The following is a 72,089-nucleotide window of genomic DNA, read 5'->3' as shown; positions in this document are numbered from 1 at the left end:
TATATACTTAAAAAGGCTTAACTTCGTATATCCAAGCTTAAGAACACGAAAAAAATCATCATTTTTTAAATGAAAATACATACTCATACATAAAAACTAGCTGATTCAGTTATAATTTGATTATGATTACACTACAAGGTATTATAATAATAATAATAATAATAATTTATTTCAGACGTATGTCCATATTTTTGTTAGTTACATTTTTTTTTCCTTAACTATGTTAGTTTCAATAATTTTGACAAAACAAATTATACTAAATCAAAAATCCAATCAAACAACACTAAAATTAGAATCATCATCCATTAACTAAAATTCAATAATTACCGAAATTTAAATCATCACCGAATTCAATACTAAAATTCAATCAATATTATACAATATTTAAAATTAAAAACTAAAACAAATGCTAAAATTCAACCAAAATTACAATATTTAACATTAAAAACAGAATCAATACTAAAATTATATCTAAAATGCAATTAAAATCAAAAACAAAAATTAATATTAAAATTCAATGAAAATTAAAACTAAAATCGAAATTCAATCAATACTAAATTTAAATAACAATTTCAACTAAATTAAAAAGTAAAATTCAATCGATTAAAAGCTTAAAATAATGACTTACTCAAATTAATTCAAATAAAAATAAAAATATGTCAATAATAAATGGTCTCAAATTATCACCGTATTCAATATAAATTCAAAATTAAAATCATAATCAAATATCAAAACTAAAATCACGACTACAATCAAAACTTAAATCAAAATTAAAATTAAATAATAATAATAATAACAATTATAATTTATTTAAAATTTTCATGCATAAAAATTGTTAGTAACATTCTAAAACCTAAAAAACTAATGTTAGTACGACACAGTCACACAATTCGGTCTTTTGTGCAGCTGCACCCACCGATACATCAGTGGCGAGTCCCAGCGGTCAACAAACACATTCAGCATTCCGCTGGAGGAGCCACGGAGGCGGGCTAACATGGAGGCGCACCGTTTTCTCATAATGGCGTAAAAGTCATCTGTATGCGCCTCCGCAAACATGCCTGAGGCACTGCACTGCCGCGGCAGCCCCATCAGAATCCTGAATGTGTTATTATACTGGACCCGTAAATCGCTGTATGCCCGCTGTGTGTAGTCTGCCCAAAGACTGCAGGTGTAAAATGACTGGCAGTATGCTTTAAAAAGCATACTGCCAGTCATTTTACACCTGCTGTTGTTATTATTATTAATTACAAATTAATATAAATAACAACTAGCTGACCTGGCGAACTTCGTATCACCTTATTTTTTTCTGAAATATAATAATAACATAATATATCAAAATAAAATATAGCCTATCTTTTAAGTTGGATCAAACTGCACACGGTGTGCAAATTTGACTAAAATCGGTTAAGTGGTTTAGGAGTCCATTGAGGACAAACATTGTGACACGAGATTTATATATATTAAGATATAATCCTAGCTACCATGTCTTTGTTAGATTTTACCCCATAGATAAATTTTACGGGCGTTTTACGATAGTTCCTAAGTCAGTATAGCCTGTAAGCCTTGAGCCACTTTATCTATCTTATATCTTGCCATATATATCAATTGGTGTGATTAGAATGATAAGTATAAACATCAGCCTTCAATCAAATCCACTTTTCGAGTTTCTAAACGTATGTAACTGATAACTGATAATGTTTCAAAGAATCGTCAATTTTTTATCACAATATGTAAATACAGAACGATAATATTTTTTTTTTATGTATCTTAAAGAATTGTCTCTCGATATTATTAATATAAAATCAATTTAAATAAATTAGTATTTTGGCCAGGGTTAATGACACCGTAAATCGACGGCTGGTTCTTCTGGTATATCAACATTTGACGTCATTTTACAGCTCGAGGCATGACACCATAATGACACTTTGTATCTGTTTAAAATGTACAAAACTGTTAATACCATTGTATCACCTATGATTGACCATTTCGACACGATTTTGACAGACAGATATTAAAGCATATTGTCGTCTACATAATTATAATCATGACTCGATCGAAATTATAATAATTTGATACGAATTCTTATTATTATTTCATGTTAATCATTTTCTTGAGAAGTTAATAGACATCTATATAACTATTATTATCTGCAACAGGCTAAACTGACTGACTAACTGATATAATGATATAATAATATCAGTCATTCAGGCAAAAGTCAGGTTATCTTTGTTATATGTTTCGATTTAATTCTATAAAAATTTTGTCGAAAAAAATTAACATGCAGATACCAAACTTTGATTGCATATTAAAAAATGTAACGGTTAACGTTAGAATTTGCTTTCAAATGCAGAAGAAGATTTCTCTTAATAAATTATATTATAAAAATTTATCCCTAGAGGAGATATATTATGTCATCCATACTAGCCATCGAAATTTCAAAACGGTTTGATGGATTTTAACTGAAGTAGGGCACAGCAGGAATTTCCTGCTCAAAATCTGGAGCGGTCCGACTGGGGTAGTACCTCGACCTTACAGAAAATCACAGCAAAATAATACTGTTTTCATGCAGTATTGTGTTTTAGTTGGTGAGTAAGGTGACCAGAGCTCCTGGGGGGGATTGGGGATTGGGTCGGCAACGCGCTTGCGATGCTTCTGGTGTTGCAGGCGTCTATAAGCTACGGTAATCTCTTACCATCAGGTGAGCCGTACGCTTGTTTGCCGACCTAGTGATATAAAAAAATATATATATTACCACAGAGATGCCATTACATTAGTCACAATCGTGCGCACATTTGAGGTACAGGCAGTTGGGTTTTGTTATTTATCACATACATTGAGATGTAATTTAATTATATTAAACAATAATTGTGTTTGCTCGCAAACGAAAAAAAAAACCGACTTCAATTACATCGACAAGTAATACAACGTAAGTAGACGAAAAAAAATAACAAACACACTAGTCATCACTACGATTTTCGAGGGTTTCCCTCGATTTCTCTGAGATTCCATCATCAGATCCTGTTTTCCTTATCATGGTACCACACCTGGGATATCTCCTTTCCAACAAATTTTTTTTATCAAAATCGGTTCATAAGCGACGAAGTTATCCCCGAACATACATAAATATATATATACGGTCGAATTGAGTAACCTCCTCCTTTTTTGAGGTCGGTTAAAAATAAATTAAGTAATCATAACACTATGTACAGTAAACAAGATTACTCATTAAATGGATGTAACCGTTCTCTGTCCAGCAGTAGGTCCGAGTCGGTTAATAATATTTAATGAAATAAACTTAAATAATAACTCCTTACAGGTCGAAACGTTTTTAGTTAGATGAACAGAACTGATCTGAACTAAATCAGCTTGGAAACTTCCCACTGCTGAGCACAGGTCTCTTTTTCATGTGGGATAAGACTTAAAGCTTAATCCATTTCGTTTTGGGCTTGCTGATACTTCCCTTAAAAAGAGTAATGTTGTAGTCGAGTGCTATCAAGTATCTATAACAACAACTAGGACACGGTAGAACACACCGATAGATACAACTGAGAAGCATGGTGAGAAGACCCACAAGGACATACCCATACAAATCAGAAACTAATATTTATACTTAATACAGAATATCATCGAGTTAAATATTGAGGTAATAATGTGTAATTCGCCATTCCTTCCTTGAAGGTTACAACAATTATTTTTTATCAAATAGATCAAGAGGGCGCAGCAATGTTATCTGGACACAGATAAACGTCGTAATTGACTTATTTGATTCCCAACTGTACCTAAATATGCAACAACAAAGTACGAAGAATTGATAAGCAAGTTGCATCAATTTCTAGCAATTAGCAGCGACAATTTTAATTTTTATGATTATTATAATAAAACATGACCACTTTATAGCGATAAAACGCTTCTTGCATATTATCTCTTTTTATTTCATTAAATTCTCTTTTGTTTTATTTATATAACATTTACGTCGCTGTAGGCTAATATTATTTGCAGTATATTGTAAAAATTTAAAACCCATTATACCAGCCCAAAACCATAAAATTATATAGATTTTTACATCTACCCTCATCATCGACGTCAAAATCATTACTAATTTAATGCTCTTTAATTCAAAAACTAATTTCTTAATCGGAATAGTACTCTCAAGCATAATGATTTATAATTATTATTTTTCTTAGATATATATCTTATAATTATTATATAACTAAATTAGCAAGGACGATTTGAAATTTTTTGTATGGTGGAAAAAACATGACGATAGGATCGGCGCAGTAGAGATTAGAACATTAATATTGTTTCCAAGACCGTAGAGACAATAATTATTTTGTGGTTACCTATTTGCCTTTTAAGTATTTCAAACTACCGTTGCTGTGAACCCGCGGTTAAACCTAACTAGTAAACAAAGTATATGTATTATGATGTAAATATAACTTATCTATACTAATATTATAAAGCTGAAGATTTGGTTTGTTTGTTTAAACTCGCTAATCTCAGGAACAACTGATGGTTCGAATTGAAAACTATCTTACAGAGGAAGGTATATAACATCACGCTACGACCAGTACGAGCATTAAATAAGAAATTTTACGAAATTGGGATAATATATACTTCTTTTGCTTCCGTTGCGTACGCTGCTTAAACGGTTAAAGCTAGCCAAAAATTATGTAAGTATGAATATGAAAAATGTGGATGTGGAATTGATCGCCATTAAAAGTTTAAAAAAATCCGCGACAGCATTTGTCTATTTTTTAAGATTAACTCATTAGAACGTTTTTATGGTCATCAAGTTTGTTCTAAAACAATACATTATTTGTGAATGTGGTTGTTATAAATACTTATATCCAAATAAATAAACATATATCCTATTTAAACAAGATTTTCCTTGATATCAATCGAATATCTTAGAAGATATCATGCTTTTAACATAACTTTACAACGAAATAATTGTCACAAAAAATAAAAAGGTGATTTTATTGCATTTTTTAGAAAGGCATATGAATCCTCAAGAATGAAAAATACTTCATCAAAAAGGCAATTTTATTTGCCTCTTATAGTATTTAATTTGGTGCCTCAGATATACAAATAAACAAAAGGTTTATTTACTAATATAATATAACTTATTAATAATTATATAATGTAACTTATCTATAATAATATTATAAAGCTGATGAGTTTGTTTGTTTGTTTGTTTATTTGTTTGTTTGTTTGAACGCGTTAATCTCAGGAACTACTGGTCCGATTTGAAAAATTATTTCAGTTTTAGAAAGCCCATTTATCGAGGACGGCTATAGGCTATATATCATCATGCTAAGACCAATAGAAGTGGATCACCAATAAAGAATGTTTCAAAATTAGGGTTTTTTTCCTTTTGAGAGCTTCCCCAGTTAGCAAAAATTAACTGTTCCACGTGGACGAAGGCACGGACGGATTCACTGTAATGTTAGTTTAAGTTTTTGTGCATAAATAAATAAATAATTAAAAGAACATTGACATCCTATTGTAAGCTCATGAGTAAGAAACTATTATTAATATATATGTTGTTGGTTATCCTTTACTAAATAAATAAAATAAATAAGTAAATAAACTAACGCTCCTTACACTCCACTTTGATTGATCTTTGGCGTTATTCTGGGTTGAAAAAGTTTGAGAATATATGAAATCTTTATATATATATATATATATATATATATATATATATATATATATATATATATATATATTTCTTGTGTGCGTGTGTATGTCACTTAACTCCTCCTAGACGGCTGGACCGATTTTGTTGAAATTTTTTGTGTGAGTTCAAGGGGATTCGAGGACGGTTTAGATTCACAATTTGGTCCACTGGAAAATGTTTATTTAACTAATTTTTCATTTATAAGTAGCTGTTAATTTTGGAATATTTTACATTGGATCCGGTAGACTGCGCTACCATCGCAGCATCAAATAGTAAATATTATTCTATTTTAATTTCCGTTTGTCCCGACAGTTGGTGCTGCGATCGAATTGAGAAAAATATTTGAAATTTTGTGTTATGGCAAAACAACGTTTGCGGGGTCAGCTAGTGTACCTATAATATATTGTAGTATAGTTAAAGTTAGCTTTTTAATAAGGGATCAAAAGGCAGACCATACCGTAGTGTTTTTTTTTTTGCTGTATTAGACCTGTAAAAGTTCAAGCTACCTTCACTCTATCAAAGTTTCATCACAATCTTATCAATAGTTTCGACACATAGAGGACAAACATACAAACATTGATTTTGTTTTTATAAATTTTACGACAATAATAAAGGATAAAATATACAGAAGAAATGTTTAAGCATATCTTTTCCCTGTCGTGTGTTGCTCGATACGCCGACTTTCGAAATTCAGTCATAAAACGGTATTAACTTGTCACACACGAGTTATCTCTAAAACTCTGACCATTTTATTTCACTCATAAAAAACTTCGGCGGCTACTTTGATACGAACAGTATCTTTATACTAACATTTGATCGATCCGTGAATTGATATCTCTTGAGATATTGAAAAAAATTCTCTTATTTTTTAACAATTTTAAATTTAGTCTAAATAATTATAGGGAAGTGAGAAACTTATTACAAATATAAAATATAGGTTTTTAAATATTTATGGTCTCTATGTAAAAGAGGTTATGCACCATGCTTGTCGCTTGACATTTTGAGTTCAGCCTACAGCCTACTTACTGCAGTCCACTGCTGGACATAGGCCTCCCCAAGTTCGCGCCAGACATCCCGGTTTTCCGTAATCCTCATCACGCCTACACCAGCAATCTTACCTAGATCGTCGGTCCGACGGGCCGGAGGACGTCCCACACTGCGTTTGCCAAGACGCGGTCTCCACTCCAGGACCCGTCTACTTCAACAGCCATCGGTCCTACGACACAGATGACCAGCCCACTGCAGCTTCGACTTGCTAATTCTGTGGGCTATGTCGGTTACTTTCGTTCTCTCGCGGATAGTCTCATTTCTAATCCTATCTTGTAACCAAGGCGCTTGCATATAGCAAAAATGATGACCTCCAAATGACCACGAACATGATAAATATCCACTTAAATATCGAATACTAAGATTCTAAGCTTTACCTTGTTCCGTTTACCTGGATATGTTATGTTATGAATATCTTCTCTATTGATAGGTATTGTGTGTAATTGATCACTACTTATTAGTGATAAATAAATAAATACCTCTATAAATCGCTGTGTGGTTACGCCATTAAGAATACAGCGACCCCTTCTCTTCCTGTGGGTGTCGTAAGAAGCGACTAAGGGATAACACAGTTCCACTACCACCTTGGAACTTAAAAAGCCGGCCGATGGCGGGATAAACATCCAACTGCTGGCTTTGAAATACACAAGCCGAAGACGGGCAGCAGCGTCTTCAGTGCGACAAAGCCAGCCCTGCGGTCCCCAACCTACCTGCCCAGTGTGGTGACTATGGGCAAAACATATGAGTTCGTGCCATTTTTTGCACGAATTTATGGAGGCCTATGTCTAGCAGTGGACTGCGATAGGCTGAAATTATGATGATAAATGAAAGTTCATAAAATGTTACTCCTATGAGGCTTCAACTCGCGATAGTTGTTATAGTTTTTTATTTATAACATATTCTTAATTATGAGATATATTTAATTTACTTATTAAACCATCTGGTAGGTATCTAGTAACAATCTTTACGTTTAACATTATAGGTTTTATCTACAATTACGATTCATTTCTATTTATATAGATATATAAAAATTAATCGTCGATTCGACTTCTAGAAAGTTCTTACGGAACAAAAAAATTGCACCGATGTATGGAAATTTTAGAAAATATATATATATTTACTATTTCGTAAGACAGGAAAATATCTGTCGCGTCAGCTTGTTTTATATAAACAGTAATAAGCAGTGACAAAAACAAATTCAATTGAAGCATGTTCTCTATATTTTGTGTTCACATTCATTGCTTGTCTTTATAAGCCTTATTAAAATAAACCTTTTTTTATGAATTAATAACACCTCTTGTAACATGGAAATGTATTTACCTACAACGTGTAACCGCAAAATCGAGGACTAAGATGACGTCAATAAATAAATAATGTATATTATTACAAAACCACAAGTCTTGAACTCCATATCTTATTAAAGAAAATTTAACGATATGTAATAATTTATAATGCTACTATGGGCAAAACACATGAGTTCACGTTATTTTTGGCGTAAACTTGTGGAGGCCTATGTCCAGCAGTGGACTGTATAGGCTGTAATGATGATGATGATGAATAATTTATAATGTATAAATAATAGTCGTATACATTATCTTTACATACTTACTAAGTAAGCACTTATTTATTTTCGAAACCCAGTTAATCTTTGCAATATTTATTTATATTTTAATTCTTAATTCTTTAAAACTTTATTGCAAACTGGAATAACATTAAAGCAAATTATATTCATCTGACTTAAATCAGTGCAAAGGCAGTCTAGTCGCTAATAGTAATGTCTTACAGACAGAGAAAATATTGACAACTAGCTGACCCGGCGAACTTCGTATCGCCTAACACAAACTTTATCGTATGGTATTAAAGTTCAAATTGACTTTTAAGTATTATCACAAATCTTTTGTATGGGGGTATAGAAACGTGTTGTTTTTAGACTTTTTCAGGAAATTTAATTTTTTTTTTTTAATTTTTCTCTCCGTAAGAACCATCCTCGTACTTCAAGGAATATTTAAAAAAAAGAATTAGCGAAATCGGTCCAACCGTTCTCGAGTTTTGCGCTTAGCAACACATTTAGCGACTCATTTTTATATTATAGAAGATGTAATAATTAAGTATTAAAATTAATTATTTAAACTATTTCGTTTGTAAGCTATATATACTTACGTATAACAAATATATAGCTACATACATATTACATACACATTATTATTATTTATTTTTTTTATTAACGTTTCAACTAAAATCTTTATAATAATAAACTGGGTTTCTAGATGCAAAAAATATTTATTAATTAAGTAAATCTAACAGTTAACGTAAATCAACCTCCAAATTGTTTTTGTGTTGAAGTTACAAAAAATAATTAGTTTATTATGCACTTTTTAATGGGTCTAACTACACACGCATTAACACACACACACTTATAATTAATTATTTGTTATTATATCAAATTATGAGTCACAGTTATTATTATTAGTATTATTTATGGAAATTTTAATATGATCTTAGTTTATTTAAGTTTTTGTGCAATAAATCTTACTATATTTCTGTTTATGCCTTAAAAACCTACTTATGTATGAATGATCATATATTATGACGACGCGTTGGCGCAACGGTTAAAGTCCTGGTGTGTAGCTGTTGCGCTGGCGGTTGCGGTTTCAATCCCCGCACATGACGAACATTTGTATTGGTCATACAGATGTTTGTCGTGGTTGAGTATTTATGCTGTCCTTGTCGTTCTTCAATGTAGCCATCGTTACTCATATCCGCCAACCCGCATTGGAGCAGCGTGGTGGATTAAGCACTGATCCTTTTCCAATATGAGAAAAGAAGCCTATGCTTAGCAGTGGGACTGTGGCAGTGGGATATTACAGGCTGAAGCGATCATATATTTATTTTATATAAATTACAAACTAACATAACCCAGTACATTAAGAAAAGAATTAGACGTAAAACATACAATTTTATATATTAAAAAATGTATTTTATAAAACTGACTTTACTGGCCCACAACTAATACATAACGAACGCTTACATAAATTATTTTTAAGGAATGAATCATTGCATGCATGAATCATTAAATACGCAACAAAAATAAAAAGAAAAAGATTAAAAGAAGTATTTGATTGAGGGTCACCCATTTGCATTCAGTTCAATTTCTTTAAAGAATCAAATAAAGTGGCTAAAGAATTTCAATGGTTTCTTGGAAATTGGAAAACTGCTTAAAATTCATAGAGCATGATAAAGTACATATGGCTCGGGTCTAACGGTGCTTATGGTAACGGCTGACCAGTATTTTTTAAGTTTTTAATGTTGTGAATTTTTATGCCAGTATTTTAAATATTTTTAAACGCATTTGTATTGGAAACTATTTGAGTTACCGTTTTCGCAAATATTAATTTCTTTGAGTCCACGTGAACCACGAACTCCTTCAACTATTAAGTAAAATATTTTGCTCATAAAACAGCTCGTTCCTGACGACCGAATCTGAATACCTTAACTTATATAACAATACTAGAAACAGTATTATTTGGCTGTGATCTTCTGCTAAGTTGAGTTACTACCCCAGGTAGGAACCTATTCAAATTTTGAGTAAAATATTTTCTGTTTTACCCTTCTTATAATTATCAGAAGGTAATACCTTGCTGTAATTAAATAATTATGAGTATATTGCTGCTGCTTGCTGCTGCTATATACTTGCTGACCCTGTCCCTATTCTGCCCCTGTCTGTGTTCCTCTGTGTGTAAAATTAGATTGTAATAGGACAGGGGCAGCAAGACTTATTACCGTCTCCTCCTAATTTCGCATTTGTGAAGAAAGGATAGTATAAAAGTCAAAATTAAAATATTTAATAATAGAAGTTAATATTAAAATTATATATTATTTTATTTTTAAGTCCGTCTACCGTCTAATTGTATTACAATTTTTTTTTGTTTCATTAATTCATCGTTACCTAAAGGTCATAACACAAGTTTTGCATTGTAATTATTTATTATTTTCCTTTTTTTCTTTGGGAATAAATGTTATTGTTTTTCCTGCTACCGTTTAATGAATTACGTACTTTATCTTGGGTGTTTTGAATTGTGGTCAAAATTTACAAACTCAAATCATTTATGAATTAACATTTAATGCATGTAATGTACCTATTAATAATAAAATTATATACATTAAAACAATTTACTGACGTAACAAACATTTAAATTGTGCAATACTGGTAATTAAGTTGAATATTATTGGGTTAGTTAAAAAAAAGTATGTACCGACATTTTCATAGTGGTACCTTCAAACGCGTTGAAATCTATATAGGAACTAGAAAGAGAAAAGATATTTTGATGAATAAAATACAACCAGAAAAAGTATGTATAATATTTAATTTTGAATTTTTTATTTTTGGTTTGCACTTATGCCAACCAATTATGTGATTCTCCTATCTGAGTATTCGATAAATATTCCCTATTATACGTTTTTTTTTTTTTTTTGTAATCTAATAGTTTTCAAAAATACTGAATATTATATAACTTTGCACAATTTACTGATGTTCCTACAAGATGTGACATTAATGAAGAATTAGTAAACGACATTAAGAAGCCAATCATTTAGTCACATTTTTCTACAAATATTAAATGGAACATATTACGCACAAAAGATGAATCTATTGGATTAGTTACAATAAGTTGATTCTAGGTTGATTTGTTCTAGGCTTTGCTTACAAAAATTAATATATTGATTTAAATAGGAGTTGAGAATTTAGACTTCATTTAAGTCCCTATCCCTAAAGATAAAGCTTCAACTACAAAGACATAGACGGTGTAACAATTATGGAAATTTAAACACATATAGGTATATAACAAAAAAATATATATTTTATTATGTAGGCACATAACTACAAATAAATTTCTGTCTCTATTCATATGATAACCTCCTCAATAAAATTTTGGTTACGCCCACATAGACGAAACATAAATAACACGGGGAAAAGTTACTAGCTAGTAAATGATGGTTCTGAAATTGATGTTTCTCTTATTACGAATATCTTTTTAATACACAATAGAACATGTAATCGGTATAGAATGATATGCAAAAAGAACAAAAATAAGGACAAAAGGGGATTTCATCGCAAAAAGAATAATTTTTCTAACAAAATTTAGAAAATGACATAGAAAAGAATAAGCGAGAGGTTTACATTTCCAAATACATATTATACATATATACACATACAGACAGACGTATATATACAGACACGTACACTTACATATACATAGTATATACAATAGCCTATACTACCATAGGGTATTTAGAAAGAGGCTCCTGACAGCTTCTCGTTTAGAGTGTCTAATTCTTGTTTTGATGATTTAACATATCTAAATCTAAATAAGATATTATTTTTTTATTTCATTTTAGCAACATCCAATATGAATTGCATTTGAAAACGACAAAGAAGTCACGTAGGTAACATAACGCCAGTCACTTTGTGCGGGCTTTCTGAGAAACGTGACTAAACCATTTTACGAATCAAGGAGTCCCTGTGAATTACCTTACATAAAAGGATAATTCGTTATTTAGTTAATGCTTACAAAAACCTGTCGTTGAAAATTTTTATAATATTGGCTAAATACAAAGTTTGACCTTTTTTTAAAAACCTGTGCTATATCTTCTCTATATTTTTTTTTAAGTACATTTTATTACAAGAAAAAGTTTTAAAGATTTTTCATATTTAAAACAATATTTGAAATATGCCTAATGTGTGAGAAATGTAGGCGCATTCAATCAGACCTTGAGCTATAAATGCTTCTCGATTGGAAATTACACGTATCCACTTGATTGTTATCATCGCGACGATAAGATTGCCGTTTCTCCAAAATTGTTTTGCAATTCTATAAACGAAATATTTAAATAGCAAAATAAATTAAGATAAATAACCGACGTGTATGCAATAGTATCGAATATGCTTGAAACTAACGGATTATATTGCTATTCGCGGATATTTGAGTTAATTCGTCAACTTTTTGTCGTATATCGGATACAAATATTTGTAATAAAATTATCTTTACCTTTTAATTTATAAAAATTCTTATCATAATCACTACCAAATCACTTCACGGCTTAGTGATTTCGACAAGTGATAAATATTTTAGCGACAGAATATTCAACATGAGCCAACTTGAATCGCTGTTTAAAAAACAAAAAAGAACAATTCCTCTAAAAAATTTATATAACATGATACAAAACCCACAGATAAAAAACTATGAAAGTTGATAGTGATGAATCACTTCAAGTATAACTATAATTTATAGGCATTCAAAATTTTACCGGCCAACTAACTGTTTCTATATATGGTCTAGAAAATATTTAGGTTCTTTTAAACATTTAGGACTCATTTACTTGTTAGGATTCAATGCTAGCAAGTTTTTAGAAACAGAAATATTTATTCAGTGTTTATTTGAATAAGTGATGATAAAAAAGCATGAATTGTATTTGAACTCATTTTAAATACATTAATTATTATGAAAAAGTTATTTGAAATAAGGATCTAAAAGTTGTACGGATCGAAATGAATTTACTAAGCAAACTAAATCAGATAAATATAATAAAGATAAAAAATAAAGATATATATTTAAGAAAAATAATAAAGATATATATTTATACATGGATTTCGTCTTAGGCAGTGTTTCCCAAAGTGGGCGATGACGCCCCCTTGTGGGCGCTGCAGTACTAAAGGGACGTAAGAGAACAAAAAAAATGGTTGCGTTGTGTAGAGGCTTGGGCGGCGATTTGACATTTAGTCTATAGGGACTCTCGACTACAACTTGTGAACATCAACTAATATTCATTAAAAGACTGTTCAAAGGGGGCACTATAAAATAATTTATTCTCTTAGTGGGCAGTAGACAAAATAGGTTTGGGGACCCCCGGTCTAAGGGTTGATCTTGATACACAGCTGCTTTAAATCGACAGCTGTGATTTGGTTCAGGTAAGCAAGACAGACAGATATGAAACTAAATTTTTCGCTATTTACATAAGCTACATTCGTTAAAAATTATGCTAATATTTAAGTATTTTTTCTGTATAAAATGTTCAATACATTGAAACATTTACGACCGATTTAAATAATTTTTGTGTCAAGTTGACAGTGTATCTACCCTTTTTATCCGAAATTTGGCACGGAATTAATATCAAATGTGAGATAGATGTTTTATAGAAACAATCGAAACAAAGGTTACTAAACCAAGAGTGAAACAAAAAATTAATTTTATAGTCACAAAATAAATAAAAATCATAATTTTAATACCTAGGAAGTACCGATAAACATTTTTATTAAGTTCTCATTCATTAGGTTAGTGTCTTGAATAGTCATTTTGTAATTAACAGCTTTGTAGTGGTTACTTTATGAACGGTTCTACGTAGGGTCATTGCGCCTGTTCGCGTCCACCGCCCAATTCGCGTCCATTTTACGGATCTCAGTTTCAAAAGTCTCGAAATTAAGTATACTAAGACACCAATAAGTCGAAAAGTAATTACCGGCAATACCTCAATGTATAAGAGGCACGCACGCATAGACAAAAGTTCTGTGCGACCAAGCAATCCCGGGTAAAAAAAATAGTTGTTCAACAAGAGAGCGCGAAGGCACGGAATAATGAGAAGAAAATAGTGGGCAGCGGTTCGTTTGAAGGTAAGTCTTTTATTATTTTATGTCTATTTTGAATACATAGCTGTTTCTAGGCGTTGGTTATGATAAAAGGAATTATAATAATTATGAATTTGCTTATTTTTTTTATAGTTAACAGTTAAAATAAGGTGGACGCGAACTACTACACCGAATTTATAAAACTTCCACTTTGCGTCCGCAATGGACGCAAACTATACCTAAAGGGATTAATAATAAAACTAAATCGCGTCCATTTCTTAAATTAATTCTATAAGTTTAATACATAAAACTAATAACTACAAGTTAATACCTATTCTACTTTGAATGAAATATGTAATTTCTTTCTTATTTTTTTCTGTTTAAGATGAGTTCTTTGCAGATAAGAAGAAGAAAAAAGAACATACACAGAGGAAGATTTAAGGGAAGTTTTGCATGACATTCAAGAGAAGAGGAAATCGGTAAGACAAGCACCTATGCAAAAAATATGCTATTCCGATATTGGACAAAATCAGTGGGTGCAGACCAAGAGGGTACAAAACTTATCTACACAAATAAATAAAATTGGAGTGTCTGTTTGTAATATTAAAGTAACAGCTTTTTACTAAATGCATATTGATTTATACATGGTACATATACCAAAATAAGCAATCTCTTTACTGTATGATGCCCTAATAAGAAGTCAGCTTGAGTATAATGCGGTAGTATGGTCTCCACATGAAGTCAAATACAGTCTCATGCTGGAACATATTCAAAATAAATTCACCAGGTTTCTTTACCTTAGGCTTAATGGCGTGTATCCCTTGTATCCCTTGATGTATTCAACATTGTTTGTATTGGGCATGGTTCGATACAACAAGTTGGAGACTAGGAGAGAGCTGGCTCTGGCAACTTATATTTTAAAATTATTCCGCGGTGTTGTCAATAATCCAGGGTTACTGCAGTGGATAGATTTGAGCGTACCCGATAGGTATCTACAACGAAAGCGGCGTCCGAGCTTATTTGCAGTACCCCACGGCAGAACCGAGCTAGTGCGCAACGGACCCCTTGCTCGTTCAGTCAGAACGCTGAACTTGGTGGCTGACACACTAGACCTTTTTTCTTGTTCGTGGAGTGAATTCGCAAAAGTTACTTTGTATATAATATGTTATGAGAATTGAATTTAATGTTTTTATATTTATTAATGTTACATTGTTTTGTTTTTAGTATTATGCTTAAGTCAGCTAATTCTTTTTTAATTATAGTTTAACTTTTTTTTTCCTTTTGCTTTTTGTCTCCTTTACTATGTCTAATGAATTGAGTTATGCCTGTAATATTAGATGTGAGAAAATAAAATAAATAAATAAATAAAAACATTTTAAGAATTTTTGTCTGTCTGTCTGTTTGCTCCGGCTAATCACTGAAACCATTGGACTGATTTTGAAGGGACTTTCACTGGCAGATAGCTAATGTAATAAGGAGTAACTTAGGCTACTTTTATTTTAGAAATTTATTTATTTTTTAATTTTACGAACAGAACAATATTTTTTTTTAATTCCACGCGGATGAAGTCGCGAGCACAGCTAGTATCAAATAAAACCAAGTAACGAAGAAGAAAACATAACGGTATTATTAATATTTAATGCGAATGGAGATATGTGTCCACCTCGTATTTTGTTTCCATAATTATTAATCAAGGCTGATCTTTGTGGTGCTGTGTGCTTACGGCATCAAAGAATATAGCCACCCCCTCTCTTCCCGTGGGTGTCGTAAGAGGCGACTAAGGGATAACATAGTTCCACTACCACCTTGGAACTCATAAAGCCGACCGATGGCGGGATAACCATCCAACTGCTGGCTTTGAAATACACAGGCTGAAGACGGGCAGCAGCATCTTCAGTACGACAATGCCAGCCCTGCGGTCACCAACCTGTCTGCCCAGCGTTGTGACTATGGGCAAAACACAGGAGTGAACTTGTCGAGGCCTATGTCCAGTAGTCGACTGCGAAAGGCTGCTGTGATTGTAATTGCAGGCTGATCCTTTAGATTGCTTACATTCCTTTAAAATTCACAGAACAGATAATTGTTGAATTTTATAGGTGGAATTACTATTTACTTACTAAATACATGGGTACCTAATTTGTTTTTTAATTTTAAGTTTTATCAATGTTTAGAAGAATAAATAGGTGTTTTATTTTCTTTATAGTGATTTATTAATGTTAATATGTTGATTTTTAAATAACTATAATTCTTCAATAAATAAATTATTAAAATCCAACCTCTCTTTACATTATCATAAAAATATCACCTCTTTATTCCTTTTCTAAGCTGGTGGACGCGAAGTGGTCCAGCGGGTGGACGCAAATTGGATTTAATGGACGCAAACTGGGTAAATCGCCTAATTCTGAAGTTTGTATTTAAATAAAATAATAACAAGACGTTTCGAACAAAACTAAAAATTAATCTTTAAATAGACTATATAACGAACACAGTAAATAAATTTTTCATAGAAATTAGTGCGGGGACATTTTTATTTTCTTCTTCAAACTTGCCAACTGCACTAAGTGGACGCGAACAGGCGCAATGACCCTATACGTTTGTGAAGTAATCGTTACCTAACTTAAATCATAGTAATTAAACAAGTGGGTAAGTAAAACGTAGCATTTTGTATCTCTGTTTATGATTTTATGGTATTCAATGAATTTAATTAAATAATGACATTTTGTGTAAAAGTAATGTCTGCTTGATATTAACAATAATTTTATTGTAATATTTTAAATCCACAAGTAAAAGAAGTTTCATTATTAATAAAAATTGATAGTCGTAACATTGACACAAAATAAGATGACTTTGAACTTTGTTCATTTATATCCATCACTTTCGTCCATTACCCAAGTAGGTACTGATTTTATTGTATTTCCGATAACAAAATGCGTGAATTACAATAACTCGGACTTACCCAGAAACCAAAACTGAATTCTATAGAGAAATTCCTTGCCTAATGAAGCATAAAAGGGTGTCAAGTACAATAGCTTACTTATCGCTCTCTCGCTCGGGTGTATTCTGGACCCTATGCATACAAACACGAAGTAAATTTTTTTTGTCGCTAGGACAACAAAAATCAAGTTAAACTTGTAACCTGCAGTGTAAATGGTATGTATGGCATAAATGTATATGTTAGTAAGGATTTTTTTATATTGCTATGCTAAATAGTAAAAGAAACCGAAAAGCGCGTCAATCTTTTCACGAACCTATCAGGAAATCAGCGCGAGCCGCATGTGCTTCTCATCAACAACTCGTTAAATGATGCAATCAATAGATAAGTGCGTATTTAATTGTGCTCGTCGGCCGTAATGCCGCGAGTAATTTTAATGCTTGTTTTGAGATGCGTAGCTAGCGGCGACGGCTACCAGATGACGCCACGAATATAGGTGGAAATAGGGTCAGTGCTGTGTCGTTGATCCGAGCGGAGGGAGACTGTGACTGCGTGCGCGGGGAGCCCCCCGACCCCGCGCCGGTCCCCCGTTCTCTGCCCCCTTGGCAAGTCGTGCCCCGCATGCCGCCAGCATTCCGCACTCGATACGAGGGCGAAGCGCACGCCCGATCTTTCGATAATCGCGACCGACGCGCCGCGCGCCCGCGGCAAACTCAACCGCCATGTTTGACGTTTTTGGCTCTGTGAAGGGCCTACTCAAGCTCGACACTGTTTGCATCGACAACAATGTATTCCGCTTGCACTATAAGGCCACCGTGATCATCTTGATTGCCTTCTCCCTGCTCGTCACCTCGAGGCAATACATCGGAGACCCAATCGACTGCATCGTAGATGAAATCCCGCTCAACGTTATGGATACCTACTGCTGGATCTACTCCACGTTCACCATTCCGAACCGGCTCGTAGGGCGCGTAGGCAAAGATGTGGCTCAGCCCGGCGTCGCCTCTCATGTAGATGGAGAGGATGAGGTGAAATATCATAAATACTATCAGTGGGTGTGCTTTGTGCTGTTTTTCCAAGCTATTCTCTTCTATGTGCCTCGTTATCTGTGGAAAACATGGGAAGGTGGACGCGTAAAGATGCTCGTACTGGATTTAAACTGTCCCGTAATTGGCGAAGACAGTAAATTGGATAGAAAGAAGCTACTCGTCGACTACTTTCACACTAACCTCCACACTCAAAACTTTTATGCTTTTCGATTTTTCATCTGTGAAGTACTAAACTTTATAAACGTCGTGGGACAAATATACTTTATGGACTTCTTCCTCGATGGGGAATTTTCAACGTATGGCCGGGATGTTGTACGTTTCACTGAAATGGAACCTGAAGAAAGAGAAGATCCAATGGCTCGAGTGTTTCCTAAAGTTACTAAATGTACCTTCCACAAATACGGTCCTTCGGGAACAGTGCAGAAGTTCGATGGTTTGTGTGTATTGCCGTTAAATATCGTAAATGAGAAGATCTACGTGTTCTTATGGTTCTGGTTCGTAATCCTGTCAATCTTAAGTGGCATTTCTTTGATTTATCGCGCGGCCGTCGTCGCCGGACCGCGTGTGCGCCTCTACCTGTTGCGCGCGCGCAGCCGCCTCGCTCCACAAGAACAAGTAGAAGCTGTGGCCCGCAAGCTACAGATTGGAGACTGGTTCGTACTGTACCAGCTCGGAAAGAACATCGACCCACTAATCTATAAGGAACTAATGAGCGATTTAGCGAAGAAGTTTGAAGGAAAGGACACTGTGTAGTGGGAGTGGACAGTGGGTAGCAGTGACGTGTGAGTGCCAGGGCGGACCGCACGGGCGCAGTGCGGCAACGTCGTGCGCCCGCCACGGCGCCGCTACCTGCCGCGCCGCGCCTGAGCACAAAGAGTGCCGGGAGCGGCCGTGCACCGACATTCCATTACCTACACCCGACGCGGGGAACGACCTCCGCCGGGCCAGTCATTGTATTCCAGGACCGCTTTAAAACTATTTATACTGCTGATATGAAATTATGTTAGTTGGTATCTTCCCCCGGATAATTTCGACTGATGCGTGACACTGCGCGCGTGAATTTAGGGTAACGTTTTAGGGCATGTTTACAATAGTCGTAGGTAATAGACAGATCTCGTGCCTTCGTTTTGTATTTTGTATTGTTCGTGTGCGAGTAACTAGCGTTGAAGGGACGTCTCATTGTGATATGAATTATTATTATATCTAAATTAAGTGTTTATCGTGTACTATGGAATGAGTGTACAACTGCTGGCTTATTCCTAGGTTCTAGTTAGTTATCTAATGTAATTTCTTTGTTATCGAATGTTATACTCGATACGATATTGTATAAAGCAATAATAAACTATTAGCGTTAAGAGATCAATTATTAGAATTGGTTATTGACAAAACCATAATTTTTACTAATAAAATACATGTGTATAAGATACTTTTTATACTGACAAAATCGAGACGATTATGGTTGATATTTTCTAAATATATTTACTGCCACATTATTGTGTTGTTTCATTGCGGAATTACTTACATCAGGTGCTGCATAATGAAATTGATAATATGTAAAGATGTACATGACTGAAACGTACACAAAGCAACAAAGCGTGGAATTTGAAACCAGATTTATATTCTGTCGCTGAAACAAGTCTTTGTTCGTGAGGCTGGTAGCGCCATCTACGGAGCACGTGGTTAACATAAAGTTTGGCATGTGCGTGATAGAGGGCGTAGATTGGTAGACTTGTAAAGACAATAATCTTGTCTGACTGTAAATTCATTCATTGTTTAGTTGTTATATTCTTTAATATGTATATTAGTGTTGAAAGTATTTCTAATAGTAAATTTTACATCACCTAATTACTTATTTCTTCATGAAAAAAAGTTTATGAGGCTTTTTTTCACGTTTACCACTATTGTAATGAGATAAAATGCAGCTCACAAATTATGTTTGTCGAAGTTCTAACGTTAAAGATTCTCCGAATGGGCGACAGGCACCTGACTGGTTTTTAAAAATGCTTTCACACGATTTTTAAATAGGTTTCTTTTGTTTGAGGGTTCGAAGAGCAAACAATGGCGTTCCGAGAAGCGCCGTTTCGTCTACTTTATTATTTGAAATAACTATTTTACGATTTTTTAATACATATTTAATGTTTGTTATGTCGCTAAAGTAAAGAAGTCTTTGTTTTAATTTTTTTTTTAGATTAATAGTTGTCCATACGCTATTTTGAAATAAAAATAATACTGTGAGAGTATTATTTACTTTACCTAATGGTTTTGCAATGCCATGAATTTTAACTATCATTTGTATACAGCGGACTGATCAAAATGTGACACAAGTAGGTATTAATAAAATAACGGAAATAGCAATTAGTAAATGACCTCGTTTATGACTAATTAACTAATTTCCTTACAAGATTTGGAGAGTGATTAACGAATAATAATGCCGTGATATTTGCACAATTCTACATATGCGTTTAAAGTTCAACATGTGATATTTGTTTTAACGCACAAACCTTAGAATCTATATCCCATTGGAAAAACTTTTTTCATTAGATTAGGTACTGTTTATGAAAAAACAGCCGCTCTGGTGTAGTGGTACGAGTAGTCGCATAAAAACATCGACGGTTTGCGGGTACGATTCCCACACGGGATTGATATATTTATTTGTACAAATATTTCTTTCCGGTTTGGAGAGTCTTTGTGAGTCTCCCCACCGTGCCTCGGAGAGCACGTTAAGCCGTCACGTCGGTCCCAGTTGTTACCACAAATAACTGATAGCGATCGTTACTCATAGTAGGGAACACATCCGCCCACCCGCAGTGGAGTAGCGTGGTGGATTAAACTCAATTTTTCTCTTACGTGGAGAAAGAGGCCTAAACCCAACAATGAGATGTTACAGGCTGAATGCGTATGCGCGAAAAAAAGGTTGCAATACACATAAAAACAATTCGCTACAAATCTACATACATAAAAATTTCTCGTCACGATGTATGTTAGCGATAAACTTCGAAAATACTGAACCAATTTTTATCAAATTTTGATTTGGTCCAACTTGGGAGATAGGGTAGTTTTATCTAAATTATTGATCTCAATTTTTGTTATTGAAAATTAAATGTTTATTATACGACTTTAGTGTGTATTTATTGGTTAGTTTTATAAAATCCTAATAGATGGCGGTTTGGCATCTAAGATAGCGCTGTCTATCAAAAGAATTAGTAAAAAATTTATTCAATCTATTATAATTATTGAACCACATCAACGTGTGGCTCAGTAATAGTAGCAGCAGTAGTAGTCAGCTAGTATTTTATGAAAAAAAAAATATTTTTGCCAGTTGGATTCGAACCAGCTAACTACGGTCGTGGCCATTACGGTTCGAAAAATGTATCCTAGTGTCAGATAGCAGACCAGATAGCGGAGTCACTGCTGCAGTGGTGTGCCTATGGCACTGTTTGGTATCGCTTCAGCCTGTAATATCCCACTGCTAGGCATAGGCATTCTTCTCCATGTAGGAGAAACATCAGAGCTTAATCCACTACGCTACTCGAATGCGGATTGGCGAATATATTCCCTACTATGAGTAACGATCGCTTTCAGGTGTACATCATAACAACCGAGACTAACGACTTAACGTGCTCTCCTAGTTCCGATTAAACTATTTAGAACTCATCCCAAAATATTCGCTACAGCTAAATTCTTCACATACCTACTTTATCACGTAATATTAAATTACGGTTGGTTTCCAACAACTGCAATATACATACTATCAATAAGATTACGATTTTATTAATTGGTAAGTTTCTGCTATAAAGATTCAACGTTCTACAAAGATATTTATTGTTATTATTATGAATATAATTGATAACATAGCATTGAACGTAAGGCGTCATACTTCGCAGGTGTCCGACATTTAATACCATGTTTTTAACAAGATTGCAAGTAGAACTAGTTACTGGAAACAAAGCAGACTAGTGTACAGGACTAGGACAATCAGAACATCATTTATCTACTATTATTATAACACTGGCTGTATTCATAACATCTTAAAATGAAAAACCAAAATCCCTTTAACTAATTTTTATCCCCCTTACTTATATAAGCTTAAAAACCAGACTTTGAAATGAGGAGAAGCACAGCAGGAAACATCGTGCTCATAATTTTGAGCTGCCAAACCGGCAAAGTAGGTACTTCAACCTTGCAGAAAATCATTTGTAAATAATACTTTCACAAATAGTGTTGCGTTCCTGTGAGTGTTATGAGGCTTGGAAGTTGGAATACGCTTGTAATGCATCTGGTATTATTCACGTCTGTAGGCTGTGGCATCCGCAAACGCTTTACGAGTCCGCGTGACTTAAATCCAAGTACAGCCTTATTTCAAGAGTAAAAATTAGTCTCTTATTGTCGGCAACCAAAAATGTCGAAAGAAATTTTGTATGAATCGAATACTGAACAATGTAGGAAGGTACAAGAAATTCAACGAATTAAAATTATTAATTTTTGTGAATAGGAGAAAAGACTTCTGTAAAATATATATTTTTATGGTTCCTGGGAAGTCTGACTGTATAATGGAAATATTCTAAAAAGAACTTCTCTACATGGGGCTATCGCACCCTTCGCTGCAAGTCTCATTGTCATTAATACCACTTGTTTCACGATTATTTTTTCCAAGTGCAATATCCTTCCTCCTTAGGTACCTATACTTTGGAGACGGTAACAGTTCAGTGTATAAACACAACTTCCCTGAAGGCCGTTATTGCAGATATCCGTGAGCGGCAGTAGTACCATCTATCGTCAGGCGACACTGTATGCTGTACCGGTGTGTATAGTGGGTAAACCCTGGGGTAAAAATAAAATTTGAGCTGAAAATTTTGATGATAAAAGAAATAGTACCAGAAAGAGTGTAATGTCTTAAAGTACTTTTAATAGGTAAATAAAATGCAATAAAACCATTGTAATCACAACAACATTTCGTAATTTATTTCTAAAAAAATTATTGCTCATCGGAGAACCGTACGTACCATATTAATACAATTAAACAATACAATTTGACCTTCGTTTCCTTTTACGGATAAAATAGAAACAAAGAAAAATAAAATAATTCTCCTTAATAATTCATATCAAAGTCATCAAGTACCTTTAAGATCAACAGAGGTTAAATGCGTAATGTAACTCATGCGATCAAATACTTGACCCTTTATACAGAGCTATCCGATACGTACGACTTAGTTTGCGTTGCTTATTATAATTAAATGTATTGACAAAGATTTATTTACGATATACCATTCTACATAGAGTTAGAACTCTACTTGTAGACCGTAGACTGTATATCAAGATGAAATATACACCAGATTTAAAACTAGACCTCCAAGATCACAACTAAGAACTCTCAGCTGATGGAAAAATATACAGACAGTCAAAAATAATAATTATAATGAATCGGCGTCTATTACAGTACCTAGGTAAAGACCACTATAATCCGTTTTTTTATCAAAATCTTTCATGTACAGACATCAGCTGGTGACAATTTTATGACATTTATAGATTACAGACTGCATGTTATACACACGTTAAATGATTAATTAAAAGTGTTTTTATTACAAACAAATGTGTGCCTTATGTGTCTCTGTCGTCATCACAAACATGTGATTGTGAACATAATTACTAACTCGATTGCTTGACGACTATCGAATGTTGAATGTAAACAAAACTTTAATAGCTTCAACAGGGACGTAGCTACCGGCGTATCAACTGTATTTTTAACATGGAACCACAGAGTACATTGAATATACGGGTACATGGAACTCCCGACTTTAATAGAACCCTGGAAATACTTTTTAGTGCCCTGTGTGACATTTTTTAAGTTTTCGATTATCACTTTTCATATAGCTATATTTTTTTTTTTTGCAAAATTGTCATGACATTAATTCGAATCAATTTATATTGAGACGAATAATAGTAAAATATATAATATATAATAATAGTATAGTAGTTGTTTTGTATTATATTATAATTCAAAACTTTTTTGTAGTGTATTTAGTAGTTTAATTAAAATTAAGTTTATTATACCTTTATTTATATATTTTAGGCTGATTTATTTGTGTTTATTTTATTATGAACAGTAGTTTATTTAATTTAAGTTTAAATTCTGGCTCTTCCTCTGACGACTATTTTAGTGCAGAAAGCGATGATGCACAAGTCTCGCCAATGAATGATCAACTGCGTTCTATCTTTGCACCTTTTTCTCGTAATTTAAACATTGTCCATATAAATGCTCAGAGTGTACCCGCACATTTCTCTGATCTCTCTGCGACCTTCAGTAACAGTCTTGTCGATGCCATCTTAATTTCTGAAACTTTTCTAAAACCTTCCTTGCCATCTATTCAGTTTACCCTACCTGGTTTTATTTTAATAAGAAATGACAGAGTCGGTAAGGGTGATGGTGGGGTTTGCATTTATTTGCGAGCTGATATTCCGTACAAAATTGTTTATTCCTCCGCAAGCCAATATTCGAAATCAGCAGAATTCCTTTTTCTTGAAATCAACTTTGGGTTTTCCAAAACACTTTTAGGCGTCCTTTACAGTCCTTCTATCCATATTGATTATTTCTCCACTTTAGAAAACATCCTTTTTAATTTTGTTCCTATCTATCAAAATTTTTTACTTTTAGGTGATTTTAATACGTGTTTAATTAAAAACGATGCTCGTTCGTGTAAACTTCTTTCTATTCTCTCTTCAATAAACTTACATTGCCTTCCACTGTCTGCTACACATCACTTTCCAAATACCACTCCTTCTCTTCTTGATCTTATTATCGTCTCTTCTCCTGAACTTGTTTCCGCCCATGGCCAATTAACCTCTTGTTTTTCCTACCATGATCTTATTTTTCTATCATTTAAAATCCGCCGCTCTAATCGTAAAATCTTGTATTCATATCGTCGAGGCTTCAGTCATATCGATGTTGAAAAACTGAAATTAGACATTTCCAAAATTGATTGTGCACCATTTTATAATGAGGTAAGTATTGACGCTAAGGTTGCTTGGTTGAACTCTACAATAACTGATTTATTTAATCAACATGCTCCTTTAAAAAGAGTAAAACTGAAACATAACCCAGCTCCATGGATTACCCTGGCAATAAGGCAATGTATGACCAAGCGTGATAAATCAAAGTCACGCTTAAGAAAAAATGCATCTGATTTCAACGTGGATCGGTACAGGTCCCTACGTAACTTAACTTAACTAACTAACAATAACTATGCAATAAAATGTGTCGCGAGGCGAAGCGTCGTTATATTCACAGCACTATTGAAAGTTCTGACGGTAAACATGTCTGGAAATTCCTTAAATCTTTTGGTATTGGAAAATCTCCATCTTCTTGTGACAATTCTGTAGATATCAACGCTTTAAACTCTTACTTTTCAACTTCACCTATTTCTCTAGACGACCACAAAAAATCAAAAACTATATCGGACTTATCCAAATCTTTATTACCAAATTGTTCTTCTTTTGCTTTGCAACCGATTAGCGAACACGAAGTTAAAAAACATCTTTTATCTATAAATTCTACTGCTGCTGGTCAAGATGGAATATGTTCCAGAATGATAAGTATCATTCTTCCAGAATTTCTTCCCATACTAACTCATTTATTTAATTACTCTATCTCTAGTTGTGTTTATCCGTCAGCGTGGAAAAAAGCCCACGTTGTCCCTTTACCAAAAATTAACAAACCTACTTCACTAACTCATTTTCGTCCTATCTCCATACTTCCTTTTATTTTTATTTATTTATTTATTCTTAATGTACACCAAAATACAGACACATATAAAGAAAGATACAATACAAGATGTACAAAGGCGATCTTATCGCTAAATAGCGATTTCTTCCAGATAACCTTTGGGAACTGGACACGATACAGTAGCAGCGGTTAGAAGTGTGCACAAATTAAGGAGGAAAAATCAATAATAAATAGATAAAAACTACGATATGATAGACTTACATAATTATTAAAGAAAAAAAAAAAACATATAAATAAGTAAATATTTTAGTGTATACTATATAAAATACATATACACACACATAAACATACATACACACATACATACATACACATATAAAAATATATACATATATACACACACACACATAAATATATACATATATGTACACTTAAAGTAAACTACAAATCGCGACAGTTATGACTTAATGAGCGACATATAATGCTTTTTAAGGCGTTGCTTGAAGCAAGCTTGTGTTGGAGCTTGTTTTATTGAAAGCGGAAGAGAGTTCCACAGACGGGCAGCATTAACAGTAAATGAATTGGAGTAGAAGGAGGTAGAATGGGGAGGAATTTTCAGAAGCAAATTGGATTCAGATCTAAGGGACCGCTCATGGGAATCGCAAAGAAACGTAAACCGTTCTTTAAGGTAATGAGGGGCATTAGGATTAAAAAGAACACAGTAGAGTAGAGTAAGTACATGGGTATTCCTGCGAAGGCGAATTGGGAGCCACTTGAGTTTACTGCAAAAATCGGAGACGTGGTCATATTTCCTTTCCTCTCTAAAGTGCTGGAGCATATTGTGCATGAGCAGTTGTCTCGATACTTGCTAACTAACTGTCTTCTGAACCCTTGGCAGTCTGGATTCCGATCGGGACATAGCACTGTTACTGCGCTTGTGAAAGTTTCGGAGGATATCAGATTTGCTATGGAGAATCAGAATCTTACGGTTGTTGTTTTGCTGGATTTCAGCAATGCATTCAATTCTGTGGATTTTGACATTTTATTAAGTATCTTAAGATCTTTAAATGTTTCTTCCTCTGCGTGTAGCTGGTTCGATTCTTATCTCCGGGATCGTTCACAATGTGTTTGCTTGAGTGAATGTTATTCAAATTGGTGCACTCTTAGGACGGGTGTTCCTCAAGGTGGAGTTTTGTCTCCCTTACTATTCTCTATTTTCATAAATACAATCACAACGGTAATCTCTTCCAATTTTCACCTTTATGCTGATGATCTACAACTGTATCGACAATTTAGTGTTGCGGATGTAACGACTGCTATTGCTCATATTAATGAAGACCTTAATCGTATTAGCTACTGGGCTGAGTGTTTTGGTCTTGTCGTCAACCCCGAAAAATCACAGGCACTGATTGTTGGTAGCCGTTATATGCACTCTTGCCTATCCACTTATAATGTTCCTACTGTGACGTATAATGGCGTACCTATTAATTATGTCGACACGGCAAAAAATCTAGGTCTTCATTTTAGTCGCGACTTGTCTTGGTCCAAACATATCAGTGAAATCTCTAAAAAAGTACATTATTCATTTCATTCACTAAAAAATCTCCAATACTTTCTTCCCATTAAAACTAAAACTATTCTTGTTCAATCACTTTTACTTCCTCTCCTTGACTATGCTGATGCTTGTTATCTAGATGCTACTGAAGAACAACTCAATAAACTAGAGAGACTACAGAACTCATGCATTCGTTTTATTTTTGGACTTCGTAAGTTTGACCACGTCTCTAAGTTTCGAAGTGAGCTCAAATGGCTTCCCATCAGGCTTCGCAGGAATACTCATATTCTTTGTCTCCTTTATAACATTTTATTTAATCCCTTGTCACCTAATTACCTTCGCGAGCGTTTTGAATTTTTACATCCTCCTGGTTCCTCGTGCCGATCCAACGTACAACTACTGTTGCGTATTCCTTCACACTCTTCTGGTTTCTATACTAATTCCTATACTGTCCACGCAGCTAGGCTGTGGAATTCATTGCCGTCATCAATTCGCACTTGCACGTCTATATATACATTTAAGAAAAAATTAAAAGAGCATTATCTTTCCTTATCATAATTTTAACTATGTGGGGGTAATATATTTATATTTGAATATTATTATTTTGTGTGTCAGCTATATATATTTTTTGGATGAGTATATATGTATATGGACTGTGTGAGTATATGTTTACGCGTGTGCATGTCCATATGTGTCTGTATGTGTGTGTGTGTATGTGTGTATATATATGTGTGTGTGTGTGTGCGCGCGTATATGTGTATATATATATCAATTATTTAATATTTTCTTTTGTACGTCTGTCTACCTACTTTAATTTCTGTCTGTAATCGTTCCTTTTTGGGTGTGCTGGAAGAAATCTCTCACAGGGATAAGCACACCCATTATACGTGAGTCTCCATGACAAAATATTGTGTATAATCTTGTACGTATAAATTGTTAAATAAATAAAACTAAATCAATGATTGATTGTATATCGTATTCAATTCCTAAATAACCTAAATCAAAGATTGACTGACTGTACTCTACATTGCTAACGACAATTTTTGCAATTCAAATATATAGATTAAATCACGTAGATACAGCGAAATCTATGTGTATATTTGTGTTATTGCGCTGGCAGTCGCGGGTTCGAATCCGCTCATGACATACATTTGCACATAAATAGTCCATACAAATATTTGTCTTTGTTTGAGCGTCGTCTTTGTATTATGTAAGGGCTGTTAAATATGATGCACTTATTATTCATTTTTTTTATTTATATTTTATTTCTGGATTAAAATTATTCATTTCCAATATATTAATATTCCATTATTTCCAATAAATAATTTCCAATATATTCAACTGAGGTACAGCAGGAATTTCCTGCTCAAAATATGGAGCAGCCCGAATGGGGTAGTACCTCGACCTTATAGAAGATCACAGCTAAATAATACTGTTTTCAAGCAGTATTGTGTTCCTGTTGGTGAGTAAGGTGACCCCAGAGCTCCTGGGGGGATTGGGAATTGGATCGCCAACGCGCTTGCGAAGCTTCGGTGTTGCAGGCGTCTATAAGCTATGGTAATCTCTTACCATCAGGTGAGCCGTACCCTTGTTTGCCAACCTAGTGATATAAAAATAATCGTAAAAATGATTAAAAAAAATTGTCGCCAGAAAAAAACAAAACATTTTGAAACTAACGCTTCAGCCTGGTACATCCCACTGCTTGGCATATGCCTCTTTCCCCATATAGCAGAAGAATCAAAGCTTAGGTTGCGGGTTAGCGGATATATTCCCTACTATTAGTAACTATCGCTATCAGGTGTACCGAACGACTGACCGGCGGCGTAAAGTGCTCTCTGAGGCACAGTAGGGAGCCCCACAAGAACTGCACAAACACCCAGCCCGTTGCCCCAACGCGTCGTCAGTTCGTCGTTTAGAAACTAACGGCGGAGAAAAGTAACCCAGCATTATGATAGACTAAATTTTTTAAGGTATTATTGCCTTACGTGACCTATGCGAAAATAATGTCGAAATTTCTACTAAATTTGATACTAAAGTTGCTACATCAAAAAGATAAAAACGGCTACAAACCGCAACTTCAACTCACTCTCTGAAATCACAAACACAGTAGAAAGTTTGTTTGACCTTTTCTGGTGTCTCATTAAAAGGAGACTACATACTAGTTCATGGTCCATGGTTTCTATCATCAACTAGGCAGTTAACCATTTAATTTGGTTGACAATAAATTCTGTGTTCTTATTTAGAAAACCCGTAAATAAGTAAACTAAAAGTTTGCTGTGCCAGTCTTCACTGCAGTGAAAAATAAGAATTCTGTTTTGGACATCAAACACAAAAAAAAAGAAGAGCAACCAAGCAAGTCAGCAGAACTGACTCTTGCACTTAGCAATTAGGTTTTACGAAAATCAGAAATTACATTGTGCATAGAAACACCAAAACATCCGCTATGTAAGAGATTTTATGTCACTTTTACCCTTTTCATACAAAATATCCTTTATCACTAAAAAGCAACTAAAACACCGTAATTTTCTTGATTTGTGTAAATTTTAAATGTGTTTAAAAAAAAAAAAAAAAAATATCAAATAATCATACAATAATCGAGATTACTAATTTACTACAATCATTTTTAGCAATATTGGCGAGTGTTTTTAAAACCTTAAAAAAGAGTTTTGTTTATGGACAACAGAAGGGGCAACATCACTAATCTCAACACCAACAGTCAGCTGTCAATGCTGTCATTAGAAAATGTTAAATGTTGATCAGTCCTGTCGTGCAAAATATATAATACATGAGATTTTGCTAATAAATAATTGAGTTATCAAATTAGTTATAAATCAGTTGCTACAAATAATATTATTTTTTTAACCTTAAAGAAACTATAAACAAAAATGGCTCGCGGAAAAGATAAGAAAAAGTAAGTGTTTACGTATGTGTAGAGGTTATGATGTCTCGTGTTTGTTTTCTAAATAATTAGCAAATGATCTTAATAAAAACAAATTTCAGACGTAAGTTAGAAAAGAAGCAAGAAGGTGACGATGTACCGAAAAAAGTTCCTCATACCTTGGAATCTCTTCGAGAGAAAGATGAAACGATGCTTGCAAATGCTGAAGCAGAGGAACAAGAAGAGGTAAGAACAGACTTCAAATGTTTAGTTACACAAAATGAAGTTAAAAAGTATAAAGTATTAATTGACAAATACCAATTACATTAGTTAGTTTTTTTTAATCAAATAATTGACATTGCTGTAAGGAAATTTTGAAAACTATGTTATTGACAATAATTAATTAATTCTTAGATTTAATGGCTTTCAAGTTGACAATAATTTTATTGAAAAAATGGTTAGGTTAGGTTACTATTACTATTACTCCTCACATTTTATTCAATTTCAAAACATTTAATTACAAGCTTAAAGTAAAATTACTATTAATGACAACAAAACCCTTAACTTTTAAACCTAATAGATGTTTGTCATAGTCTGGGCGTTTGTGCTTGTGTATTGTGTGTTTCCGGACCCCCGACACAGGAGAAAATCCTCCTGGAGGCTGTTGTGTGTGAAGCGTTTATTTATTTAAACCTAAATGTATAGAAGTACTTTATCTAAATCAAAAAGTGTATTATTACAATTTTAAAAAACACAATATGACTTCCAGTTCTAACATTTGAAATATTGAATTATAAAAGAACAAATAAATCCCTGTTTACTTAAGTTTTAATACAATGAGTTTCTATTTCTTTATTTTGTGACTAATTTAATTTTTCAGGCACAAAAAGATATGGAATTAGATGAAATGTCATCTTATTTTGAAAATTCCTATGAACCGAAGGTGCTTATCACATATTCGGACAATCCTCACACAAAAACAAGAATATTTGGAAAGGAACTTTCAAGAATGATACCAAACTCCATTTCAAGATACAGACAAAGGTAAATGATGTATATTTTTCTAAGTAATTAATACAATAAGGTTGCAAACTAGCAGGGTGCTTGATTTAGATTCAGTGCCATTCTTCTGCAGTCTATAACTTTTTAGGCTTTAATTCATCATCATCACTTCAGCCTGTGGCAGTCCACTGTTGGACATAGGCCTCCCCAAGTTCACGCAAGACATCCCGGTTCTCCGCAATCCTCATCCAGCCTATACTGGCAATCTTGTTGTTGTTCACGGGCTCTTTTCCGCAACTCGACGTCTTGGTGCGCCTTTTTTGCGTGATCCAATATGTCGTCGTAATCGTGATATAAATACTGGCAATCTTACGTAGATTGTCTGTCCAATGGGCTGGAGGACGTCCTACACTGCATTTGCCAAGATGCGGTCTCCACTCCAGGACCCGTCTACTCCAGCGGCCATTGGTCCAGCGACACAGATGACCAGCCCACTGCCACTTCAACTCACAAATTCTGTGGGCTATGTCAGTTACTTTCGTTCTCTCGCCATTAGTCTCATTTCTAATCCTATTTTTAAGAGAAACCCCAAGCATAGCCCATTCCATTGCACGTTGAGCGACTTTTAATTTTTGGACCAGTCCCTTCGTCAGTGTCCACGTCTCGGCTCCATATGTTAACACAGGCGGGACGCATTGTTTGAAGACTTTTGTCTTCAAGCATTGCAGAAGCAAGCATGCTTTAATTCACAAACATAGTATTATTACATTATATTTACAAGAACATTAAAAAGCGAACTTTATATAAATCAAAACAGAAATGAAAAATAAGACAACATATTTCTTTTTAAATTTACAGAAGTGTTACACTCATTTGTGATAAACATGAGCGAGCTCATGTGAGTGTGTAATTGTTTTAAAATATATTAAATCTTTGCATTCCTAAAATATTTCTTGCACAATAAATTATTGAATATTGACAAAATTGTGCATGCATAAATGTGTAATCCAAATGAGATGATTTTACTTTTCAAATCAATGTTAAGACGCATTTGATCCAATGACCTCCAGTGTGTGAAAATATTTATAATTGTTTTTAGGTCATCAGTAAAAAGGATAGTTCAGTCTGCGATTAGGGAACAAGTGACAGATGTAATAATTGTAAATGAGAATCAGAAACAGCCCAATGGTTTCCTCCTCATACACCTACCGAAGGGACCCACCGCTCACTTCAGACTATCAAGCTGTAAAATTACAAAGGAACTCAAAAAGGATCACAAGGAAATAACAGCACACAGACCTGAAGTAAGGGTGCCTAAATTTCTAATACTATTACCCCTTAATGTTTCAATGTGTAGAGCTCCTTGGCCTTTTCAAGAAAAAGATATAGTGCTTTCTATACCAAACTACTCCAGTGCAGATGTACAGTTACAAATTTATAAGATATTCAAACATCAAAAATTAATTCCTTTCCCATTTATCTTTGGCTCCCTGTGCCTGTATATTTCTCCATCTTTTTTTAACCAAATTGTACATGTAATTTTGGTATTATTATTTTTCGGTCTATTCCTCCTGACATCTAAATCAGACTATGGGTATAAAGATATTTACACTTTCAGGTGATACTAAACAACTTCAGCACGAGACTAGGTCTGACGGTGGGACGTATGTTGGGCGCGCTTTTTCACTATGAGCCAGAATTTCGAGGTCGACGCGCTGTCACCTTTCACAACCAACGAGATTACATCTTCTTTAGGCACCATAGGTATTTATTTTCCTTTATATGATGACATGGTAACGCTTTATTTTGTTTACTGGTTCTGTTTGTGAGTATTAGAATGATTATTCAAGTAAAACTTGATTATGCGTGTTGACTTGGGGAGTAAGCAGGTAAATGCGTGAGGAGAACGTTAGGAAAAGTGTAATTTGGTGAGACGAACGGAAGTTAAAACGGGATTATAAGTTAGTGAAGATAGAAAGAGAGTTACTTTTTGTAAGTTTTACTTCAGTCTTATGGTCTAAAGAACACTCGTTTTTTTATAGGTTTGTAACGTTATTATTGAAAAAAGATCAGTCGTAAAATGATTTACTAACTACTAGCGAATGGATATACGATTTTAAAATTTATTTCGGTACTTCAGTTTCCTCAAGATATCGCTTCAAGATAAATTTTGAAATGTTTTACTTTCCTTATTTAATACTTTTATTATTCTAATAATCTAATCAATTCACATATTTCTGGTATTCTTCTAATTGCACTATTTTATTATGAATTTTATCTATTACAAGATAGTAGTTACAGAATGTTGTAATATAATATATTTATTATTTCCAGATACGAATTTACGCCAGATGGCAAGCGGGCGAAGCTCCGAGAGTTAGGTCCACGTTTTACTCTGAAACTGATCTCCCTGCAGCAAGGCACCTTCGACTCCAAGCGCGGCGACTACGAGTGGATCATCGCCGGCCGCAGGCACCAGATGGAGACATCGAGGAGACGATTCTTTTTATAAAATAAACTTTATATGGTCTACCAAATTAATTGTTTAATTAATACACTACCAGACGTAACATGATAAATGTGTAACGATCATAATTCTTCAAAACACATTCAAACGCAAAAATATTAATTTTAAAGTAAGTGGATCTTTAGATTAATAAGTTCAAAACAAACTTATGCTTCAAGTAATCAACTTCTAGGGTAGGATTAGTAGTCAATTGTACAAAATTATTCAATTCACTTTTAAGCCATAGAAAGCAGATTCGTATTTGTATACGTATTTACGTATTATTAGTGATATCGGATAGCGAGTGAAAACGTAAGAATTTTCTGAATATCTAATAGGTATTTAAAATTCTCGTTTCACAATGTTAGGGGCTTAACTCCTCCGAAACGGCTTGACCGATTTTAATGTTTTTTTTGCATTTTGGTAGGTTTGAGAGTCGGTCGTGAACTATTTTTTAAACCCCTAAGTTATAAGGGTGGCCCACCATTTTTTTTAAAATGTGATTTGGCATTTAAAAATACAACTCTTATTTTTCACCTTTGGGGGTGCGATGGTATAGGTTGTGAAGTTCTTCCTCCGCCATCGCAAAGGGAGGATCCTCCCGACCAGACGGGTGTTGTCTGGTGAGCTACCGCCCCAACGGTTGTTGTCGGGTTCTTGTAAATATACTCAATCACCTTCATAGCGCGATGTAAGATACGTCATTTTTTTCTAGTTCTGTAGTTCGTATGCTGCTCGATAGATGTCGCCACATCACTTCCCTCTGACACCGGAGGTCGATAGCAGGTTAGGTCGTCCATACATTTTGTGATGCTTGCTGGGCCATTAGAATGTTCCAGTGAGTCGGATTTAGGTGCCGCATAGTTCATGCTGCGTCGGAACTGTCTGCGGTGATGCGTAGTGGCTGAATGCTGCGTTGACTAGTCGGAACCAGGTGCCGTATGGTTTATGCTGAGTCGGAACTGTCTGCGGTGATGCGTAGCCACTACGCATCACCGCAGATACTAACTACTTTTAAAAGCGTTTAGCAGCAAAACGTTTCCCGGGTCAGCTAGTAATCTATGTCTGCTACAGTGACGGCCCGCCCTGGGCGGCACTTTTTAGTGGGCGGCAAAATTTCTCGCTTCAGCCTGTAATATATCCCACTACTGGGCCTCTTACCCCATGTAGGGGAAGGATCAGAGCTTTATCACCACGCTGGTCCAATGCCGGGTTGGCGGATATATTCCCTACTCTGAGTAACGATAGCTATCAGGCATAGATGATAACAACCGGGACCGACGGCTTAACGTGCTCTCCGAGGCACGGTGGGGAGACCCACAAGAACATGTCACAGGTCCTTGTGGGTCTCTCCACCGGCAAAATTTTAGAATACTTAAATAATAAAAATATTTTAAATATTTGACCCATGTTATATTTTTATCGCAACTACAAATTCGAACCGATTAAAAGTAGCACGGAATTTTTAATTACTTTTTTTGTGGCGACGTCGGAGAATCCCTTTTCTTTGAATGATATTTTGTAGCGACTGGCAACGTCTTTACTTGATAATCAGCGAGAAAGACTTCTACTACATACAAGATGTAAGGGACAGCTATTCTTTAATTGAAACCATTAATTCGGACCATTATTCTGAGTATCAGACATCAAGAATTCATCATCGCAAAACCATAGAGAAAAAGATCTGGGAGGTTTTTTAACCGATTTCAAAAAAGGAGGAGGTGCTCAATCCGATTGTATTTTTTTTTATGTATGTTACTTCAAAACAAAAAAAAAACAAGACAAAACGAAAGTTACGTTTAACAACCGAGTCATACTGGTATTGGTCGATGGTACCCTTTTCGAAATTCTTCAGGATTATGTTTACCTAGGCCATACTATACAACCAGGCCGCAACAACTTCGAAATAGGCCGATAGCAGGATTCGGTTGGGCTGGGCGGCGTTTGGCAGGCTTCGTCGAGTTTTCACTTCGAAGATTCCGCAATGCTTGAAGACAAGTCTTCGAGCAATGCGTCCTGCCTGTGTTAACAAGGCCTATGTCCAGCAGTGGACTGCAATAGGCTGAACTGAACTAAGGTTACTTCAGAACTTTCGACTGGGTGGGCACAGATTTCAACAAAAAAAAATTAATCGGAATGTGGTGTGTGTCATTTGGTCTTACTTAAATTTATTTGAGATCTACCAACTAATTTTCGAGTTATATCTAATAATGCGTTTTTACTTGACTATTTTTTCGTCGACCTACGTTGTACTATACCGCATAACTTTTCACTGGATGTACCGATTTTGATGATTTTTAATTTTATCAAAAGCTGATGTTTATCATGTTTTAATTTTCACATTTAAATTTCATCGAGATCTGATTACAACTTTTGAAGTAATCTTTGATAATGCGTATTTACTTGACTATTTTTTCGTCTACCTACGTTGTACTCGTATTACTTGTCTTGTCGATATAATTGAAGTTGGTTTTTCTTCGTTTGCCTGCAAACACAATTATTCGTTTTTCATCTTTGCGTCACTCACTGTGGTATGTTGTAATGTATTTACTTTCCTACTTTAAGTAGTACTTTCAAAGTTCATGCTCGAATCTTAACGTGTTACAGGTATTTTAAACTACCCTCATTAAAAACTACGTTATTGAATAAAAAGGGTGCACTTTTTGGCACCACTAAAAGCCACAATTTTACATTTTGAATTAACCCAGTCTCCCAGGGAAACTATAATGTAATTACACAATAATATGAAAGTATGTTTCGTCTTATAATCACTTCAGCCTATCGCAGTCTACTGCTGGACGTAGGCCTCCACAAGTTTGCGCCAAAAATGTCGTGAACTCGTGTGTTGCCCATTGTTACCACGCTAGGCAGGTGGGTTGGTGACGGTAGGGCTGACTTTGTCGCACCGTAGACGCTGTTGCCCGAATTCTGCCTGTGCATTTCAAAGCCAGCAGTTGGATGGTTATACCGCACGCGGTTGGCATTTTAAGTTCCAAGGTGATAGTTGAACTGAGTTATCCCTTAGTCACCTAAGTGACGTAGCGTTGTTGTCGGTCGCCCGTGGCGAAAGAAAATTTTGCCGGCCTCTTATTTTGATATTTCAATTTAATGTACACTACAATACATACATTGTAATAGAGAACTTTTCGGCAAAAACAGTCATTATTTTGCATTGTACAGGTTAGATCTATACATCTATACAAAAAAAAAAATGTGGGTGTCTGTTTGTAATATTCAAATAACCGGTTTTTTAACCGACTTTCAAAAAAGGAGGAGGTTCTCAATTCGACTGTATTTTTTTTTTTTTTTTTATGTATTTACATCAGAACTTTTGACCGGGTAGACCGATTTCGACAAATTTTGTTTTAATCGAAAGGGGGTATGTGCCAATTGGTCCCATTTAAATTTATTTGAGATCTAACAACTACTTTTCGAGTTATATCTAATAATGCGTTTTTACTTGACGCTTTTTTCGTCGACCTACGTTGTATTATACCGCATGACTTTCTACTGGATGTACCGATTTTGATAATTCTTTTTTTGTTGGAAAGGGTATATCCTTAGTTTGGTACCGTGATAAGGAAACCAGGATCTGATGATGGGATCCCAGAGAAATCGAGGGAAACTCTCGAAAATCCGTAGTAACTTTTTACTGGGTGTACTGATTTTGATAATTTTTAATTTAATCGAAAGCTGATGTTTATCATATGGTCACATATAAATTTTATCAAGATCTGATAACTACTTTTTGAGTAATCTTTGATAACGCGTAGTTGCTTGTCTATTTTTTCGTCGATCTACGTTGTATTACTTGTCGATGTAATTGAAGTCGGTTTTTTTTTCGTTCGAAGGTGGTGTGTGTCAATTGGTCCCATTTAAATTTTTACTAAGTGCACCTGGATGTATGTTTACACGGTACATATACCAAAATAACATTTTTTACAATTTTTATCTGTAAGTCTGTCTGTTTGTTCCGGCTAATTATCTGAAACGGCTGGACCGATTTTGATGGACTTTCACTGGCAGATAGCTGATGTAATAAGGAGTAACTTAGGCTACTTTTATTTTAGACATTTATTCAATTTTATAACATGATAAACATCGGCTTTCGATTAAATTAAAAATCATCAACATCGGTACACCCATTAAAAAGTTATGGGGATTTTCGAGTTTTCCTCGATTTCTCTGGGATCCCATCATCAGATCCTGGTTTCCTTATCTTGGTACCAAACTAGGGATATCTCCTTTCCAACAAAAAAAAAAAATCATCAAAATCGGTTCATAAACGACGGAGTTATCCCCGATCATACATATATATACGCTCGAATTGAGTAACCTCCTCCTTAATAATTGAATTACGGTTTTCGATACGCAAATGCATCAGTAAATCTAATATATAAAATTCTCGTGTCGCGGTGTTTGTAGTTAAACTCCTTCGAAACGACTTGACCGATTCTCATGAAATTTTGTGTGCATATTGGGTAGGTCTGAGAATCGAACAACATCTATTTTTCATCCCCCTAAATGTTAACGGTAGACCACCCCTAAAAATTTTATTTTTTTTAATTTTTAGATCGATTGTTTATTTTTTATTTTATTATGATTTGACTTTGAATAATACATACAACCCTAAATTTTCACCCTTCTACCACCAACCCCTATTTTTAAATAGCGTTTAGCGGCAAGACAACCTTTGCCGAGTCAGCTAGTAGCTGTATAAATTTGAATTTAAAATTTAGAATTCTTAACCAAGGAGGATATATTTGAGATTGAAGTGGCCGGTTCGACAAAACGCCAATTTCATATGTAAAGGATCTAATATATAGTATGTAATATACGGATTGTTAAAAATCATATCAAAGTTATAAGAATAATATTTATTATATTTATAATATTTAAAATTTAAAAGAATAATATTTATTTTAAATAAAAACAGATTTTTCAGTTCTTCGTGATGCTTGACGCTGACCTGGAATGAATAACATACTCCTTAAAAAATGAATTAAAATTAAACATTTTGACATTGATAGTGCATGTATAGTAAAGAAAATAAGTACTCATAAATAAAATTAAAATCAATCTTTCTAGATAAATTTACTTGTTGTGAATCTCTATAACCAAGGAAGCGATTTTAAGCTTTCATTGGCAGTTTTGACCACGGCCTTCTCTGTCTGACTTACAAAGAGCGCTTATCGAAGTAAACGCACTCTCATAGGAATGCAGACAGTTATAACAACTCGTTTGATACATTTTTTTCGTAGTGGTTTTATAGTTTAACTAAACATAAGATGCACAATTAATTAAACACATTAAGAGGAATGGCCGTCGCAAACTGGACAACTTGTCGCTGCGAGAAGACTACAAACAACCACGCGTTTGGATCTAGTGGCTTAGAAAAGTGGCATAAACGCTAAACAAATAGAATAGAATTCTCAATGTATGGGAATGACACTAGCTTTCGACATGTGAAAAATCACATGTCGATGACACTAGCTTTCGACATGTGAAAAATCACATGTCGATGACACTAGCTTTCAACATTTGAAAAACTGTGAGAATTCTATTCTATTTGTTTAACGTTTATGCCACTTGTCTACAGTGGCTGGTGTCTTGTCGCTGTGATTAGACACAGAGCTATCGCTTGCGTAGGCGACTAGTATTTACGAGAGATTCTCAAAATAAACATGTGTCGTCTGCCACAGTAGTGAATGGGTTGACCTCTGTGAATATTCTTAACGGGATATTTTGACGCATAATTTAACTGAGGTACTTTTTTGTTATGTTCTACCTAATCCTCTACAAAAAATGTATCAAATTTCCTTTTATTTTTGTGATAACTTATTAAAATAAAATGCTTTCTGTCTTGTTTAAAAAATGTATACAGTACTCACATTTTGCACTTCGCTCTTTTTTACTTGTTAATACTGTATTACCTGTAAATAAAAAATACTTAAAATGTACTTTTCTTTTAAGTTATTATTACAAAATACTATCATACAAGAATAGTCTCAGACACATTGTTGGTCAACATGGTTTATTGGGTTCGCTCTGTTGAGGGAGACCTGATAGGTCGATCATCATGTTTACAAATTATTGATGTTTATATGTATATTATAATTATTATACAAAAAAATCCTTATTAAAACAATTTTGCTTACCAAATTTCAATAGCCATCTTTGCAATAAAAGTAAACCTTCAGACTTGAGTTGATGTGGGCTTACAGCCTGAAAATAAATGATTTTCGTGAGTTCACATGCTGATAACTATTAATTTAAAAAAATATAAATATGATAGTGAGGTCAGACACATGGTTGGTCAACATGGTTATTGGGTTCTCTCTGTTGAGGGAGACCTGATAGGTCGATCATCATTTTATTCTTAATAGCATGATATACACCAGAGCTCTGCTGAGAGTGTAACATTATTTCAACAATATTTTTATAAAAATTACAATTTTTTTTTTTTAATAGAAAAGTAGCTTTCCTTTTAAGTTTTTGTTACAATGTTTAAATTTTAAATAAACATCCTTAAACTTACTCAGTTTATGCTAATACTGATGATGACAAGAAAAACTGTAGTCAATCTGCAAATAAAGAAAAATATATTGTTATATGTAAGCACTAGGATATCAAAATATATACATATATAATAATAAAGTCAGACGCGTGGTTGGTCAACATGGTTATTGGGTTCTCTCTGTTGAGGGAGACCTGATAGGTCGATCATCATGTTATTCATTTAAATTATATTTAAAATGCCAATAAAATACAGTAAGATAACGTTTTAATATGATCATTATTGAAACAACTTTTTCGGATATTTTTGCGGAGGATGTCCTCTCGTGACCATGGTTGCTGTAAACTTAAACTATCCGAAACGTCGGGCATTTAAGAAACTTAATAACTGCGATAAAATCAGAAAAAATTGTTTTATTATAATCAGCGAAATTCGCGTAAAAAATATAAAAGAATATGATTATTAATATTGAAAAACGTGATAAATTAAAATGCAACTTAACAAATTAATTTATTCATTCAAATATTTAATGTGTAATAAAAATATCACATATTGTAACACAAACTATAGTATCTACCTTATTCTATATCCAACACTCTTGACCAGTTGCACCAAGTTGAAGGAATTCCTTCCTGAAAAAGTAAATTAATATAAGTTTCATGTCAAAATCGAAATGTCTCTTGCCATATACATATTTTCAGACAGCGGAACTCGTATAAGTTTTGTTCGTCATAACAAGTCAGGTGAATTATTTAGTCATCATGATAGGCCCAAAAATTAAAACCTTAAAACTGAGTAATTTTTTATAATAAAGATTATATATTAAGGTATATCTAAATAACATACCTTTTTCGCCTTTGTCGTTCAAGAATTTTTTCATTCAACATTTTATTTCTGTAAAAGAATAGAACGTTAGAATATTAATCTACAGTTCACCAGAGTTTATTTTATAGATAAAAGATCAGTGAGGATAGTTATGTTAACAGCATCATAATCAGATGTCCCTATCTAAGATCATCATTAAAATATAACAGAAAGCTAAACTATTGCAAATGATCTTTAAAAATATTTGCCAGTCTAGTTTTAGACGAGAACATGAAAAAAATGATTAAGAAAAAAACATACCTTTTTAGCTACTGCCTTCTTTCCTTACTCCCTATTTCTTTGGTATATTCCTGTTTAGGTAACAGCTCCTAAGAAAAGAGTAATTCATTAATGTACAGGTAAAAATCATTCTACAAATCCAGAACTAAGTATTTTAGTCAGCAGTTAATGATAGTTGTAACAGCATTATAAACTCAGATGTCCCTATCTGATATCATCATGTAAAAATTTCATAAATAAATGACATCGATTGATTTTTATACTTACGTTTAGTATTTTTGATGTTTTATTTAACCACAAGCTCTTCAAATATCTGAAACAAACAGTAGATCCTTATAGAACAATTCTGTTTGACCATTAAATAACAATTTAAATTAAATATAATCAGATAGGAGCGAAAGACAAATGCATATACATCAAAGTACTCAGATGAACTATGAAATCATCATTTAATATTTTGTATGAATTTATAATGTAATAAATAAACATAATAACATAAATTTATTCTTTTAAATAATTTATTGTTTTAAAAATATGAAGTAAAAAAAAATTGGTCCACTCTTCTATATTTATAAGAATCTATAACAAATAAAGCTTACATTATGACGAAAAGTCCTCATGGTAAGTTATATTCTTCAAGCCACAACCACAACAAAAACCCCTCCAAACCTGAAATAAAAACGAGTAATGAAACTCAAATATTATCCAGCATTTTATATGAACTACAAATTAAATGAAATAATCAGATAGGAGCGAAAGACAAGGAATATACATCAAAGTTCTCAGATGAACTATGAAATCATCATTTAAGTATTTGTATAAATTTAAAATGTCTACTACATTCTATGAAAAGTAAACAAAAAGTTCATCATCATCATCATCACTTCAGCCTATCGCAGTCCACTGCTGGACATAGGCCTCCGCAAGTTCGCGCCAGACATCCCGGTCTTTCGCAATCCTCATCCAGCCGACACCGGCAATCTTACGTATATCGTCGGTCCAACAGTTAAAAAAAAAGTTATTGTGTTTTATTTTTATACAGAAAGTTACTGTTATCCACAACATTACATACATTACATTACAGCCTATACAGTCCACTGCTGGACATAGGCCTCCACACCATAGTCTGCATTTAATTAGTAGTTAGTAATTTAGTATCCCTCTAAGATTTTTTTTTCATGATAAAAGATATGTCCTGTCCTTTCTCAAGTTCTACTATCTCTGTTAATTTCATCAAAATCTACCAAGTGTTTTAATCGTGAAAGTGTAATGACAGAAAAAAATTATTATAACCACACATTTAAACTTAACGTAACTTTTTAACATCACTTTTATTCACATTTCTGCACAGTAAGTAATAATTATGCTAAATACTAAACATAAGGAATAAAAAATATTTGAACTTACTTTTCATATCAGCACTCCAAGAGATGTTAATTCCAAATTCTGTAATAGAGAGACATTATGTAGAAACACAACCATACATAAAACACATAAATAAAATCTAACAATTCAGATTGCTTTAAAAGCATGAATGTTTCCATCAGATCTCACAATTGGCTTCCCTACTCTAAGCCTATCAATAAAAATGATATGATGATTTTGAAATGATGTAAAAAAAAATCTAATGAAATGAATACCATGAAAAATGAAATAAAACTGAGAACCCTACTCTGTCATGCCTATTGTGAGACAACAGAAGGTTTTCAGATGCACTGCGATGTCATCATAATGGTACAGTTGGCTTGATGAGACCTTGAAAGCCAGGTTTCTATATTAAAAAAAAATTATGACCTTGGACCATTTAATTTCAAAAACACGATTCTACAGTACTAAGCACAATTGTCATTTTTATCACTTTTGAAACTCCCAATAATTTCAAACAAGTAGTATTCAATATTGAGTAATTTGTGAAAAAATTATCACTTTTTAATGACTTTAAAAGGGAGAAGATTCAACTTTAACTGTTTCATCATAATTTTTTTTAATAAAGAAACTGGACTTAAATGAATTAAGCTTGCCTTGTTTAAATTAACTAAAGTTACAATTATTCTTATAATATTTCTTACCTTAATAATAGTTTTGGTGTTAAAATGCTTTCATTCATGAATGTCAGCATCTGTAACAAATTTAAGATATTTGTAACCATACTTCTGATTATAACTATCTTAATTACAAATTTTACAAGTCAGATAGAGCTAATATACATGCAAATCATTGTATTTTCAAAAGTTAGCACTTGTCATCATTTAGAAGATTGAAATAATAATTAATTTGTGTATTAATTATATTGTAATGTTATTTATAATAAGCACATTTCCAAGACATTTACCATTAAATTCATAACTTTTTTTTAATAAATTGACTCATAAATAAATAATGCATTTCAATATGTACCATTCACTACAGGTTTCTTGTATTTTCCTTGAACAAATATTCTAGGAACATCAATTCCTTCCTTGAAGTTGACCGTCCTGCGTTGGACATAAGTGTTCATGATAATTTCAAAGCCAGCTTCGGAGAACAGTTTTGCTAATTCCTCCTCAGTGAAGTAGTAACTCCTATGAATAGAAAATAAAATTATATTTTTGAGAATAATAATGTAGTAGTTGTAGCATGTGGTAATATATAAAAATATGTACCGTGTGCCATCCTGTCTCATATAGAAATTGTCTGCTATTTTGTGTCCTGGTTTAAATCTCAACTGAGCCATATCGTACCGCCCATAGTCACGAAATAAAAGCACACCGCCGGGTTTAAGAACCTTGAAAGCCAAGCTCGCCACATGTGACCACATCGAAGGATGAATAGCAGATAAGACAAATATCAAACTCGCTATATCGACACTCCTCGGTTGAACGTTCTCGAACAAATCGTCAGTTGTCAAATCCGCACAAAACACCTTCATTCTACTCTCATCAAACAACTTGTTAGACTTAACGAACTCGACAGCACGTGGTGAAAAATCACACGCGTAGAAGAAGAAATTCTTGAAACCTTCTTCCACAAGAGGAAATATCATATTACCGACGCCACAACCGAGCTCTAGAAATACAATTCTCTGATCTGAATCAAAATTTATAAGCTCTTGAAACTCACGTGTAGTCCAATGCCGATCACGAAAGAATTTGGTTTCGTTGCGCTTGTAAAAAATGTCCCAGTGCCGCTTAGCTTCTCTTTCTAATTTGGCAGCTTTCGATTCTGGGATAATTCGTGAGTTTTGTTGCGCCAGGCGTTGTTTCTCGTCTTCTGTCAAGTCTTTCAAGCGATGAACGAAAACGTCGCCATTCTCCCCAATATGTTCATCCGTTTCCATCTAGATGTTTTTTGACTACTTCTTTATTAACGTAAATGAGAAAGTATATATTTATTCAGAAACTTACTTTTAGCTATTTATTTTTAATTTAACTCGGTAGTTCGTAATGGTTCGTAATATAAAACAAATCTAATCACCGAACAACCAACGAGCAACAATTGACAAACTACATCCAATGCAATCCAATGAACAAAGAGCCAATGATCAATGAATGAATTACGATCACAGATTACGATTTTACGAATGCCTCAATGTGACCAACTCTCGAAAAAACTTTTCCCTAAATCTTTTAACAAAAATCCCTAAATTAAAAACAAACCCCTAACTATACCTAAAATTATTTAAAAATAAGTCAGAATTTTTTTATTATTATCAAAGTGTTTTAAAATAGAAAATAAATTATTTCGTATACTTTGCTTTCTTATTTTTATTTATATTATATACTCTTTTGAAAATTGATAATTGAGGAATTATTATTTTTTGTTAGTTTTTTACATAAAAACTAGCTGTGCCCGCGACTTTGTCCGCGTGATATTTAAACGTATGATATTAAAACTTAAATAAACTATGATATGATGATATTTTTTTTTTACATTGGTAAGCATTTATCATTTAATGAAAAATCCATCAAATTCCGAATTTGAACGGGATTACAGAAATCAAATCAATGACTCACTTAGCATCATATTGCGAAACCATGATCGATCGCAGAGATACTTTGGATAATACTTACTTATTTACTGTTTCCTTAACGACAAAGAGTTTCAAAAAATGGTTTACGTAATGTACGTATTATACTTATTTACAACTAAGCATTTTATTAAAGGATAGCTGTGGCCGCGACTTCGTCCGCGTAGAATATAAAAAAAATGTTGTGTAGTTTGCAGAGTTACAAAATAAATAAATTTCTATAGTAAAAGTAGCCTTAGTTACTCCTTATTAAATCAGCTATCTGCGAGTGAAAGTCCCGTCAAAATCAGTCCAGTACCAGTTGTTATCAAAGGCACGCAAAAGGCACGTTCGTAGGCATTCGAGCAGTAGGGAATATATCTCTGCAAACCCGCAGTGGAGCACCGTAGTAGATTAAGCCTAAGCTTTTTCCTACATCGAAAAAAATGCCTAGCAGTGGAATGTTAAAAGTGACTCGATCAAGCAATTAAATTAAAAGTATAATAAGTAAGAAAGTCCGTTAAGGATTAAACTTTTTTCCATGGTAGTCTACGACACAAAAACGAGTGTTAGAGTAAAGCGGCTGCGGGAGGGTTTTTTTTTTTTGTTTACACAGGAGAAATCTGGAAAAAGATTCCCGGCTCGTGGTGTAGAACCGGGTAAGGTGGGATTCTTATCTACTAAGACCCCTGCGATGGCCGTCTTCGACACGAAGTTTGTGGAGCTACGGGATCACTTGCGCAAGCGCATCCGCTGCTCTTCCCGTGCCTCGTTCCACCCAAGGCAGTCGGAGCTCGTCATAGGGGGCAATCATTATCGTGCTCCTCCTAAACTGCTCGTATGCCTATGAGCGAGCAGCAGCACGAGGCAATTCCGGCTGCCACTGGGCTGTTGGAAAAACGAACGTGCGAGTTCCCCTCCACGCTATACGGATACGCTAACAACGAATTTTTATTGGTATGTAAAACCATAAAATGTACACTGTAGATAGTAATTGATAACGCTGCTTCTAAGAATATTTCACTTTCATAATTAGGAGTGTTAAGAAAACCAAAGGTTACTAAAAAAATAAGTTTAATTTTTTTTTTTTCTTATATTTAAATACACAAATTAATTAAATTGTACATCCTGTCTAGCGAGCTCCAACAACATAGGGTCGTCGAAGAACTTGTTGATGGATACATCTTCGCTCAAGCCTTTTCTCCTTCGTGTCTTGATCATAAATTCACGCGCCAAATGCGTAGCCGGTTGCGGCTCTAGGGGTCTGAAATATAAAAAATAAAGTTCAATATTTATGGTAAAGGTAAGAAGAGCGTATAAGACGAACTTATAATTAATAACACCAAACAAATGTTCGTCATAGTTTCAGCATTTGTTTGTCTTGTGTGTGTCACTGGATACCTAACACAGGATATTCATCGAAATGGTAAACTGATGCATGATATGTGGGCATGTTAAGGAGTTTATTTTCCCTATGTAAATATAAATGATGCGTTGCTAAGCGCATATCTCGAGAATGGCTGGACTAAGTCTTGCCGCAATTTTTCAAAAAATTTCTAATACTTTGTAAAACTTTTTTACATAATGAAAAAATTAAGAATAATATTGTGCCGAAAATTAGAAAATTACAAAAACGTAACTACCGTTTAAACTGACATACCCATGACATGACCATTCACGAGACAGGACGACGTGTCTGGTCAGCTAGTAAGTAATATGTTTTTTTTTATGTCAAATAGGCAGGCATTTGACCACAATCTCACCTGATGTTAAGTGACGATGCGGTCGAAGGTGGAGCATGCCTGCCTAATAACAGCCTATTCACTCTGGCCTTGAAGGCACCCAGATTGTATCGTTCGGGAAACACAGACGTGGGCAAAGAGTTCCATTCCTTAGCTGTGTGCATCAGGAAAGTAGAGCCATAGAAGGCATATCGATGACATAAAGATGGAACGATCGACCGCGCCTAGTGTCCCGATGGCGGAAGGTGATGATTTACCGGATGACGATGCTCTTGTCGAGCGGGTCCCCGGGCACGATCTGCCAGTGGTGGAACACCTGCAGGCAGAAGGCCTGGCCCTGCGTGTGCGTGCGCAGGTCCGTCTCGAAGCCGAACGAGTCGATGGCGGGCACGAACGCCTTGATCGTGTACAGCGGCGAGCCCGGCACCGGCGCGTCCTGGGTCACGTGACCTGTACCATACGACACACAAATGTCATATAATTATATATGTATATACCGGAAGCCAAAGTTAACCAGTGGTAACATGACCGATGACACACAGATCTAGTGGTTTATTTGGATTTACTATCATGTCGATTAGTAGGTATCGTTCGCTTCATGTAAAAAGAACGCTGAAAGAAACTGGAGGGGGTGCGTCTGCGCATGGGTATACTCGCGCACAAAAGTACTACTGTTTTATTTTTTAATTAGGCTTTCACTCGCTGCTTAGTGTAATGGTTATTGGTAGGTACATTAAAAAATACTAGAAATACCAGTGCGAATAATTCGGACTAAATAAGTATAATAATTATCACTTTACAAAATTACATTTTTTTTTTTTCAAACAAAAGCAATAACAAATTTTTTATTGATTGAAATATCGTATTCAAAAATATTAATTACCTGTACTCTCGATATTCGTATCTTAATAGTTTTTATGTGTTTAAAATGATAAATTGATTTTTTTGGGGAAATAAATAGTAAATGGATTTTTACTAGTGTCCGTATGCTAATGTGTTGTGAAAGTGAGTGATAAATACGGAAAAAACGTGAATTACGATTGACAGTGGTTTGTTTACCAAATAAGACTGTTCCAAAAAATGGACAGTACGAAAAAGTTTTGTCAAGAGTTGGCAACACTGTAAATATCCTTTGCGCATTTTGACAACCAGCGTTCTTTTTACATGACGCGAATTATATATTATAAATAATTTTTCTCACTTCTCTATGTAAAACTATTTCGTAATTTAAAACTTTTGTGCGCGATAATATTTTGAGTCGACGTCGAACTGTTCAACCAATAGCACACCGGCAAGCATGCGACACGTGATAAACACTCCCGTCCCCTACCCCTATACCACCAAATAGACCGATAAATCGCTTCTGCGCAGCTTCAAGGCCAGCGTTCTTTTTACATGACGCGAACTATACGGCTCCAATTTAAGAGAAAAATTTATTTAAAATACATTTTATGCTCAATGTTGTAGGAAAAACCTACAATGTCTAAACTTTGAGATACATATCTATATTGTCTTAAAACAAAGGCATTGCAATAGGAATAAAAATATGATTTAGAATTCAAAAGTAAGGATAGTTTTAATAATTTATTAGTTTAAGTAGTTTCTTGTTAACACCATTACATAATGATTACTATAACTCTCAAAACTAACAATAGTAATGACGAAAAAGAAGATAAAAAGGATGTTGATGTTGCATTTAATTTGATTACATTTTCTTTATTCTTATTAGTAAAAAAGTAGAAAAACATATTTCCTTTACCTCTGCGTTTCGCCAAAACTGTATATACAGCAGATACACAATCGGCCGGCGCCTGCACCTCCACGAATAAATAGGGCTCCATCAGACGAGGAGTGGCCATCAGGAATGCGGAATAAGCCACCTTTGAAACAAATATCCGTTAGTTTTTTTTTTTGTTTTTTATATAACCTACGTTTTTTATAATAGTAACCTATGTATAAAGTTTTATAGCCTACAGCTGCCGTCGTCAATAAACAAGCCATAAGATTTTTTTTTTAATGTATAATGCATTTCGTTTATACACGGTATTATTACAAAGATCATGCGTTTATACCTTTATGGCATTTTTTTAATGTTGCCATTTAAAAGTGCTATAGTTAAATCAAGCTATACAGAGTATATACTGGTTAGTAAACAGAGTGCATATAAACATTTCATCATTACAGCCTATACAGTCCACTGCTGGACATAGGCCTCCACATGTTTACGCCAAAAATAACGTGAACTCATGTGTTTTGCCCATATAAACATAAAACGTCAATTTATGCTATGATAAAAATAAGTAAAATTGAAACAATTGTTATGGTAAAAAAAGGTTTTTAGGTTTACATATAAATAAAATACCTAATTGATTTCTAAAACCAAATCACAAACTTATGTTGTATGTATTACGTATATAGTACAAGTGCTCTAATTTCATGTTTTTTTCCATTATATCCAACTGTGTTTATTTAGGCTATATTTTCTTAAGAATAAAAAGGCAACATAATTACCCGTCTAGCCGTCGGTATGATCTGCCCGCCGCCTCGGTGAAGCGGCTCCTGTGCGATGACCGCGTCCAGTATCTTGAACTTCACGTTACGAATCGGCTCTTCGCACAGTGGACCCTCTCTCGTCCCCCATTGGAAACCTGTGGACGTTTCAAACAGATATTTAAAAAAAAGACGAAGTAAAACTTACGAAACGTAACTCTCTTTCTCTTTCTGTCTTCACTAACTTATATGTCCCTCTCAACTTCCGTTCGCCTCACCCGATCAGACTTTTCGTAACGCTCTCGTCACGCATTCACCAGCTTACTCCAAAAGTTAAGCGCGCGTAAAGAAGTTTTACTTCAAAAAAAAAAAAACGGACCAGTGCGAGCTGAAATTGCAGACTATAGGTTCGGAACCGTCGTCCAATAAAAAAAAATTATGTGGTGTCATGGGACACCAGGTAGGAACGAAGTTTCCTTCGGATAGTATAGAAGCAACACAAGTTGAAAAAAAATGTTGAATTTTATATATAGTTTCTAGTTCTTGATTTTTTTAATTAAAAAAAAACATGGCTTTTTTTATTTTTGTCAACAGTATAAAATTACATAAATAATTTAAAAAAGTTTACTAGTAATATTTTAGTTTTACAAAAGTCATATTATACAGTCGTGTGACTGATATTACGTCACTTCCGTTATATATTTTTCTTACGGTTTTAGTATCACATTTTTTTCAGTTCGCTCGCCCAGCCAAATGTCAAGCCTGCCGTAAGGAACTTCGTTCCAAAAATTACTTTTTTTTAGATACGCCTGTCTATATATGAATGTAAAATCATTACCGCGTAATATAGTTCAGGCAATGACTTTTTTTGGGCACATTGAGACCTACTTAAACATCACTACCAATAAGTTCAAAGCTTTGGTATTAGCCAAGCCTATCGAATTAATATCAACAAAATGTCCTCTACTTCTATTACTTAAAATGATTAAGGATCGAACAATTAAAAGTTTATCAGTATAGCTACTATTTCAGACATTAAATTACTCGCTACTCAACCAAATTATAGTAAAAACTAGAATTTAGACGTATTATTTACAGCCTATTTAATTATACTTTACCTTGTACGATACTATCTTTAACAGAAGCCAGAAGATTCTTATCAACTTCAGATGGCAGCGTGTCGTCTACGAGGATGTTGGGCCCCGTCGCGTCGGGACCGAAGGCCCAGATGGAACGAGCCGCTAACAAGTCCCAATCGTATCTAAATGAAACATAATAATGCTATTACAATGGCTGTCCAAACGTTTGTACAGGCTATACTCGTTTCTCGTAGTCTGGGTTTATGTTGTGAGGAGTGTGTTTAACAGAATGCCTGTTCCGCGATGGACTGTCGAGTGTAAAAAGTTTATTTATTTCTATAAAATTCACCGTCGTAGTCAGGATGGTTTTGTAAAATTAATTTTAAAATTACATTAGCTCCCAGAATGTTTTCATTATTAATAAATTATATTAAATAGTGTGTGATAGTACAGTATGGACATTTTTATCAAAACCAAATGGGTTCGAGAGTTCGAGTTCGAGTTCCCTCTAGTCTTAAATTCGATCTTTCAGTCAACTAAAACTCGACGACGTCAATTATCCACAATGCATATATTACTTCGGTACACAATTTCACAGTGAACAAGTTATAAGCGATATACTCCCGGGTAGGGTCGGAACTCGGAAGTAAAAGATAACCGCACTTTAATATTTCTGATGTCACATGTGCCCACATACAACGGTATCAACTCACCACCAGGCAGGCCAAATCCTAATTTAACACTCTACTTATATTAAAAAAGAAAATATATATATGACGGCGGCAGCGATGGCTGAGGTCCTTCACGATATTGTAGCAAAAGTAGTATAACAAAGACTTATTATTACAAATCATAATCCACTATAATCAGGTATAGGTACTAGGTAGGTAAACCGACAATTTTGCCTTAGAGGCGTGGACTGGTCGGTTTCTCAAACGCAAGCGATCAGTGTGACGTCTTGTATCGAATTATATTTATAATGTGGACTTATAGAGATAGCTTAGGGCTCACTACTATTAGCTACGAATTATCGTAACACTCTTGCGACAGACTGCTTTTTACCAACTAACTAACATTACATTGGGGTGGAGGAGCATCATAATTGTAAAACAATGAACAAGGATCATTAATCATAAATTAGAATAATGGACAATAGAAACAATAGACGATAGTATGAGAAAAGTAACAATCAACTCTCGAGTCTTGCACTTTACTGGTAATTTGATAGCTACTAAGTGATGTTTATTTCAATCTTAACTTTAAAGTATAATCGGTTATAAAATATTATGTATTAAATAATATATACATATATATATATATTACTTGGTCTGGAAGAACTCCCCGAGCCTCCTCCGGTCCCACGTGACGCAGACGGCGCCCGACTCAATGTCCTCGGCGAGGCCGCGCTCCAGCGGCTCCGCTATCATCGTCAGCTTGTTGCGCTTGTTGGGGGTCTCCGCGAAGCACTTGAGCGAGGACGTCTCCACGACCGTCTCGCAGAATGATACCACTGGATCCGCAACTGCAGGTTAGATATTTATTATGGAAAAACTCCCATACCATTTGATCAAGACCAGAATATACAACAAATGGGATCTTGAAATAAGAATTCTCTTTTTCTTATTTAGCCTTTCCTCCTACTACTCTTGACTCAAAAATTTAAATTCGGAAGATTTTGTTTTGTTTTAATACATATGCATGCAATTATCATACAATTTTTATTCACTAACTTAAGTACTACATAAGGTTACATTGAATTATTTGCATCATTTAGAATACAATTCATTTTAAATAAGATATCCATTATTCTTCGTCTTATCCATTATTTCAAATACTTCAATAGTTCTAAGCTTCCTGTATCATTTTAGGTATTACTGTCGTTATTTTTTTTTTCTAGCAGTACTATTTTTCATAAGCTCCGTATTCTTTTTTTATTCCAATCTGTTAAATTTCTAAAATATAAAGGTAGCACTCTGGTGTAATGGTACGTGTGCCGTGTCGGCGGCGCCTAATCATCGATGATCGCGGGTTCGATTGCCGCTTGGAGTGGATATTTATCTATACAAATATTTATTTCCAGTCTGGTTGTTACACCTCGTGGATCTCCCCACCGTGCTTCGAAGAGAACGTTAAGCTGGCTGTCCCGGTTGTTATCATGTATACCTGATAGCGATCGTTACTCATAATAGGGAATATATCCGCCAACCCGGATTAGAACGGCGTGGTGGATTTAGCTCTGATCGTTCTCCTACATGGGGAATGAGACCTATGGCCAGCAGTGGGACATTAAAGGCGGAAGCGTGTGAACCCAACTGAGGTAGGGCACAGCAGGAATTTCCTGCTCAAAATATGGAGCAGCCCGACTGGGGTAGTACCTCGACCTTACAGAAGATCAGAGCAAAATAATACTGTTTTCAAGCATTATTGTGTTCCTGTTGATGAGTAAGGTGACCAGAGCTCCTGGGGGGATTGGGGATTGGGTTGGCAACGCGCTTGCGATGCTTCTGGTGTTGCAGGCGTCTATAAGCTACGGTAATCGCTTACCATCAGGTGAGCCGTACGCTTGTTTGCCGACCTAGTGACATAAAAAAAAAAGAACCTTTGATGTCGATCTCGGAGTACATGTTGCGCAGGTCGTGCATGACGCAGTCGAGGTACAGCTCGCCGGTGCCCAGCACCACGTGCTCGCCGCTCTCCTCCACGCGCGTCGACAGCACCGGGTACGACTTGTTCACCTGTACCAACCACTTTTAGTTTAATTTCATCATTACAGACTATAAATAAGCCCCCCCCCCCTCCGCACGCATCTGTCAGAAATTTCGTGAAGTCCTCACCACCCCCGCCTCGCTAGCAACAGGCTAAGGACAAAATATGAAGAAAGAACTTTTTGCTAAGTTTGAATGGCAATCGTCTTAAGTCTCAACAGCGGTAGAACGGGTACCAGTAACTTCAACCAGTCTAAAAAGTAATTCAAACAACACGTAGTTTGTGGTAATGGCAAACCTCCCGGCCTCTCGTGACCATGGTTGCTGTAAAGTATCCAAAGCATCGGATATGTAAAACCTTATTAATAAGCTGCGATAAAATACAAAAAAAAGTTGTTTCATTATTAGCAAAAATTACGTAAACATTAGAAGACAATTTTTGGCAAACCTTTTAGATTTTTCTAGGCTTTAGTACTACTGTAGGTACATTGTTTAAAAAACCTATTCCCGACTAGATCGTTTTCTAATTGAAGGAAGTTTAATAAAAGCCTTAATCTTTTCTAGATCTATAATTTTTTCTGACAAACTTCATTGATATTAAATTTTCCACAAATCATCAAAAAATTACAAAATTTTATCCACCATAATTTGCCTTACCTTTCTCAATCCATCTAACATCTTTGGCAGTTCAGAAGGGTTCACAGGCTCCACGGCAATTTTCACAACCGCCTGTGTGTTGAAGCGGAGAGGTTTGAATGTGTGCAGCTCTTCATCTTCATCGGCTGATACCAGTGTACAAGTCTTCACTATCGGCTGGTCGATTCCTTCGATAAGCGCCCAACAGCCAGCAGGTACTCGGTTTAGCTCAACCTGTAAATAAGTATTTATTTATTACTAAATTATTTAGTAAGTATTTGTATTTAACAGCGTTAAATAATAAGCTTTAAGCATAAGGCACATTAAGGCAAGGCGCGCATGGGCACGTGTGCGTGTTTGTGTGTGCACGTGTGCGTGCGTGTGCACCTGTGCGTGCGTGAGCACGTGTGCGTGTGTGTGCACTTGTGCGTGCGTGTGCACGTGTGCGTGTGTGTGCACGTGTCAGTTGTTTTTGATTGTATTATTATAATAAAATCTTCTATAATCGGAGCAACGATCGTGCGTACCTTGTAGCGCGCCTCATATAGCCACAGACGGCCCACGTTCATGACGCGCGAGTCCTCCTCGTCCTGCGCGCTGTAGTTCTCGCCCAGCACGCGCACGCTCTGGCCCGCGTACAGCGTGCCCGACATGATGCGAGCCAGCACCTGTTGCATTCAAAGTTCTTTGTATTAGCTTACTGGATAATCGGTTTGGTGCAGCGGTACAGAGACTCACCTCAATGTTAACCGCTTGAGTACAAATATATCATCAGTAAGTAGCTTTCAAAACTTTTTATGTTCGCTTTTTCACAATTCTATCTATGACAATGTTTGAAAGAAAGCTGTAGTTATAATAAGCATTTATTTTTTAATGTTTCATCCTATAATGTTAAAATTGTAATTAAATTAACTTAAATATAGTATTAGACTTAGTTTGAAAGGATGTCCCAAAGTTTATCTAATACTTCTAAAAATTTTGGGTAAAAATTTTTAAATTCTAGATGGTCTTCATCCAAAACTAGTCATATCCGTATTAAAATTTGGTGATCAAAATTTTTTTATATCACCTCATCATCATCATCATTTTAGCCTATCGCAGTCCACTCTTAGACATAGGCCTCCACAAGTCTCAAGAACTCATGTATTTTGCCCATAGTCACCACGCTGGGCAAACGGGTTGGTGACCGTAAGGCTGGCTTTGTCGTACCCAAGACGCTGCTGCCCGTCTTCGGGCTGTGTATTTCAAAGTCAGTAATTGGATAGTTATGCCGCCATCGGTCGGCTTTTTAAGTTCCAAGGTGGTAGTGGAACTATGTTATCGCTTAGTCGCCTCTTACGACACCCACGGGAAGAGAAGGGGTGGCTATATCCGTTAATGCCGTAGCCACACAGCCTAGAGATGAATCATCGAAAACTAAACCTATTTAAAAAATTCTTTTACCAGGAAATCGCTACGTTATTACTAATAATTAGTCACCACACCACACATAGTCTATATTTTAACGAGAAAAAAACGAAACAGACAAAATCGAATAGGCCTGCTAGCTAATAGGTGAGAGGTTTGTAACGAGCCTCGACGTAGTTGTGTTTTAAAAAAAAGGATTTAGTAACTAAAAGTAGAATTATTGATTAAGACAGCCGCCGGGAATGGATGTTGTATCGAGACTGATTGACTGATGTTTGGGATTGTCGGTTGTGAGCTAGGGATGTCAGAGTCAGCGGAAAAGGTATGAGTGGATGCGTGGTGACCGGAAAAGGGTACAAATAATATTTATAAGAGGTCGTACCAAGAAGAAGGTGCAGTCATCCGTGGGGTACATCTTGGTGGTGTGCGCGACGAGGTGGCCGGCCTGGTCGCAGGCCGCCATGCTGTCGCGCAGCGCGCCGCCCGCGCCGCGCCACGCGTGCGCCACCTTGCGCGGCGCCGCCGCCAGCGGGGACGGCACGTGCCGCACGCACATGCCCACGAACCCGCTGCGAGCACGCACACACATGCACTCACTGGCGCTTATAGCTTAATTCTAAATTTAAAATTGTTTTTTGTTATCTCACTAGCACTTTAGCTGCTTTCTAAATTCAAAATCGTTTTTGTCACCTCAATAGCACTTTTAGCTACGTTCTAAATTTAAAATCGTTTTTTTTACTCCTTATTCGTTCAAATGTTCCACAATGAATAACTAATTTGACGCGCAAATCTGGCAGAAACGAATTGTAGCTAACAAAACGGTGACAATGTGATTGTTTTTAACCGACTTCAAAAAAAGGAGTTATTCAATTCGACCGTATTCGGTTATGTACACAGTATATAGCGAGCAGCATTATGATTGCTATCGTTACTACTTTTGTAATAATACTTATGGAATATTCAATATTCGATAAAATAAAATCGAGGCCGTAAAATATATTTTAGATTTAAAAATTAAAATACAATTTTATTCAAAATCACTTTTCTAGAATATTTGTATAAAAATATATATGAAATTGTAAAATTTACCAGAAATCTCCGAAGAATCGACTACAAACTAGCCGCAACAGTGGACGTACATTCAACTTAGATTCCTGCTTAGTAAGCTTAATGCCCAACTCATCTAATACTGCCGGTAAAGTGTCATCCACATCACCAACCACCTAAAAAGTAATTTAAAAAAAAAATAGAACAACGTTTACATTACATGAAACCGTTGTTTGGACATCCTTTCAAAGTGTTTTACCTGTGTCAGGATGCCCCGCTCTTCCATATTCCTACTTATAAAATAAAGTAATGATTATTATTAGTAGTTCACGACGTAGGGCACAGCAGAAATTTCCTGCTCAAAATATAGAGCAGCCCGACTGGTGTAGTACCTCGACCTCACAGACGATCACAGCTAAATAATACTGTTTTCAAGCAGTATTGTGTTCCTGTTGGTGAGTAAGGTGACCAGAGGTCCTTGGGGGGGGATTGGGGATGGGGTCGGCAACGCGCTTGCGATGCTTCTGGTGTTGCAGACGTCTATAAGCTTTTGTCGACCTAGTGATATAAAAATTAAAAAAAAAATGGTAATAAGTAACATGAGTAAATATTATAAATAAATATAATATCTATTAGATATGAGCTTCATATATTTATTTATACGATTAGTGCGGCAAAAATAGTACAACTCACCTACTGGTAAGTGATTGCTATAATCTACGCCAACAACACCAGAAGCTAGTAGCTCTAGCAACCTTACTCAACAAGGAAACACAATACTACTTGAAAGATACATGCAGTGTAGTATGTATATACTTATAATCAATTTTTTTTTGACATACCTGTGCAAAAATCTTGTACAACGGCTCCAATATAAATTCAACAAAGCTTCTCTGTGCGGACGCATGAGGCTGTTTCTTTGTGAATCGTCTAGTCTTGGCGTTGAAATACACGTCGCCCCATAACCATGCAGCCATATCGGACGCTCGGAGACCACTGTCGTGTGCGTTAGCATACATGGCAGCAAATGATTCCAGTGTGAAGCAAACGTCGTACAATGATGAAGCAAAGCAGACATTGCCTAGAGAGAGTTTAAAAACTTTAATGAGAATATGAATTTATGTTTCTTTGTTCAATAAAGATAGCTAAAATTTTATCTAATATATAAAATTCTCGTGTCATGGTGTAAACATTGAACTCCTCCGAAACGGCTCGACCGATTTTAATAAAATTATGTGGGCATATCGGGTAGGTCTGAGAATCGGCCAACATCTATTTTTCATACCCCTAAGATATAAGGGGGGGGGGGGATTAAGAGGGTTAATAAGATATATGGCAAAGCAACGTTTGCGGGGTCAGCTAGTATTTATATATTAACCCATATGTGCTCAACTTTTTTTTTCGTAAAAACTGATATTTTTTTCGTTATATTCTAAGTCCAATAAGCATAAAAATAAAGGTATTCTGAAAATTAAATAAAAAAAATATGCCGTTTTGGACATTTTCACCGCCCCAATTTTGGGGCGCTGAGCACGGCAGATCACGTCTATAACCACTCCTTAATTTTTTCAATTGCATTTATTTTAAAGAGTAATATTATAAAATAACTGTTATAGAGGTTGTAAAGAAATTTTTATTACATCTAAGAACATCTATACACATCCACACATCAGAATAATACCACTTTTTTTATTTATGCTATTGCGGTAGCAGCCTATATTTTGATCTAGACGATCTACTCCGCCCATATATTGATTATACATTTGAACACAAAAGGGCTGTTAAATCGAGGGTTCTTTTACAGCACTTGACCATCGCTTGCGGATCCAACTGGAGAAACACCTTCACAGCTCGAAGCTACGGTAACGACGTTACTGACGTTGTATCGCACTAGGGACACGCCTGATGTTTCATCAATGATTTGATGAAACATCAGGCGTGTTGATCATAGCTCCCTCGCTGTTTTTTCTTTATGTCGTCGATTGACTCCAGCAGCGCATTTTCGACCCTTTGGCCCGTATTGTTCATGTCCCCTGGTGACCAAAATCCTTCAAAGCGATAAGCAATCTAAACGATGTAAAGAAATTGTCTATGTAAACATGAACTCGAAAATCTGTAGGCAATTTGGCCGCCAAGTTCGTAATGACAGATCCTCCAACACCTAGATCGGGATTAGTGTTACCTGTACTACCTCTTTTTGGCGCAGAAGTGGATGTATCTGCCGATAGGGATATCTTGTCGTCATCAATCGAGTCCACTTCCATAACTTATCTTTGTAAAAGTGAACCCAATTTGCACACACATACAAGCAGCGCCTCGGCTCGATACAAGCAGCGCCTCGGCTCGTAGTTGATTGCCTGTCAGGTGATTGATATTACCTACAAGCGTATTTACTTCTTCACTATCGCAGTCTCTCGTCAACATTTGGTTGCTGGGCTATGTGTAGATAGTGTCCTCATCTTCCGTCTCCAATAAGTCGATAATTTCTGCCAAACTCAACCTAAAACAACATAATAAATATAAAAGTATAACATATAAAGTACCAATATAACTGGCAGTTGCTATAAACAATGTAAATAAAATATAACACATATACTATGAAGTTTGAAATCAACATGCAAGTACGTGCCCAGCGCCCCAATAATGGGGCGCTATAAATAATGCCTCTAAAAAACTAAATCTCAACCGAAAGAATTGATTTTTATCACAAAACTAATCAAATATAAAATAATACATATAAAAAAACTGCTTTACACGGTTTTACTTATAAATAAATAAAAAATAAACTTACTTTTTATTCCCGCCATCGTGAACACCACACTTGCACTTTCTATTCTTCCAATAAACAGAAAAAATGGCGCCAGCAACTTTTCGTTTTTTTTTTTTTATAATGTCAAAATGTAAACAAAGCGAACAGTACCATTCAATAATCAAACCACAGTTTTAGTTCGACACAGAAAATAAATAACCTGCCGTTTTAAAAATGGGGCGGTGAGCACATATGGGTTAATATGTGAAGCAAAAACTTTGTATCCCTTTTTACGAAAATGGCGCGACGGAGAAGTACGAAATTTCGCAAACGTATAGTTTTATATAAATTTATATGCTGGTTTTGAAATAGACAGGCCGAAAAAGGGGCGTCTTCGGTGCGACAAAGCCAGCCCTGCAGTCACCAACCTGCCTGCCCAGCGTGGTGACTATGGGCAAAAAACATAAGTTCACGTTCATTTTTGACGCGAACTTGCGGAGGCTTATGTCCAGCAGTGGACTGCGGTAGGCTGAAGTGATGAGTGATAGTTTATATAGAGGTATGCAGAATGCTAATATTTTTTTTTTTATTATGCATAAAATACATGAAATCAATAAAAAAAAAACATTACACACACTATTTGACTTACACACGAAAACTAAATACTCATTTGTTTATTATTATAGAAGTACAATAGTCTTTGACAACAGAACTTTAATTTTTCCAAGGCTAAAACGGATAATTTAATATTCAGACCATATACCTAATAGTTACATTATTACTAAACATTATATATAATTACTAGCTGTGCCCGCGATTTCACCCGCGTTAACTTGAAGACGAAACATACTAAAATGTTTTTAAACAATTACCGTGCAACTCGGGCGACTAGCACCGGTGCGCAGCGCGACATTTCATTTGATTTTTATAATATCTCCTAAATTATGAGTCGAAATTAAATACTATAAACGAGAAAGTTTATCTTCATAAATTTTCCTTGTTGGTTAAGTATTTTTCATTCGTAAGGATTCATATGCCTATCTAATAATAATGCAATAAAATCACCTTTTCATTTTTTTTGTGATCATTAGTTCCAGGGGTGTGAAACTCTCATACAATATCGTAATTCAAAAATATTCATACAAACTAACGCCATCTCTTAGAGGAGGAGGGTGAGTTCGGGGTGATAGATTAATGTGCCAAAAATAGATGGCAGTAGCAGCAGTAGAGTCTAGAATTTTTGCAAATATAATTAATTTAAATAATCAATCAAACATGTTTTGTACGATTCATAGGTATAAAAAAATATATTATAAAATATAAGTATATTTTAATTTATCTCCAATATTTTTTGCCGTGGCAATATTATTGAGGCCCATCGTGCATTAGTCGGCCATATTTGAATTTTGAATCACTCGTTTATTTGTGTTTGTTCAGTGTTCGTTGTGATTTTAATTTTATTGTGTTATTCCCTACGTTTTGGCTTGTTTACGGACTTTTTGATCTTCTACGTGTTACGACATCACCTGGATTGTTATTTGGACCCCGGACTGATTGCATGACTGTTAACTTTGCTCTTTATTACACGGATTACAATTTTTGCAATTTTGATTAAGTATTTTAAAATGCCGAAATCAGCTGAATTAAAATGTTATTTCAAATGTGATATTGATGGTGAGTATTCAAATTATTTAAAGAAACGTTTCAAAGCAGTATTTAGACATTAAGTATTATACCAAGATTACTCTTTTCTTCTCTATTCGACTTAGTAAAAAAAATTATAAAAGAAGTAATTAATTTGTATGCCATTTTAAAATTTGGTTAGCAAGAAAAACAACCTATAAATCATTTGGCAAGCATACAAGGATTTTTTCAGTAATAATAAAATCAGGCTGCAAAATTTTTTTCTTTATAAAATCATAATAATAGTTAGTAATTCAAACATAAGCAAGCAGCTTGTCTTATTATGTATCTACAAAAAAAACAGTCATACTGCAAAATAATTATTTGTCGGAGCAAGATTGATTGGCATTCATATTTAAATTTTGGTTAGCAATAAAAATAGATTACGTTTTTTTTTTCAAAATCAGCAGTGTTCGTTAAAAGTGGGTGGAAAATAAAGCTATATATATGACACTATCCCAATATTACTGAATAGGGATCCCTTTCTTTCGAATTTTTGTTTTTCTAATTTAATTTTGCAGTTAGGTATTTTTTGGCATACTATTTCAGTAGGCATAATTATCTTAAAGGCTTATATTACCAGCACATGGGTCACTCATTGCTGCTTTTACATATATTCAGCCACAAAAAAAAAAAAAAAAATACTATAACTGTTCAGAGACAATACAAATTGCAGACGGATTTAGAAATATTTGCTGACTATATGTTGTTGCTCAATTGTACTAGCTAATCAGTAATATTTTTTTGCTAACAATGATACAAATACTTTGCGAACTGTTTAAATCACACCCTTAATAAAATAGAAGTAATAATTAACTCTTTTTATTCCTTTCATTGCATTTAGAATTCATTATTATGTCTCTTTAGTATCACTTTTATGTATAAAGCAATATTTTAAGAATATTAAAAATTTTCAGGACCCTTACATCGCTTTCCCAAATGGGAATATCCTCATACAGAGAAGTTAAACCAATGAAAATTTTGAAATTTTGATAGGAATGATCATGTTAAAAAACAAGCATCCGATTATTATAATAAAAGATGAAAATAAACAACAGTTTTATAAATTCTATATGGTACTGGTGTTTTATTTTTAAACCCTCGATTATCTGTTAATATTAGGTAAAATAGAATTAATTTGAAATCAAATTTTTAATACTTAACACAAAAAAAAAATAGAAAATATTCTTAATGTACATACTTGTTACTTTTTGATAAAAGTTAATGATAAATATGAAATACTTTTCACACTATTTCCACCAATTTATTAATACGAACTGTTTGTATTAATAAATAAGTGGAAAAAGTGTGAAAAGTATATACAGTATATTATTTAAATAATAATCAATCTGGTAAAAAATAAATAAACAGCGCCACCTGTAGTATTATTATAGAAATAAAATTGAATGTGCACGCCATCTGTTAGTGGGGGAGGTCGTGATACATCAATTTTAATTTCTGAGTGGCGTATCTATACCAGTATATAAGTGTATAATCTATGATTAGTTCGTTGCGGAGTTCCCAAAGCTATTTCATTGAAATCAAATTATGACGAGATCATAGATGAAGTAAAAGACGAGATCAATTTTGTTCGAAAAAAAAAAAATACTTGTGATGAATAATGTCGTTTATTTGTATGAGGATTTATATCATTTCCATAAAATTACCTTCCGTCCTATATACGATATCCTTGTGATATTCTCCGCCCTATAAATGTTCAATGTTTTTTAATGTTGGTCTTTAGTCCCCATAATAAATCACGTGTCTATCCTTGTATAATAAGTTTGTAATAGTTTAGTTACTAACAGCTGTAATCTTAGTTTTACTACTAAGTAAGACGTAGTAAATACACGTTATCGAATATCACTCAAAAAGATCGAGATTGATGACTATTAGTTTTCGATCAAATTTAAATGGGACAACATGGCAAAAATCAGCTTTCGATTTAAATAAGAATCATCAAAATCGGTACACCCAGTGTAAAGTTATGCGGTATAATAAAACGTAGGTTGTCGAATAACAGTTAAGTAAGTACGCATTATTAGATATAACTCGAAAAGTACTTGTCAGATCTTAATTAAATTAAAACCAACCACGTGATACACACCATCTATCGATAAAATTTAAAAATAAAATAAAATAAAAGCAAATATTGATGGAATTTTTCGAAATACATATTTGTAATGTTAGCATTAGTAATTAATTGATTTACTTGCTATAAAATAATATATTTGATGTAAAAATTATTTAATTGATGGACATATATTGCCGGGTGATAAGTTTTTTAATGTCCAATTAAAACTATCTCTCATTACTTTCCCTCTGATATTTATCAACACTTCTTATTAATAAAATTTTTATATTTACCTAATAATGGAGAAAAGATAGTCGCTGGTTCCTCTGGATTGTCTTGTGGTTGATTAGTTTCAAACATTGCATTCAACTCATCGATTATATGACGTAGCTTGTAATACGCGTCTGCGGGGGGAAGCTTCAGTTCTAATATGAGTCTGTCAATCTTGTTTATACACAGAGTTAGAGGAACTCGTTCCTGAACAGCATGGCGGAGGAGGCGTTCTGTGTTTAACATTATCCCTTCTGCTGCGTCGACAAACAGTACGGCACCTTAAAGTAAGAATAAAATAATAACACTAGTCGAAAAAATTATACATAAAAAATAAATTATTATGAATATTATGTTTATAATGACATATTAACTAAAAAAAAACTAAATTTATTACAAAAATAATATGAATAATAGCAAATGGCCTCCAATAGAATGGCATGGTGAGTCAGGCGCCAGGAAGTATATATATATACTAGCTGACTCGGCAAACGTTGTCTTGCCCGCTGAATGCTATTTAAAAGTAGGGGTTGGTGGTAGAAGGGTGAAAATTTAGGGTTGTATGTATTTTACAACACCAAATGATAATAAAATAAAAAATTAATAATTTATTATATATTAATAAATATATAAAATAGGGGTGGACTACCATTAAAATTTAGGGGGATGAAAAATAGATGTTGTTCGATTCTCAGACCTACCCGATATGCACACAAAATTTCATGAGAATCGGTCAAGCCATTTCGGAGGAGTTTAACTACAAACACCGCGACACGAGAATTTTATATATCAGAATATATAGTGTAAACAAAAATGCCCATATCTCAACAAAATTCGGTATTGTTCATACAAACATTTATCTTGAGTCAGAATCAACTGGATGATCACTAGTGTAACAGCGAATTACTGTGACAACCCACTCATCATCAAACATTTGTAACATTTATGTTGTCAGTGACGTCATAAACAAATGTTTTAAAATTATGAAACTCACCATCTGAAATTCTTAGAGCAGCTGTAACCTCATCACTAAAATTGACATGCCCCGGTGTATCCATTATGTTTAATAAGTGCGACTTTCCCTTGACATCTTTTAAAAGCAAGGTAACAGGCATTGATTTGATTGACACTCCACGCTCCTGCTCAACGAATAATGTGTCAGTATAACGCATTGGTATTGTTGTCTCATTGTTAACTGTGCCGGGATGCGTCTGCCGAATAAGACAATCCACGAAAGAAGTTTTTCCTGAAATTGTTTATTAAAATCAGCTAGTGCCAAGTAGCCATGAGTAAATCTGAACGAGATAAGAGTTGCTGCTATACAATTAACAAATTTTACACTTAAACAATTGTAATTATTTAATTTAAGTACAGTAAAAAACTTAAAGCAGATAACTTATTTACTTAGCTGCAATGCAAGCTTAAATTTTTTTTTTTTTTTTTTTTGTACTATCCTTCTGTAATTTTTCTAAATAAGCATTTGGTTTTCTTTTATTTCATACATCAAATATTAATGTGTTAAATACAAACCATTATGTAAATGCCCCATCAGGGTCACATTTCTTATCAAATTTGTGTTATCAAGCATATCGGCTAAATACTCCATATCATATGTAGTATCTGGCAGATGTTGCTCCTGCATTTGGAACTTCTTGTGCTTAACAGGCTCAATGAGGGGTTTGTCTAATGCCTGTGTATCTTCTTCTTGGACTACAGTTTCTACATCTGGACCATACACTTCTACTGCTTGTGGGTAATATCTAGAATTGTGATTTTTCTTGTTTAATTTATTATCAATTTATCTATTATTAAAATTAGTTATTACTATTCATTCAGTCTTAGTATTACAAGTAACTTAATTTTTTTACTTCTTACTTTTATATTTTTAATAAATACTTACCTAATGCTTTTATTTTCGTCTAACTGTTATATGTTGAATATAAGCAGATTTAAAAGAAAAATTACAACATTTAAAAAGTGAAAATGACTAAAATCACAATTAATGTAAAGCTATTCATTTATTAAGTTTCCAAGTATTATTAAGTTATCGCTCAAAATTAGAGCTGCTATCCGTTCGGGTTCCCCCGGATTTGTCCTAGTTTGTAGGGTGTCTAGTAACGACACAGCAATTAATTAAAATAAATTGGTTCTCTATAAATAAAAAAAATTGTATGATAACGTTTTAATTTGCGTCGTGTAATTGTAGGGTTAAAATGTTTTATTTCACTCAAATGTCTGGGGTTTTTGACTTTTAGTCCGGGGTCCGTAATTTATGTGATGGCCTACTCAAGATCAAATAGAGATAAATGTGTTATGATTAAACGAACTCTTGTATGAAACAATCAGAGTACAGTCAATCGATAAATTCACTGTGAGAATCATATAAATGTTACCGTTTATCTTCATGGAGAACGACAGACATAGGAGCAGCTTCAGGTTCAGCGTCTGCATCCTCATCTTCTTCCATAGCATCTTCGTCAGCATCACGATTATCTTGTCCATAAACACTCTGCTCATCATCAGAGTCGGAGTCAAGGTCCGGCCCAATATAATTACCGAATTCGTCGTATAAATCGCCGTCCATTCTGTGTTAAATATAAGTTTATTACGGGTAAAACGATGAAATATTAAGTGCGGCAAACAAAACAAACGCCGCTATATTGAAGCCGCTATTTGACACATAACCTAAAACTTGAACTGCTTTTTTGTAGGCTTTTTTTGGGATTTTATGACCTGGTATTTACAACCTTTAGGTCAACTCTTATTATCAATTATTAATAGACATTAATGAGACAAAATATATATGTAAATTAAAAAAAAATTGTAAATAATATGTTAGTTATATAATTCATAAGATTATAAATTGAACTAAAAAATTGTTAATTGGCTTAAGAATACAATTTAAAGTTAGATATTTTTTAAAATACATCATATCAATATCACATACAAGTATGTGATATATATATATATATATATCTTTATGTTCTGTATAATCTATATGCAGGGTGGGATGAGTTTTAAAAATGAAATTAATAATCTGTGCTTCTAGATCAAGTCACAGACCACAGAGTATAGTAATACTTACAGAAGGCCTAGCCAAGTTACAAACGTTTCGTATCGAACGTCTTTCTACAATCGTTAACGGATCGGCGTAAGTCATTTTAAATTGGTAGCCAAGTTGACACGACTGAGTAAAACGTTCATTCTACAACCTCTTTAGAAAAAACTGATACTTTAGTCTATGATGAGCGTTTTTACAAACATCAAACTAACGTCTAAAGTCGCAGCGTCGTTATTGATTTTGAATTGAAGAAGAAGAAATTGTTATTCACTTATTAAGTGTTTTATGCGTAACCGAATTAAGGTAAAGTTCTTCCTATATTAATAGGTTTATTATTATTATGTTACTGGATGTCACTCCACCCGCTTAATATTTATGTAGATAAAGGCGCTGGTAAACTTTTATTATGCAATTGCTTGTTGTCCTAGATAAAATAAAATCTTAAAAATGAAGTACTTTATAGGATGGAATATAGATCACGATCAGTTCGCAGCTTTACTGGAATTCATGGAAAGGTACGTAAATTATTAGTTGTTTCGTAAATATCTTCCTTTGGTTTTTGAAAATTTATCATACTCTAGCACTTGAAAGTTTGAAACATAAACAATGACGTGATACGCGACACGAATACGTAAAAAACAAACAAAAAAATTGTGTTTGGCTTTTTACTTAAAGACCCTTTGTTTCTCTGAAATAGTTTTAACTTATGTTTTAGCCATGGCGATTTAACAAGGCCGCAGCAAGGTCTCCAAGGTCGAATAAAAGCTGACCGACTGTGGCAGGAACTAGGAGAGCTGCTTAACTCGCTTGGTGGAGGAGTAACAAAGCCAGTGGACAAATGGAAAAAAGTTAGATTGTGACACAAACTTCTGTAAAATATTATTTGGTTTCCTATTATCAACATTTAGTATTCTACAAGATGGAGTACATACAACAGTCATCTTACTTCATAAACTAGACAATTATAGATGAAAACATCCATTACAAAAATTAACAGACTAAATATGTTCAGGTGTGGGCAGATTGGAAAACTAAAACAAAAAAAAAGGCCTTGGGATTACATTATGCAGCTTCTGGTACTGGTGGTGGTCCAAGCAGCAGACAAACCCTCACTGCTGCAGAAGAGAGAGTGTTGGGCATAATGGGTTTGGCTGCTGTTGTTGGTCAAGCTGAAATTGAGGAGAGAGGCTTTGATGTTAGTTTTTTCCTTTGCTTGTGGTCTTTGCTTATTACTATATTTTTCCTTTGCTTGTGGTCTTTGCTTATTACTATATTTTTTCTTTTATAAACAAGCTCATTTTTACCACGCTTTTATTAACTTGGGTTGTATGTATATATGTAATGGAATCTTTGAGCATAATTTTCACCAATTTCCAGAAGTTTGATTAATTTCAAACTTTGCACACGTATCGAGGACCGATGACAATGCAATAATTCAATAACAGTTTCCCAATATCCTTACAAATTTAGACGGTATTCAGTTTGAAGAACTTGATTGCTCTTAGTTAACAGGAAAAACCCCATACAACAGTGAAGCTTTAGACGAAATGACTAGATTACGAAATAGTTCGTAAGGCATTTCAATACTATCACATGTCCGCAAATAATTAATTGAAAAATCGAACTAAAAATAAAAAATAAATTATAGTTTAAAAAAAACTAGAAAACCACGCTTTTAGAGCTAATCCAACAAAAAGTATAAAATAATTTTTAATTACAAAGAGTTTTTATTACAGTAGTAGAAAATCGAACAATCAATCATAATTACCTAATTACTTCGAAATACAATTATAATAAAATTTAAGTTGTTAAGAGAATAATTCAATTCAGAGTAAAAAGCGTATTTTCTACTTTTTCGTTCGATTAGCTAGAAAAGCGTGTTTTTTTTAGTTTTTTTAAACTTTAATTTATTTTAATTTAAGTTCTTCATATTTTTAAGGCCCCACCATCTGAGAGATACTCAAGAGATTCTGCACCTACTGTCTGTCCGTCCCAAATTTCTGCCACAGGTGGAATTGTGTTGGATTTTATTCCTTCTAATTTTCCACAAGGTACCTTTTATTTTTTGAAGAAACAATGTTTTGGCTAAGTAATTCACTTGAGCACATTTTAATATATGACGGTAATTATTTATTCTCGGCAACACCAGCATCTACCACCCGTGCTTCACTGCCACCTACTCCCTCTGGAGAACTTCCACGCCATCCGATACTGCATCCGCGCCGATGCCGTCAGCGACGTCGCCTACCGCGTCCACATCGCGGGGGCCTCTGAAGCGGCAGCGGTATCAGGCTAGCCCGTCGCCCACGGCGTCGCCCACCACATCCACGCCGCAGCGCCGCAGGCAGTTTCGAGCGCGCACACGGCGAACACAAACGCCATTTGAACGAGCCACAAGCGAGTTCGTGGCGGTTGAGCATCGCCGGCTACAATTGGAGGCAGACCGGGAAAAAAAATTCCATGAAAGAGAAACAGAAAGGTTGGGACTAGAATCGCGAAGGATAGCAGTCGAAGAAAGCCGAAATGTCATTTTAAGTCGTTTAGCTGATACTCTAGACAATTTGATACAAATTTTACCACAGTTGAGACCATCATCACTACCTTCGACAGACATTATTCCTTAAAATGTCTAATGTAGTGATAGTGGTCTCAGCTGAGGGCTATGAACAGTTTCAAATTGCCTACATTATCAGAGGAAAAATTAATTTTTGTTTCTATATTTGCTATTCCAATTGTTTATTTTTCTCATCTTTTTTGGCAAACAAGCATACGGCTCACCTAATGGTAACCGATTACCGTAGCTTATATGCAACACCAATAGCATCGCAAACGCATTGCCGACCCCATCCCCAGTTCTCCCAGGAGCTCTGGTCACCATACTCACCAATAGGAGCACAACACTGCTTGAAAATAGTGTTATTTAGCTGTGATCGTCTGTAAGGTCGAGGTATTACCCTAGTCGGGCTGCTCCACATTTTGAGCAGGAAATTTCCTACTGTGCCCTACCTCAGTTAATCCACCTCTAAATTCCAATCAACCATCTCTAAATTTTAAATCCAATCAACCAACTCTAAATTTTAAAACCTTTTCCCAATTTTTTTAATTCGTCTAAGTTAAGATGGAACCTTCACGGTAGCCCGCGAAATTCAAATTTTCTTACGATTTTTGCAATTTGCAAGTCAGTATTAGGTTTTATGTTAATTAAAGTATGATTGGCGGCCGTAAGATGTATGTATTTTCAGAATTATAATTATTAAAAGCATCAAAATAACTCCAACTCAGTATAATCCTTAAATGTCAAGATTTCATAAAATATACATTTTTCGGGTTACCTGGCCCTATGAAATTTTATTTAATATACCTTAATAGTAAAATAATTGATCTTTTTTGTAATATTATAACAAAACCGATTTTAATTTATACTTGAAATGTAATAATGAAACTAATATTTATGTACAATAACTGTAGCTAATTGATTTTTATGTAAAGTAACAAATAATACCTAAAATGTAGGTATTAAGGGAATTGTAAATAAAAAGTAATAATAATTGAAAAAACCTTTTTTAACCGACTTCAAAAAAAGGAGGAGGTTACTCAATTCGACCATATATATATATATATATATATATGTATGTTCAGAGATAACTCCGTTGTTTATGAACCAATTTTGATAATTCTTTTTTTGTTGGAAAGGAGATATTCGTACTTTGGTACCATGATAAAGAAACCAGGATCTTAAAATCACTTACGCCGAGACGTTAACGACTGTAGAAAGACGTTCGATACGAAACGTTTGTAACTTGGCTAGGCCTACTGATGATGGGATACCAGAGAAATCGGGGGAAACTCTTAAAAATCTGCATAACTTTTTACTGGGTATACCGATTTTGATGATTTTTAATTTAATCGAAAGCCGATGTTTATCATGTGGTCACACTACTTGACTATTTTTTCGTCTACCTACGTTGTATTACTTGTCGATATAATTGAAGTCGGTTTTTCTTCGTTTGCCTGCAAACACAATTATGTTCAACTGTGCATGCCACGAATTGATGTTCGTTTAATGTGTAAATGTTTTAATAAAAATAATAATAAACTTATTTGTAATAATAATGATATTTTATTAATTATTTTATATTTAAGTAGGTACATTACATTGAACATAAAATTAACTGGAAATTTACAAAATACTATCAATAACTTATTAATCATATAGTAGGTAAAAGATAAATTAAATATGTACCTCTAAATAAAATCTTATTAACTTAAAATAATCTTATTATAATCTATTTAATAAACATCTCAGCATGGCTCTTCCTTGGATTAATTCACTCTGGCTACCCAAAGTCGCAGTGGGTGTGGGATCTTGCATGGTTATATCATCCCCATCGTCATGTGCAACAGAAATTGGTTGTAATGGAGGTAAGCCAGCCTTCAAAGCTATGTTGTGTAACACACAACATGCCATTGTAATGTTGCTAGCTACATGAGGATGATAGTGAAGAACCCTATCTCTAAGCAAACATCTCCACCGTGCTTTGAGTAATCCAAAACAGCGCTCAATGCAGTTACGGGCTTGTACATGCTTCTGCGTGTATCGTTCTTCAACAGAACCTTGAACTGCATTGGGGATAGGCGTCATAAGCCAAGGGCGTTGTGGATATCCAGAGTCACCTAAAAAAATAGTTTCTGTAGACAAAACAGAGGAAAACTAACTACTATTGGATGTTTTTACTATTTTAGATACCTACCTAATAGCCATACTTGTTCATTATTTTGATGAAGTTCACGCATATATGATTCAACTATACTGGAAGACCATATATGTGAATCGTGTGTAGCTCCACCAAACTTTGCATTCACATTTAAAATCAAAAGGTTACTGTCACAAATCTGAAAAATAAAACTTTTATTAAGAAATGTTTTATCTAGCTATAACATACCAACCAGAATATATAAATATAATATCTACCATTTGAACGTTTAATGAATGATACCCTTTTCTATTATAAAAAAGATACTCTTCATCATTGGGCTTTACTAAAGCTACGTGGGTACAATCAATGCACCCAATTACACCAGGCAGGCCAAATCTTCTTTGGAACCTGAAACATTAATCGTTAATTTAAATTACATTACATGCACTTAAAATTTTGTTAAATCGTTTGTTAAGTACTCACTCTTGTTTTATTAACGCTCTATCTTGTCGTGTTTTCGGAAACACAATCCATTTTGCCATGACAGCTGGGTGGTTCAAAGCATCAACAACTTGTCTGATGCACCAACTAGCTGTGCGTTGGGCAAGATGGTGAGTGACGCCAACAATTCGCTGGTAGGATCCTGTGGCTAGGAAACTAAGAGCGCATAACACCTACAAAATCACAAATATTTAGGACATGAAATGATGGATATGTAATAAAAAAAATTGTTAATACTTTTTGACAGTCAGCATAAAAAGCACTAACCTTAACTTCTAGGGGAATCTCCTTGGTTCCTTTTAAAGAAGTGTTTTGTTGGAGTTCTTGACAAAGGGCTTGAAAAGTCGTTTTGTCTAGC

At 34.5% G+C, this 72,089-nt stretch overlaps 5 protein-coding genes, 2 long non-coding RNA genes and 2 other non-coding genes across 9 annotated transcripts in view; 4 read left to right on the top strand and 5 right to left on the bottom strand.

Moving 5' to 3' along the window:
• The first annotated feature begins 17,906 nt into the window (after window positions 1-17,906).
• LOC123666502 (innexin inx2) lies at window positions 17,907-19,816 on the top strand. Its single transcript, XM_045600589.1, has one exon. It carries the CDS (start codon window positions 17,997-17,999, stop codon window positions 19,074-19,076), a length of 1,080 nt encoding a protein of 359 aa, XP_045456545.1. The 5' UTR covers window positions 17,907-17,996; the 3' UTR covers window positions 19,077-19,816.
• A 10,507-nt stretch (window positions 19,817-30,323) lies between these two features.
• Window positions 30,324-34,015, top strand: LOC123661212 (probable ribosome production factor 1). Its single transcript, XM_045596202.1, has 6 exons — window positions 30,324-30,509; window positions 30,599-30,722; window positions 31,357-31,520; window positions 32,578-32,782; window positions 33,097-33,242; window positions 33,813-34,015. Exons 1-6 carry the CDS (start codon window positions 30,484-30,486, stop codon window positions 33,988-33,990), a joined length of 843 nt encoding a protein of 280 aa, XP_045452158.1. The 5' UTR covers window positions 30,324-30,483; the 3' UTR covers window positions 33,991-34,015.
• A 4,834-nt stretch (window positions 34,016-38,849) lies between these two features.
• LOC123666490 (tRNA N(3)-methylcytidine methyltransferase METTL6) lies at window positions 38,850-45,121 on the bottom strand. Its single transcript, XM_045600581.1, has 13 exons — window positions 44,248-45,121; window positions 44,003-44,166; window positions 43,675-43,724; window positions 43,013-43,051; window positions 42,205-42,274; window positions 41,873-41,918; window positions 41,627-41,694; window positions 41,348-41,395; window positions 41,079-41,133; window positions 40,523-40,568; window positions 40,143-40,209; window positions 39,876-39,917; window positions 38,850-38,953 (listed from the first exon to the last, which is right to left on the bottom strand). The coding sequence occupies exons 1-3, from the start codon at window positions 44,919-44,921 to the stop codon at window positions 43,705-43,707; spliced, it is 858 nt and encodes a 285-aa protein (XP_045456537.1). The 5' UTR covers window positions 44,922-45,121; the 3' UTR covers window positions 38,850-38,953; window positions 39,876-39,917; window positions 40,143-40,209; window positions 40,523-40,568; window positions 41,079-41,133; window positions 41,348-41,395; window positions 41,627-41,694; window positions 41,873-41,918; window positions 42,205-42,274; window positions 43,013-43,051; window positions 43,675-43,704.
• LOC123667347 lies at window positions 41,982-42,063 on the bottom strand. The gene has a single exon (XR_006745424.1). It is a non-coding gene; the product is annotated as a small nucleolar RNA snR60/Z15/Z230/Z193/J17 (small nucleolar RNA).
• On the bottom strand, window positions 42,340-42,420 carry LOC123667358. Its single transcript, XR_006745425.1, has one exon. It is a non-coding gene; the product is annotated as a small nucleolar RNA snR60/Z15/Z230/Z193/J17 (small nucleolar RNA).
• Window positions 45,122-46,647: 1,526 nt separating the features above from the next.
• Window positions 46,648-66,148, bottom strand: LOC123666463 (116 kDa U5 small nuclear ribonucleoprotein component). Its single transcript, XM_045600558.1, has 16 exons — window positions 65,866-66,148; window positions 65,003-65,232; window positions 64,467-64,718; window positions 63,496-63,753; window positions 57,539-57,777; window positions 56,739-56,872; window positions 56,032-56,218; window positions 54,770-54,910; window positions 54,264-54,476; window positions 53,501-53,636; window positions 52,225-52,423; window positions 50,941-51,083; window positions 49,844-49,980; window positions 49,092-49,212; window positions 47,590-47,782; window positions 46,648-46,854 (listed from the first exon to the last, which is right to left on the bottom strand). Exons 1-16 carry the CDS (start codon window positions 66,054-66,056, stop codon window positions 46,701-46,703), a joined length of 2,928 nt encoding a protein of 975 aa, XP_045456514.1. The 5' UTR covers window positions 66,057-66,148; the 3' UTR covers window positions 46,648-46,700.
• LOC123666482 lies at window positions 60,626-62,200 on the top strand. The gene is made up of 2 exons (XR_006745250.1): window positions 60,626-61,119; window positions 62,046-62,200. It is a non-coding gene; the product is annotated as an uncharacterized LOC123666482 (long non-coding RNA).
• An 874-nt stretch (window positions 66,149-67,022) lies between the features above and the next one.
• LOC123666486 lies at window positions 67,023-67,564 on the top strand. Its single transcript, XR_006745251.1, has 3 exons — window positions 67,023-67,048; window positions 67,249-67,381; window positions 67,546-67,564. It is a non-coding gene; the product is annotated as an uncharacterized LOC123666486 (long non-coding RNA).
• Window positions 67,565-71,457: 3,893 nt separating this feature from the next.
• LOC123662471 (putative nuclease HARBI1) overlaps window positions 71,458-72,089 on the bottom strand; it is a 766-nt gene continuing 134 nt past the window's right edge. The window contains exons 1-3 of the mRNA XM_045597315.1: window positions 71,999-72,089; window positions 71,714-71,904; window positions 71,458-71,638 (exon numbers count right to left, since the gene is read on the bottom strand). The exon at window positions 71,999-72,089 is cut by the window's right edge and continues 134 nt beyond it. Of these exons, the coding sequence (XP_045453271.1) occupies window positions 71,458-71,638; window positions 71,714-71,904; window positions 71,999-72,089 (463 nt within the window). The remainder of the gene's footprint in view (window positions 71,639-71,713; window positions 71,905-71,998) is intronic.

Source organism: Melitaea cinxia, chromosome 2 (assembly GCF_905220565.1).
Source record: "Melitaea cinxia chromosome 2, ilMelCinx1.1, whole genome shotgun sequence".
Taxonomy (NCBI): domain Eukaryota; kingdom Metazoa; phylum Arthropoda; class Insecta; order Lepidoptera; family Nymphalidae; genus Melitaea; species Melitaea cinxia.
This window is presented reverse-complemented; position numbering and strand designations above follow the sequence as displayed.

What these genes read in the sequence shown, in the direction of transcription:
- LOC123666502 (XM_045600589.1), top strand. Translation starts at nt 17,997, where the DNA reads ATGTTTGACGTTTTTGGCTCTGTGAAGGGCCTACTCAAGCTCGACACT.
- LOC123661212 (XM_045596202.1), top strand. Translation starts at nt 30,484, where the DNA reads ATGGCTCGCGGAAAAGATAAGAAAAA. An exon ending in CGCGGAAAAGATAAGAAAAA is followed by an intron (nt 30,510 to 30,598) that starts GTAAGTGTTTAC and finishes AACAAATTTCAG; the next exon opens with ACGTAAGTTAGAAAAGAAGC. An exon ending in AAGCAGAGGAACAAGAAGAG is followed by an intron (nt 30,723 to 31,356) that starts GTAAGAACAGAC and finishes TTAATTTTTCAG; the next exon opens with GCACAAAAAGATATGGAATT.
- LOC123666490 (XM_045600581.1), bottom strand. Translation starts at nt 44,921, where the DNA reads ATGGAAACGGATGAACATATTGGGGAGAATGGCGACGTTTTCGTTCAT. An exon ending in ATGAGACAGGATGGCACACG is followed by an intron (nt 44,167 to 44,247) that starts GTACATATTTTT and finishes TTCTATTCATAG; the next exon opens with GAGTTACTACTTCACTGAGG. An exon ending in CAAGAAACCTGTAGTGAATG is followed by an intron (nt 43,725 to 44,002) that starts GTACATATTGAA and finishes AATTTGTTACAG; the next exon opens with ATGCTGACATTCATGAATGA.
- LOC123666463 (XM_045600558.1), bottom strand. Translation starts at nt 66,056, where the DNA reads ATGGACGGCGATTTATACGACGAATTCGGTAATTATATTGGGCCGGAC. An exon ending in TGTTAGATGGATTGAGAAAG is followed by an intron (nt 53,637 to 54,263) that starts GTAAGGCAAATT and finishes TGGTTGGTACAG; the next exon opens with GTGAACAAGTCGTACCCGGT. An exon ending in CTCCGAGATCGACATCAAAG is followed by an intron (nt 52,424 to 53,500) that starts GTTCTTTTTTTT and finishes TCTAACCTGCAG; the next exon opens with TTGCGGATCCAGTGGTATCA.